This window comes from Tasmannia lanceolata, unplaced genomic scaffold (assembly GCF_043159265.1).
Source record: "Tasmannia lanceolata isolate RefF3 unplaced genomic scaffold, GAP_Taslan_0.1 ptg000004l, whole genome shotgun sequence".
Taxonomy (NCBI): Eukaryota; Viridiplantae; Streptophyta; class Magnoliopsida; order Canellales; family Winteraceae; genus Tasmannia; species Tasmannia lanceolata.
In genome coordinates this window covers 3,640,240-3,699,584 of record NW_027518681.1, presented here as the reverse complement: position 1 = coordinate 3,699,584, position 59,345 = coordinate 3,640,240, and the positions used below count along the sequence as shown (strand labels likewise).

At 39.0% G+C, this 59,345-nt stretch overlaps 1 protein-coding gene across 5 annotated transcripts; it reads right to left on the bottom strand.

Moving 5' to 3' along the window:
- Positions 1-11,213: 11,213 nt before the first annotated feature.
- Positions 11,214-53,355, bottom strand: LOC143876060 (uncharacterized). Of its 5 annotated transcripts, none has more exons than XM_077377671.1 (8): positions 53,111-53,355; positions 47,885-48,028; positions 28,612-28,710; positions 28,348-28,424; positions 27,955-28,063; positions 16,975-17,303; positions 11,669-11,770; positions 11,214-11,558 (listed from the first exon to the last, which is right to left on the bottom strand). In XM_077377671.1, exons 1-7 carry the CDS (start codon positions 53,328-53,330, stop codon positions 11,678-11,680), a joined length of 1,071 nt encoding a protein of 356 aa, XP_077233786.1. In that variant the 5' UTR covers positions 53,331-53,355; the 3' UTR covers positions 11,214-11,558; positions 11,669-11,677. The 5 variants fall into 5 exon arrangements, with proteins under 5 accessions (XP_077233786.1, XP_077233785.1, XP_077233787.1 ...); XM_077377670.1 differs by having other exon boundaries at positions 11,214-11,548; XM_077377672.1 differs by having other exon boundaries at positions 11,214-11,519.
- Positions 53,356-59,345: the final 5,990 nt, after the last annotated feature.

Below are 59,345 nucleotides of genomic sequence, written 5' to 3'. Positions count from 1 at the left end.
CCCCCTGATGCACAGAGAGAGAAGCAACCCTGTGTGGCATGCGTTTCTCCCCCTTCCTTTTGTAGTGAGAAATATTAGTAGTGGGCAAATCCACTCGATTTAGGGGGAAATTCAATAGATGGGTTTTGTTGACACGTCGAACAACGATGGGATAAGGAAATCTCCTTTTTTGAAAAACTTCCTTTCCTGATCACCCAAACACAATTTTAATGGGGTTTAACCGGGAAAGTACGCACTTTACTTTTACTTTCCAGTTTTATTATAGGCATCCAAGCAGACCCCTTACACACACAAAGAGAGAGAGAGAGAAGCAACCCCGCCGGAAATTAGCCTCAAGTTGTTGGATGCAAATGGCTTTCCAAGGTAAAGCATAAAGCAGATGGCGCGATAGAGAGGTTCAAAGCGTGTCTAGTAGCCAAGGGGTATTTCTAAAATAATAGGCAGAAATCTCATTCTCCCCTACCCTTTTGTAGTGAGAAGTATGAGTAGAGAATCTGCTGAAATGGGTCTAAGGGCACGTTTGGCTACCATGCATTTTTTTCATGATAAATCGGTTTCTACAAGTGGAGATGAGGATGAAGTGACTAAAAATCGACTAGGAAACAAAAAAACAGGAAACTAGTATCTCCAAGTGATGATAAGTTGCTAAAAATTCGGAAACAAAAAACTCAACTCAAAATAGGATCGACTTTTTCTTGATTTTTAGCCACTTCTCAGGCTCATCTCAATCGTGGTCTCTCAAATCTCTCTCCTTCTCCCACTACCATACCCTTCTCTCGCCACATGAAGACACCGATTTATTATGAAAAAAAAAAAAAAAAAATCGTCGCTGCCGGACACAGCCTAAGTCGCTCTGCAGAATCCCATCTTTTATTAGCCCAAAACACAAAAAACTTGGAAATGGACTTTGGGTCAAGAACGCCGAATGAGATTTTTCAGGATTCTTAGCACTTTTCATCATGCACACCTAAAAAAGCCATAGAAACAATTTATTACACTGGCTTCCGAACACGACCTAAGTTTTGGCGAGCTGCCTCCATCTGATCTCTTAGCTCTTATTTCCCCCACATAGATAAAAGTGGAAGAAGAGTCATTCTAAGAATAGTTGCCGAACCCAATCTTAGTTTCTACTGGGTCAACCACATCGATGGCTTTCGTGATTGATGTGAGCCATCCTTCGAATAAACGGGGTTCCATCTAATCTCTTACTACCCAAATTCCACTTCAATCATCAACTCCTAACATGTGGTTGAACATGAGTGGTCAAAAACTACATATAGGCTAACTGTATCACATTCAACTGTGTCCGAGAATAAAAAAGTTTACAGTATTAGATGTTAGAATTCGGATGAGAAATGGAATGGACGGTTAAGATCAATCAAATATGGGACCCACTATGCGGGCCGAAAGAAGTGCTTTATTATACTTTTGAAAAGAGAGAGAGAGAGAGAGAGAGAGAGAGAGGGAGAGGAAATGAAGGGTCATAAAAAAAATGAAAGTGAATATGCAATAGAAGAGAACAAATAATTGAAGCCCTTCGTATTTGTATTATCTTTATGTCACTCTCACCCACTTGCAAACTTAAGATAATTCAATCGCTTTAAACAAATATAGAAAAATATATCAAATCCCTATCCTCTATTCACGTTCTCATGTTGCTGCAAACTATCCACTATGACTATTTTTTTTTAGCCCACCGAATTTTATTTGGTATTTGGTATTTTTTTTCTAGGGAGATGATTTTTTCGCCCCCTCTCCCCCGCTGTAGGATGATACACCACCCTGTTGACGTGATTTCGCGTCAAGATGGTTAAAGCCTGCCCACAATTCACGTTAAAAGGGGGTGCATTATCCTACAGTGGGGGCAAAAAATCATCTCCCTTTTCCTATTGATTCGGCTTTTGGTACGCTAAAAAGATCAAAGGTGGGCCCCACCATAATTGGATGGGTACGACCGTACAATTAGTATAGTGGGGCCCACCAATGCGTACAACGACCTCGATCTGGGATCACTTCTTTACGATAAGTGATATATTCACCCCATTTCTTACTTGGGACAGCCCCCTCTAGTGTATTTATTATGACTACTCTTTTACTAGAGGGGGCTGTCCCAAGTTAAAAAAAAAAGTCGGGGCCAATATATCCTATCCCTTTCTTGAGGCTAGCTATTATTTTCGTGTGGGGCCAGTTAATTAAAATTAACGTCATGAAGTCCGTGGCTTGTACGGGGAAGTGATAAATTCATTCTCTTTTCCTTCTCTAGAGCGTATTTATGACTAGGGCTGCAAATGAACCGAGCCGGCTCGCGAACATGTTTGGGTTCGGCTCGTTAAGAGCTCGGCTCAAGCTTGTTCGTTTACTAAACGAGCCGAAGCCGAACCTGAGCCCAAAAATTAGGCTCGCCAAAATAAACGAATCGAACTTGAGCTTTTATAGTTCGGCTCGAAAAAACTCATGAGCTTTTTAGGCTCGGTTCATAAACGAGCCGAGCCGAGCTTTAAAGCTTGGATCTCATAGATGTATATTTTTATCATTCTTGAGACGAGACAAGCTTAAGCTGAGCCGAGCTTTCTCAAATATTTCACGAGCCGAGCCGAACATGAGCCTTCTTAAAAACTAAACGAGCTGAGCCCGAACACCCCAAAGCTCGGCTCGTTTGCAGCCCTTTATGACAACAAGCGGGTGGCCTAAGTTAAAAAAGGGGGTGGGTATATCATTTCCCTGGTTATGACGATCATTCGTTTTATTAATCAGCACTTCTACATTGAGCACCGTGCTCTTCTAAAAAGAATAAAAATACCATTAATTTATTAGGAATGCTAAACGCAAGGGCGCTCTTGCAAATACCAATTGGTAAGGCCGCTCACCAAGATGCATCTATAATAGTACTGAAAATTGCAAAACTTAATGAATATTAGTTGCACTCTGATGACATGGATCCAATGGGGGCGTCCTTGCTGCTGATATTTGCAAGGGCAGCCTTATGTTTAGCACTCTTCTTATCTGATAACAATAATATAAGCAGATGTGAAATAACAATTAATAATCTTTTTATTTTGGTAGGGTTGAAGAACATTGTCTTTAATAATGGAGCTAATGCTCGGACCAGACTATTAGTAATCTTGTTACCCCTTGTCTCATTTTTCATTTATTTTTACACTAAATTTGTATGCCCTGTTAGGATTAACGGTGGATGTGGCCTAAGCAATATGTTATTTTACTGTTTCAATTTCAATCCATATGGTTAACTGTGATTTTCTCAAAGTTGGACCGTCAAAGATCCGTTGCCCGTGTTCCTTTTATGATGAACACTTACATGCCCCTTAATGGTACCTATTTTCTTGGAATTGATATGTAGATAATCTACACAGCCAGAGATAATAACATTCTGGTTGCCCGGCCAAAGAATAAAAATGAGAAGAGAAAAGTGGACAAAAGAAAATACACAGAACTCTTATTATTTCGTTGATCGTAAAACAAAAGAGAATTGTAATTGTTATAGCCAAATCATGATAGTTGAAGACACCATTTGGAAACGCATGGTCTATAGATTTAAAAGGTTTATCTATGTTTAGAGCACGTCTCTCAACAATGGTACTTTAAGTGTTTCATGAGATAGTGTCTAGTTTCGAGTTTAGGAAAAAATTGCATGGTTTAAGGTTAGTTAAAGTAGATTTATCAGCCTTATATTATACGTTGGTTATATACTACTCACCAATAGTAATTTGGAATGTTGAATGAGAAAAACCAATTTTTATTGAGGAATTTCGATATGAAGGATCTGAGTGAAGCATCATATGTGATAAGGATAATTTTAAATTTTGTCCGTGGGACCGAAACCGAAATATCGAGAAATTCAATTTTTTTTTTAAAATAATATTTATACGAAGCATTGATTCGTGCTTGTTCTCGAAGTGCGCTGACTATGGGAAGTTGGTCAAAATAATGTAACGTTTCGGGTATCCCTAATTTCGGTTTCGGGGTTGATCGAAACCCAAAATTTCCGGTCCAAAATTTTGGATTTTGGCTGAAACTTGTCATGATATAAGCTAATGTACTTAACATGTTTGGGAGAGACTAAAGTAACTTAGTATGGATCACTGGAAAGCTGTCAAGAATATTATAAGCAGATTCAGACTTTGCAAACTGTCGAGATACCTTGAGATCTGTAAGGTTATGTTTTCATGCTTTCAGGAAGTTCTGTGTTCTGGAGAAAAGCCAAACAAAGTTACAAAGAATGATGACTTCATCCACCATGTAAGCAAAGTTTACAGTATGTTGGAGGCATCGGCTTATGCGCCTTGTGCTTATGAAAATTTGTCTCTGGACTTGAAGTGATCGATTCAAGACTCTACTATGAGAATTTAATCCTGCTCTTCTTTTTCAATAACAAATTCAAATATGGGTTGAAGCATGTTGGTTTGAAATATCTTGTCGTGAGGAAAAGAGTTTAGAATTAGCTTGTCTATGAAATGCATAAGCACCCACATGTTGGCGGACCCTATGACTAAAGTCTTGCTACCTAAGCTCTTTACAAATCATGTTGTCACATGAGTTTAATGGATGATTCTGATTGTCTTTGATAGTGGGGGTTTGTATTAGGTTCATGAATTTTGTTGTGTTGGTTGGGTCTGATATTATGGTTGTTTTCTTCTTGTTTTATTTTATTTTGTGGACATCGAATGGACGCATGCAATAGACAAAATATCTATGATTGACAAAATCTGGACCATTTTGCATTTCAGGTTTATGTTGGTGATGTAAGTATGAACATGATATGTTCTAAGATTAAACAATTGATCAAATGACTAAATGATTTGATATGGCTACTGTTATTGGCACTGCCATGTTTTAATAATTGCACTAACTCAGCTTGTCTTTTCTTTTTTAATTGGCTCACGAGACCTTTTGGGAACTGTCATAACCTTTGAGAGTTGTTTAAATAATAAAACACAAGATGTGTCTGTGCAATTATCACCGCATGGCAGTGCCAATATCAATAGCCTTTGATATTGGTAATTTTACTAAACGAAATATTATATTAATGGACACTAGCCTGGGCAGGGGGCCTCCTAAACCAACCCCACATCTTCTCACCCTTGTCTCATTCGTTCCCCTCCGCCTGGCGTGACCATTGACCCAATAGCTAACCCATCCCTTGATGTCCCCTGGCCCACTCTAATCTCAAGCAAGTCAACAAGTCAAATCCCCTCTCCCTGTTGACCCCACCTTTGACCATTGACCAACCCCATGTTCCCCCCTCTCTCTCTCTCTCTCTCTCTCTCTCTCTCTCTCTCTCTCTCTCTCTCTCCACACAAATAGACATAAAAAAACACCCCAAGAGAAAAGAATGGATGTCCTTTTATCCTCTCTTTTTTTTATGAGTAAGCTGGGGTTAGGCGGACCCCTACGAACATATTAAATAAAGAAGATGACCAACAGTGGAAACAAGACCACTGCCCCATCCTTAGAACAATGTCTATGGAAAAGGGTAAAACAACTAGGGTCATGATACCCTTGAAAAGAAGCTCAAAAAAGCAAGATAAAAGAAATAGACAAGCTGGATTTGTTCAATTGGTGAGGCTTGGGACACATGTGATCCCTAGAGCAAGACCCCATACTCAAGTGAGGCCATGTTTACTGGGATCCAAGAGATCTATCATCTTCTGGCTATACTTCCTTATTCTCTAGCTTTTCCTCGGCTCCTGAGCCATTGGGGTTCTGTTTTTCTTTGATGGAGTAGTTCTGTTTTCTTTTGTTGGTTATGCTCTTCTTCGTCAGCTTTCTGTTTTCCATTTTTCCTCTAGACTTTTTGTCATGAGCCTTCTTCAGTGGATTGGATTCCAATTGGAAAGATGATCATTTCATATTCTGGTTTCCTTCTTCAATGTGGAGACTCCCTTCCTCCAGGGCATCTAAAGGCGAGAATCTATTCACTTGACTCTGGAGGGGCTGTCTCTATGAAACTTCTACATGGGACTCAATTTGCTTCGGATTGCCCTCTTTGATTGTAAATTTTCTTATGGGTCCATTTTTGCCTCTCCATTCCTTATATGTGATTTCAGCCTCCACTTTTGCTTGATTTCTTTGAGATAGCCATTGGATTGATTTTAACTCCTGTCGAGTGGCTAAAAACACTTCAAGTCTTACATGCTTTAGGTTTCCAATCATACTCAATTTATTGAATGATGGTGCCGGTTGGAGTATTGATGCAAATGGTATCAAGGAGGGATTTTTCATCATTTATTTTGACACAAATCCGAGCATAGTTTTGCCTAGAAACTTCTGCCATCTAGGTGTCCGTACACAGAGGCTTCTCAACAAGGCTTGCAATCTTACCGAGGTTTCTGGTTGTCCAAAACTTTAAGTAGAACCCGGGGAATCGGATCCAAATAGAGATTTTTGAGAGCTTCAAATTCTCCATGGCTAGATGAGGGGACCATTTTTATAGAATTAGAGGCCTTCCTCCATAATTATGGTTTGGAGGCTCTAAGATAGAGTTGCAGTCCTATGAATTTGTAAATTTGAAAATGAAAAAAGCCTCCTTAGAGCGTGAAGATCTAGAAATCCCCCTTTAGTCTCAATTTCTTTGTGATATAATCTCCTGAGGTGAGGAAGTAGGGTCTTCTACCTAAGAAATAGTCAACAAGGCTATTGGCCCACTTTTGCTCAGCTTCATTGAAATCTTTGTTTTCAAAGGAGGTCTCCGAGCTGTGTTCTTCTTCCTCCGATGGGTCTAAATAATCAAGCCTTGTGGATTGATCTATAGCATTTCCAAATAAGGAGCTCCAGGAAACTTCAAAGTATCGCCGACAGTAAGGGAAAATGGTGGTTGGAATTTTGGGGCTGACCCCTCCAAATATGCTCGATGAGGTGGCATGAGAGCGTTTCAGGAAATGGGGTTTGGAAGAGCCCATGGGAAACCTTCGAAATGTCTATCGTTTTAGCTGCCTTCCTGCCATCTTCTTTCACAAGGATGGGAGTCTTGCTTTCGGCAAATTCTCGTGAGTTGAGAGCTGCCGGATCTGGAAGTTTCTTTGAAAACCTATCTTCTAGACCAGGTGGGCTAGCTTTAAGGAGGTTGTAAACACTGCCATCTTCCTCTATGTCTTGCTGAAGAAAGTTCTTCAATTTTTGTCTGTTTTTCTTCTACTTCTTACTTCGTGAATTCTTTTCCTTTGGAGACCCACTCGAGGACTTGAGTTCATCATCAATCCTTTTCAGCAATTCCATTTTTTCCTACATTGACATTTCTAAAGGTGATGTCAACCGTTGATCGAGCTTTCCCTCTTTAGCAACATCTTTCAGATCCTGCATCCATTCGCATAAAATGGGTATTTGGAGAAATGAGCTTGCCCTGATGAAATAGGCTAGAGATTATGCTGGGGGAGAGGCTGAATCCGGAGTCACCATCTTCCTCCGTTTTCTCACTGAAATCCCCCTCGAGAGGTAAAAAAATGCTCAACAATCAGATCAACTCCACAAACTAACTAAAAGAAGGGGACATAAACTCTAGAAGTAGGGGAAGAAAAGCAACAGATCTTCAATTTCAACAAGAAATAAACCCTAAAAAGCAACAGATCTTCTCAAAGCTCTCACCCTTTCGCATTCTCCAATGAAGAAGAACACAAACCCTAACCTTAATCTCCTTTGCTTTCTTGTTTTTATCCTCTCTACTTTGCTAATTTTTTGTGCAATTTTACACAACAGTGGCAACACTCACATAGATGGCATTCTTTAGCTTCCTACAATGTGGGTGTTGGTTTTATTTGAAATAAAAGGGTAGAGTCTTCTCCAATGAAGAAATTGATACTTCGTCTGATAAGCTATATCAGTATATCCTGAGCAAAAGTCTTATACTTCCTGACCCTCAAAGCTTCTCTTGAACTAAAATGGGAAATTAATGGTACCCATTAGGCATTTTCATTGGCCATCGGATTTTTCTTGTTCAACTTCAACAACACTGCTGAATGTCAAAATGTGTTCGAAATGAACAACCATTTTCTTTAGGCCCTGTTTGGATTCCAAGAAAAACATTTCTGAATAGGGTTGATTCAGGTTATTATTTTTAGTGTGTAAAAATAAAATAGGAACATTATCAGTGACTACAAATATTTCCAACAATCCAAACAAGGCCTAAGATTAGACTAGTAAGGGTGAATAGTCCCTGGGCTCTATTTCTTTCCAAGTAAAATGAGCTTAAAAGAACTTTTAGATGCCCATTCCTTAAGTGGAACATACTGTTAAAACACTAGCACTACCGCTAAGCTAATGCAATCCACGTGTCAAGCCGATGCAACACGGTATGCTCTACATCAAACTCCCGTTCTTGAAAAGAACTTCCCTTTTGATGCAGTGTAAATATATTAGGGGCATGGTAGTGGGGAACAAATGCGTAAACCATAGTCCATTAGAAGACTGGTCTACGTGGGAGTGGTTGAAAATGTGTTTGGGAGACTTTCCCTTTCCAAACAAGGCCAAATCCTTGCTTTTATCTGGTCTAGGGGTATGCTCCTGGCCATCCTTAATTGATCCTATGTATTGCAAGTTGGGACCTCTAGTCCCCAATGTATTTTCCATAGTTTCAAAAAAAATTGTCATCTTACAAAAAAAATAAAATAAGGCCAAATCCTACTTCGACTGATGGAGCATCACCCCGACTGAGACTTGAGCTCCAATATGGAGATCCATACTAATATTCAGAACCCAACACACATTAACAAAAAGTTCTTGGTAGCAGCTTCTAATGTACTGGTTGACAACAACAACCAGTTAATGGAATGCTCAACATTACTGGAAATTCTGGAAGAGCCACAGAAACTCAGAATCCCCCAAACTCAAGAATTGGAAGTCTTCCCAAACTCGGACTTCATATAAATCAAATCAGGCAGTTCAATGTTCTATTCATGCCAACAGTGAGGAAACAAAGTGGCTATCATTGCTAATTCATGGCAGAATTCGGGTGGACTGTGCCTTTTAGTTTCATCTTTAATTAACCTAGGATTAGAGATCAACCAAGATGAATATGTTGAATGAATGACTCTTCGATAGGCAGGTCGGTTCCTGGGCAGATTACAGGTTCTTTTGAAAAGGAGTTTAAAAGTATCACTAAAATTGGAGGACAATTCACGGACAACGCAATTTTGATCTAGGCCATGGCTCATATCTGCTGCTAATGATTGGAAATTTGCTTAGGGCACTCAGCTGGTGTGTTTATCCATCTTTAACAACAAAAGTGCAGAATTCACAAGTACAGTTTGAAGAATAGGTGGGAATTACTACCCCAAACTCACATATCTGAGCCATTATTCCAACCCAACTCAGCTTAGGCCAAACCACGAACAGGCGGTCTGGTAGGTCGGTTCATCACTTATCTTCACAGTTTCATTCACCAATTGATCGATCTTCAAGCCTAACCATACAGATTGGTGAACTTCAATCTTCTCCGAATCTTGTAACAGCAAGCAAATATTCATATGGATCAGTTCCTACTTAACTTCGGCTGAAACTAATTGGGCATTCGGTTTCTAAATATTTCTCCATTGGTCCGGATCCTATTAAGACACAGTCAGCAGCCAAGGAACTGATTTTCACTTTCAGGTCTGGAATGGGATGTTTTAATTCCAGATGTGGACAGGAGTAAACGATCGACCAGTCGGCTCAAACGAGAACAAAATCTGGACTGTAATTCGTTCTTTAGCATGGAATTTCCACCCCAAACTAGTTTCCATGGCTGAAATATTACAGATCTGATTAAAAAGAGTGGGATTAGAGAGGTTACCTACTGATTCCAGAGAATAAAATTCTTAACATCCAACTTCACATAATCTCAGCAGCAAAGCATTTCATGCACAGAGATATGAATTTTCAACATTTCTTCATAGAATTCAAGCAAGAAACTTGAGATTTCAGTGAATTGATGCCGAAATCAAGATCATTGATAAGTATCCTTGATTCATAAAGAAATATAAAATCGGATTTGGACAGAAAGCTGAAGAAACTCAGCTTACACTCCTCAATTCCAACGAAGATAGTAACAAGAAACTTCTTATAAAGAAGTTCCAAATCCAGGGGGGAAAAAAACCTCGTTCAAATGTTCAAAAGCTCCCCCCAAAAGAAAGACAAAGAAGGGTTTTATATGGCAGTCCTAAAACAAGAATTCTCCCTAAACTACCCCTACTTAAGGTAAATGACAATAAAGAACATTTAAACCACTAAAATGACAAAGCTAGGCACTACATAAGCAAGTGATCAAATGAAAGAAAAACTAAACTAAAGGAGTCATGTGAGCCGATGTAAAATGTCGATGGGATGCTTCTGCATCAGGGGCTCCACGTGAAAATAAAGATCCCACATCGGAAAAGTAAATGGACGTGGAAGGGCTTATAAGGACTCCCCACCCTCCATCTTTTAAGGGTGAGTTCTACCCGGGTCCCACAAGTGGTATCTGGGCCGGGGCCTGGTAACCTCGGCATACCCTCATGGATGGAAAAATCTCTCGGTTAAGATCTCAGCAACCACAGTGTACCCTCGAGGACGGAGAAAATACCTCAGGGAAGATCTCGTAGTTTCCATGTTACTTCCAAATTACTTCCATTTCAATCACAAGTTCTGTAATTCACTATGACAATCAATTCAGTCATTCTTAATCAAGCATCATATTTGGTTTGCATGAATGGAAATGAGCAAATGGATGTATCTGTCCTTGAACAAAACTTTAGTGATCAAATTTGAAGAGGTTGACATTGACCCTTTCCGATGGTTTTGGATGAGCTTCTCCCAATTATGTCTGGTAATAGAATAGGGCGACTTGCTCAGACCAAAACTCCACTTTTTGCTCCGTCCATGGAGCGTATGAATTTCCTGGAATGTAGATAGACCAAAAAAGGGAATTCAGGGATAGAAGGAGCTGCAAGTCCTTTAGCCGTTGGAGCTCTTCTTTTATACATACATACCCTGAAATAACCGTTGTTCAAATAGCCGTAAAGTGGTGGTGGTAGCCCCAACAGTGAGTTGGGATATTAAACCATAGTTAGTGGAAGCTCTCAGGTTAGATGTAAGCTCGCTTTGGAAGCTAAGTTCTCAGTTCTTACACAATTCCTTTCAATTAAGAGCATGCTTTATAGTTAGGTGACAATTGTTTTCCCTTTTGATAATATCAAAGGAACGTCTTTAAAAAAGAGTACATTTAAAAATTAAACACGATTCTTGGGTTTCAAATAAAACTTACTTTAATCTTTTTTCCAAAAAATTAATATTCAACGTACATGAATAAAACATATGAAAGTATAAATTCTTAAAACTTGTAATTCTAATTAGCTGCAAACTCTTTTTTACTACTTGTAACCCTAAAATACTATAACCCTACTCTTCTTGTTTGCTTTCAATGAGGTTTGATACTTTGATTACCTGCTTCATGTTAACTTTCAGATGCTTCCCATGCATTTCATCTTAGAGCTTTTCACTTCCAGCATTCTCTTCTCTATACCCTTTGCTTCCTGCTTCTACTTCATATATCGCTGCTCCCAATCGCTTTCCACTCAGGAAACTATATTGAACTAATAATTACACTGAGAAAATTATGTTTGAACTTCCATGCCATGAATTTACTTTCTTCATCCTTTTAAGAGGAGAAAAGAAATATTCCATGATAAGGTCGACAAAGTACCTGATCAATTCAATAGTATATCGAGAGTGTCCGGTGGTGCTGTAAAGAAGTGAACTGAATGCCAGAAGACCAAAGCCAGAGATCCAGTTCTACACTTAGTACCTGAATAAGAAAGGCACATTCAGGATTAGCACAGGTGCTCAATGTTTTGGAAGAAAACTAAAGCGTAAACACATCTAAGACAGATCTGCTAAGTGGGAGTCCATATACTTGCAATTCCAAACTAGTTTTCGCATTTCATGAACACCGTAGAAACAATAGATCGGAAGGGTGTTTGGTATATAAGATGCTCGACACCTTAGACTCAATAATATCAAAATGGCGGGGGACAGGCTTTTCTCAATCTTTGTTAAATCTATTGCATGCATGGTCACTGGTTCTCCAGTTTTATTTTATACTTTGTCTCATGATTTGAATATGAGTAACTGGCTTATTTGTCATTCTAGTTTTGTTTTGAACAATTTTGTTGAATTCTGAATGTAGCAAATTTTCAAGTAATTAGGCATCTAGAAATTTTTCGTTTTAGTGTAGATCGGTCAATCAGATTGATAAGAAGTTTGAATTCAAAAAACTGAATTTGCCTTGGAAAGTTAACCTAGTTCTTTGTTGCAACAACTACGGATAGTAGTCCAATAGGTTGTAGCTGGGTATGGAAGTTCAGAGTTCCTTCTATTGAGTTACTGTCCATGATAAGCCTTCAGCTGATCAGACATCTATGTCACAAATGTCATTCTCGGGAATTTCTCGGCAAGGGAAAATCTCGGGATATATTAATTTTTACTAATTTTTTCAGGTGTAAATCAGGAAATAAATGGTAAAATTAAAATTATTTAAAATATATATAAAAATATTAAATTTAAGAAAAGGATATAAAATAAAAATATAGTAAAAATACCGGGATAATATTGCGATATTATCGGGATATTTTATGATAAAAACAAAAATATCGCTATATTTTTAAATTCTCGGGATTAGTTCGGAATTTGGTCGTTTTATCAAAATCTCGCGATAAAAAACGCTATATTTTGAAAATATCGGAGATATTTGTGACATAAGACATAACTTAGCAGTAGTTAGAGCTTTCTAATGTATTCAAATTTGTGTAATGTATTCAAATTTGTGTGCCTGAAACTAACCAGAATATCAGGCCTAATGCACCATATGGAGTTCAACTTCCTATAAAACATAAAAGGCGGCGTACTATTCTACCACTAAAATCTGTGCTCAATTGGAGAAGCTTTGTGCCTAATTTAAGTTCTACAAATCCAAGTACACAAGTGGAGCACTCACTTCTGAATTGATCAAAGTGAAAAGGAGCTAAGTTTGCCTTAGAAAGCGACAAACTAGTCTTCCAAGACATGGAAAAAGTCAACGCTATTGACTAGGGCTCCATAAAGCTGCTGTCAAGTACGCTGGATGCACTTTCAGTTGTATCAAATATAATCAGACAAGCATGAAATGAACTTGGTGTGTGTGTGTGTGTGTGTGTGTGTTGGGGGGGGGGAAGAGAGGGTGTGGTAAGCTGGGATTGAACCTCCGACCTAAAGGTTTCACATTGAGCTAGAGGCTCAATCCCTCTTAACAAGTTCATTCTTGCTCTAGTGATGAACATTACCAGGCAATACCAGTAAAATCAACAACTGAGGGTTGTTCTATAGCATGGACCCTGATACAATGTTTTTTCAAACAAAACATTATCAGCTACTTGAAGGACAAAGACCACCCTAACACACACCATCAATGGCGATGGAAACACAAAGGGCCCATGCTATAGAACATCCAATTATATTTGCGTTCTGTCTTATTTGATTCAGAATCAGTATTGAGGTAAGAAAGAGAGATTAGACATGGTTTATGTACTTTTGTATTAGAAAAAGTCAAATCAAGCATTGGTGCAGTGTTTCCCAAGAATCAAGCATTGTTTCTCACTTCCATCTCGCCTTTATCTCAAGCTTAAATGAAATGTATTATTTCTGTTCAAAGAACAAAACAGGGGCTAAATTTTCAGTTTGCTACATCTTAATTTGGAGTTTATAGTTCTGTGTTTTTTCATTTGTTTGAGAATCAGTGTTGGGTCAAGTAGAATTAGACATGTTCTATACACATTTTTCGAAGAATGCAAATCAAGATTTGGCGAAATATTTCCCCACAATCATGTGTTGTTCCTACTAGAACATGAATTGTTCCTCATACACACAGTTGTCAAACTCTTACGAGTCGTACGAGTTAACTCTTGAGTCGAGTCGAGTCGCATGGGTGACTCGCCCCTGTTGAAAACTCTTACGAGTCACTGCGAGTCGAGTCGAGTCGAAAAAATAAGACCCTTACAAGTCAAGTCGAGTCATTTGGCGTGGGCTTTCTTGTTTTGATGGTTGAAAACTTGGAACTTAGAAATTTTTTTTTTTTTTTTGGATGGTAGGCAATTGCATTAAATGCGAAAAAAGACCGAGGAGGTCTATACTCTATACAAATAAAGAGAAGGAAAGAGAAAAAGAAAGACAAGAAAAAGCCCACTACAAGAATCAAGGAGGAACTGAGTCAAATAGTTCAACTCTCTCCCTAGAGACACCATCTCTAGCTAAACTGTCCGCCACGCCACTAGCTGGCCACCTCACATGATGTAAAGAAATCAATGCACCCCCCATCATCTTGGATCTCATCGAAGAAAGAGGCAAATCTCCAAGGGAAGGAATGAGAGTCACTAAGCCATCTTATCGCATTGAGCGAGTCCCCTTTTACCACTACCTTTTTCGAATCTTCATTCTCAAGATACCTTATTCCTTGGTAGACAGCACGCACTTCAGTTTCATTAGCGTCTGCGAGTCCAATGGGACCTGCAAAAGCCCATTTCTTAGCTCCAAATTCATCCCTCAAGACTCCCCCAATTCTGTCGGGACAGGGTTCCCCATGCTAGACCTGTCAAAGTTTAGCTTCAAAAACCATGTGCGGGAGGCTCCCAGTCTTGGACAATCTTGGGTTCTTGGCTTGAACCACCACAAATCTACTTCCAACCATACCATAAATCATGGGCGGATACAAATCTAAAGCAAGGAAGGGTTTTCAACCATGATAAAGTTCCAACCAGAACTTAATTATTTCCGTGTATGCAAGTTACAAGCATATAATTATTTATATTTTTGGCTCAGTGCTTTATCTATGTGCTATTGGGTTATATTTTTTACATGCTTCATCTTTTTGTCAACTCTTACGAGTCATGAGTCGAGCCAAGAGTCATAAAATTAAGATTTCGAGTCACGAGTTAAGTCAAGGGTTGACAACTGCGTGCGTGCGTGTGTGGGGGCTTATTGTTCCTGTGCTAGAGCTCAGATAAGCTTATCTGCGCTTGAGTGCAAAAACCAGGGTGGGCCCACATTTTTTGGGTAATCCAAAGCATTCATTTGGCAGGCCCTTGCCTAGATAGGGTGTCCACAAAAAATCAGATTCATAGGATCATCCTAACCCATCCAAAGATGGAGGGAAAAAATAGGCAGATTCGTGGACAAACATAAGGAAGGAGAGATTGAAGAGGATGATAACCATAAAATAAGAGCAGGTTGGTTGATGTGGAAGCATGCATCAGGAGTTATGTGCGACTGTAAAATACCTACCAAGTTGAAGGGAAAGTTTTATAAGACAGTTGTGAGACCAGCCATGTTGTACGGCTCAGAATGTTGGGCCACCAAGAAGCAGCATGAGCATAAGATGAGTGTAAAGGAGAAGAGAATGCCTAGATCGATGTGCGGCCACACAAGGTTAGATTGAATTAAAAATGAAGACATCCGTAAAAAGGTGGGGGTGGCACCAATTGAAGAAAAAATGAGAGAGCACCGCTTAAGATGGTTTGGGAATATCCAGCGTAGGCCTATAGATGTTCCAGTGAGAAGAAGTGACTAGTGCCAAGTTGATGGAGTTAAAGAGGTAGGGGCAGACTGAAATCAACTTGGGTAGAAACAGTGAGGAAAGACTTGTGGGCTAGGAACATAACAGAGAACATGACCTTGGATAGGAGAGAATGGAAGAAAATGATCCATGCAGATGAACAACTAGTGTCAGGATTAGACTTAGTCAATTTGAGCCGGGTAGATCCTTTCACCTTCTTCATGAAAATTTTCTAAAGGATTCGTTAGCCGACCCCAACTAGTTTGGGACAGAGGCTTAGTTGAGTTGAGTTGAGTTTTATTGTGGACAAAGTGACAAACAGTGTCTGTCCATTTTTCCCTCCACTTTTGGATGGGTTAGGATGATCCTATAGATCTGATTTTGGTATACTATCTATGGAAGGGCCTTCCAAATGAATGCTTTAGATCACCCCAAAAAAGTAGGCCCACATGATTTTTTGGCACTAGAGCGCAGATAAGCTATCTGCGCAGGAACACTTCTCTCTCTCTCTCTCTCTCTCTCTCTCTCTCTATATATATATATATATATATATATATATATATATAGAGAGAGAGAGAGAGAGAGAGAGAGAGAAAACATTTCCTACACACTTGTGTAGGTAAGTTACCTACACACTAGCTTAAAATACAGTGGGGGCCCACATTGTTTGGGTGATCCAAACCATTCATTTGAATGGTCCTCACATAGATAGGGTGTCCACAAAATATCAGATCCATAGGATCATCCCAACCATTCAAACTATGGGGGCAAAAAATGGACTAATTTGTGAAGGTTTATACACGTCCATTTTACCTCCACAAATCGTAGGGTTGGGATGATCCTATGGATCTGATTTTTTGTGGACACCCTATCTCTGTGAGGACCATTCAAATGAAAATCACCCAAACAATGTGGGCCCCCACTGTATTTTAAGCTAGTGTGTAGGTAACTTACCTACACAAGTGTGTAGGAAATGTTTTCTCATATATATATATATATAGGGAAAAAGTAACCATTGGAGAAAGACTGGTAGATTAAATAAGAAGAATGCTTTGAACAAAAAAACACAGGAGAACATGTTAGCAATGCAAGCTTCTGCCTTGGCGACACACATTATCCTAATTCTGAGGCACAGATGGGAGATGCATTCCTAAAACCCTGAGAAGCATGAGCTGGTTGATGTATACATGTTGACAGGTCGATGTCACAGTTTAAATATAAAAAAGATCCTAATATTTTTTTTTTTGGTAGGTAAGCTGGGATCAAACCTCCGACTTCAAGGTTGAGGGCCAAAGCCTTGACCATTGAGCTAGAGGCTCAATCCCAAGAAGAACCTAACATGTAGCCAGGATCTAAGAAATAAATCTTGGAACTAGAAATAAGCATGTCGATACCGCTGAATAAACAAACATAAAGTTGTAATCAACCTGCTTTCCGGCTCTTGTCTTAATCAGCTCCTTCATTTTCTCCACAGCATAAATAGAGCAAGCCCGTATCTCGACTTCCTCCTCACTACCTGAACTTATTTCTTTATTAGCGTCAATGGTGTCAGCCAAAGCTGAACTATATCTTAACACACCCAGCTGCCTAAGCACCGCTGGAACAATATAGTCCGCAAATATAGTAATTGAGCCTACGTCGTTGAAATTTCCATATCCTTGACCTTTGAATGCACCCCACAAATCTGCTGCAAATATCTGTGCTCTTTTGTATAAGAAAACTTGGTGACCTTTGTATACTGAGTGATCGCGGAAGCCTGCAGCATCAAAAATGATTTTGAGTTAAAGCACAATTTCAGAACTGAAAGGAAGCTAGCACCAAAGATAAGCTTGCACAAAGAGTTCAAAGATATTTCTCAAAATATTAAAATGGAGAAAACACATTTTCAATAAATGCATCCATAGGTGCGCCAAGGAAAGTATTAGATCCTCAATAGCTGAGAGACCATGGTCTTTTGCTTGTCAAGGCATTGCTGCCTAGAAGTTCTTCTACATTGCTGTTAGTAAAGGAATGTGGTGGTGTTGCTGCTAAAGAAGTGATGGGGTTTTTTTGGAGGCTGTTTGAGGAAGATGATGGATTTAGATTGGAATGATTGTAGTGCAGGGCAGTTGGCAGTTGTCTGGGCATGGTCGGGGAAAGCTTTTTTTGAATTGATTGTAGTGTAAGACTCGCCCATGGCATGGTTTAGGAAGAAAGGGCCCAGATTTTTGTTGTTTTTGTTCAGTCTTTCTGGCTCAGGGTATGCCCTGGCCAGCTTTATTTGATGCTATGTAATGCCAGGTGGGACTCCTGGTCCCCAATGTAATTTTCATAGTATCAATAAAAATATGTCAATTTTCAAAACAAAAAAATAAATGCATCCATACAAGGACAGACTTGGAAGAGAGACGTGTGCTTTTCAAAATTCATACCATGTTTGATCAAAGTAACCAAGTAGCTTCACTAAATTTCGATGTTCAATTTTGGCAAGCATTTCCTGTTCGAAGCTGAAGTGGAAGCCTCAAGATCTTGTTGACTAGGAACAAGGTATGAGAGAAAAAGAGAAAGATTGGTTTTGCTTAGCATGTGCTTACTAGAACTTCAAATGGCGACGTTGTTGTCAATGGTGTAATCTAAACAATCGGGAGAATTTGTCTGGAGCTACAACCCCACATCCACGATGGGGGTTAAAGGAAAAAAGAAATAAGGTGAATTCAAATTGGAGATTTGGGGACTGGAATTGTTTATCCTGCAACTACCCCAATTTTAGATGGAAGGACAAATGTCGAAGATGCCATCTGACTGTGAAGGGTACTCTCTCGCCTGGTAAGGAAAAAACCAACCCGGACTCCAGATTGGATAATGCTAATAAGGAAGCTGATCGATGGCCTGACTCGGGGACGATCTCTCATTTGATCGAGGGGGGTATTCAGTCTTTAATCATCTCGGGTAAGGAAGTGGAAACAAGACTGGATACTCTCAAAAGTTGCCTCATCGGGAAGAAGAGGAATATTTCAGGATCCCTTGGAGGTCTTTGGCAGTGGGCTAAGAAATCTTAGAATATCCCTTCTCTCTCTTGCCCATGCGATCTATCAAAGAATGAGGTTTTGTTTATGTTTGAGTCGGAGGTGGAAGCCGCCTCGATCCTAGCCAAAATAAATAAGAATGAAAAGGTTTCCTTTTTTTCGAAGACAACATATAAAATTGATGGGAATGTACGAAATCTAATGCGATATTTTAGTACTCATTTTGACAATAAAGATACTTCCGCCATCTCCATATCTGGTTCACTTGTAAGCTTTACTGGGTACGCCTTATATACCGCTTTTGGGCAACACTCTCAACAACTAAGAGATCCATTCGAGGAGCACGGGGACTAGTTGAAATAATGAACCTCCCATATTGTACTGGGAGGCTCATTACTTCAATTGAGATAATAAAAAATCATTTCATCTTTTTTGTTTCATCCTTCTTGTTGGAACCTTAGGTGGTTCTCGAAAAAAAATAGCGAAAAAAATTATCCCTAGAGTCGAGACTAAAAGGAATGTATAAACCAATGCTTCCATGGATTCGATCGTGGTTTACAATTATAGCTTCCACACCTGTGCATTTGGGAAAAGGAAGGGCAGTATGGGATAGTAAAATGCATTCCCTTTCTATTTGGGGTACAGAGTATGTCCAAGGTGTGGAGGCGATATGGAATCCCACTTCATGTTTGGGCATTATCAACAGTTGAAGCTTTAGGTGGCCTACTTGGTCGAGTTTTGGAAGTTAAAATGAAAAGGGTTCATAAACAATGCATGGCATTCGTATCAGCTAAAATTCTCGTACCTTGGTAGAAGTTACTTCCAACCTCTCTTCAGATCCGATCATTGGGCCATTGTTACTTTGTCAGAGTCAAAATCCGGAGTAATAGTCGGCAGTTGGGTTCCGCTACCAAAATTCAGAATCCCCAATCTGGATTGGCCCCTTCCCCTCTGGCATTTGACCCTTCGAAGATCGTTACTCAAACCCCGGAAAAGCTACCCACGGCAAGGTTGCCAGGGCGGGAATCGAAAGCGGGATTCGAAAGCGGAAATTGAAGGCTCCGGGGATGGTCGGGAGCGGGAATCGTGGGTTCACCAGAGAGTCGTTGGGGAATCACCAGGGATTCGTCGGGGATTCACCGAGAATCGCCTGGGAATCACGGTTCACAAAATTGGGAATCGGGGTTCCAACGAATCCGAACCGCAATTCCCAATTTTCAGGGATTCGATTCGATTCCCGAATCCAAACCGCGTACCGGGAAATCGGGATTCCCCAATCCAGGGAACGAATCCTGCTTCCTTGATCGGCGGTGCCGGAGACCTCGTTATCGCACCACTCGGATCTGGATAGGGAGACCGTTGACCCTATGGGGCCTTTGAATTCAAATTTCAAATTTCAGCATCTAACAACAGCGTCAGGTCTCTCGCAGGGTAGTGCGCCTCCCTCCTTCCTGTCCCTCCCTATGAAAGGGCATAGGGCCTCATCTTGGCATGTCAGTTCTATGCGTCAAAAGCTATTGAAATGTAGACTTGCGAAGTTAAGGAAACATTTGGGTATCATTAGGCCTGGGACCTCTGGATTACTCAACCAGGATACATATCCGGAACTTAAAAAGACGAAAAGCTCATGACTAAGGAAACAAGGATTCAGTCGAGAGGTCACCTTGTGGAAGATTACTCAAGGGCATAAGGGGCATCCCCTTGAATTTCACATCAAAAGGGGTTGAAGCTTTAAAGATAAATAAATCGAGGTCTATTGAAGTCCCCTTACTACCCAAAGTAGGCGTCGTAAATGGATGAGGGGTGCTCCAAGCTTTAGTTGAGGTTAGGATAAATTTCTTACACACTCATTAATGGTTGAACTTTGGGGGGTGGGCCACTTTAACTTTTAGTGCTAAAATAATACATATCCCTTTTATTGAAGAGTGGGAAGGTGTAAGGTTGGACTTTGACTTACACACTCATTAATGGTTGAACTTTGGGGGCGTCGTAAATGGATAAATAAATCGAGGTCTATTGAAGTCCCCTTACTACCCAAAGTAGGCGTCGTAAATGGATGAGGGGTGCTCCAAGCTTTAGTTGGGGTTAGGATAAATTTCTTACACACTCATTAATGGTTGAACTTTGGGGGGTGGGCCACTTTAACTTTTAGTGCTAAAATAATACATATCCCTTTTATTGAAGAGTGGGAAGGTGTAAGGTTGGACTTTGACTCATAGGAAATGCTTATGCAGTACTTTGTAGAGAAGTAAGAAATCCAAAGGAGTAGGTATTGGGCGACTCTTCCACCCTCTGGGTAATCAAATTAGCATTCAAGAATGGATAATCAAGAAAACACGGATGGTTCCTCCTCTGGCTCGGTTGGGCGGAGTAGACGGTTATTCACGAAGATTATAATCTTAGAAACTATCCTCACGAGAATGAAGTCGATGACTTATGATGAGGAGAAGGCTTTTATTATCGATCTGATCCACAAAGAAATGACCGAAGAGCTTCTTCGGAAGCAGTGGAAAATTTTTAAACAAGATGCCAAGATTGCCCCTTTTCTTTGTACAGTCTTTGTGGGACAGTGTAGACACCCCCATTTTGCTATGCTTTAAAAAGCAAAGGGTTCGATGGGTCCACCAAATCCCAAGTTAGTCCTCTTGCATTAGGTTATGAATTCTTGCATTTTAGGGTAAATTTCACCTCATTTCAAGTGTTCTGGTGTTGATTCGCAGTCTCGAAGGTCTCCAGGGGGTTCTATTAGTCTCCAGATGATGATATCTTGTGTTTTCAATCAAGTGTGAAAACCTGCTATTTTGGAAATTTCTCAGGGTTTTTCCCATTTTTATCATTTTCTCTAGTGTGTCCCATATTATCCCTAAAGTTTGTCTGAGAAATCATGAATGATTTCAAGTATTTTGGGAAACTTGCTGTTTTTAGAATTTCTCAAGGTTTCTATCTTTCTTGGAAATTTTGTGTTCTAAGGGCATTTTGGGCATTTCCAGGGAATTCCAAATGGTCTTGTTTGATGTTATCCATCATCTTAAGTGAACTTTATTACTTACTATTTTTTAATTTCCCTCGCATACTTGCTATTTTTAACTTCACCCTTAAAGGGGTATTCCGGTTCGAGGGCATTTTGGTCACTTTTTGATGTGTTGATCAAACGAGGTCATTTTGGAAAAAAACGATTTTTCCAATGGGTGAATGAGGTTAGACCATGTGTGTAGGTCCCACCATGTGCATCACATGGTGTGGGCCCACCATTATAACTTTCGAATTATTCTTTGAAATGGGTTGGATTTCATAAAAGTCCAAAGTATGGACCAAAAAAGCCCATGGATCAAGGCCCATGGACCAAAGCCCATGTGGGAACCACATGTGTAGTTCGGCCAAATGCGTGGCTCAGCCATATTGGTGGTCCCCACATGATGGGCTTCCCTATATTGAATAGATTTTTTGTAGTCAGTTTCGCTAGAGCACCTGCTCTCTAGCTAATTGTCCACCCTTTCCAAGTGTGATTTCTATGTTAAGTATGGCCGTGCCTAAGGGCATATCGGTTGAAGTAGATTCTTGGTTGATAAAAATAAAAGATGAGAAAGAGAAAGGGCTAATATGATCATATCACTAAAACAACCATAACTTTTTAACCACTTGTCTAAAAAATTCGAAGTTGTACTTGTTGGAAACATCTCGAGAAGGGCTATAACTTTCTAGTTTACAACTTTTCGTGATTCTTCAACGAAATAAGTCAAAAACGAGCTTTAAAAATCAGGCAGTGCCATTTGGACGGGAATTCCAGCCCACTAAAATTGGCATAACTCTTTAACCGATTGGCCAAATTTAAAGTGTAAATATGAGTTGGAAATATCTTTCAAAGGGCTACAACTTTGTAGTTTACAACTTCTCGTGATTCTTACGCTAAATAGATCAAAAACGAGCTTTAAAGTTGGGCAGTGCTTCTTGGACGAGAATCACCATGATATCTTGCATTGTTTTTATTTTATTTTGGAAACTACAATATTTAGAAATGCAAAGTACAGCAATTTGCCTAATTAGTATAAGATATTTGTAGTCTTTCTTATAAAACGGCAACACAATAAAGAAACAAAGAAAGAGAAAGAAACAAAGCAAAATTAGCAGGTGATGAGAATAGAAAGTTGCTTTCTTTCTCTCATCTCAATCTCTATATACACCCAAAAAGCAATCAATGCAAAAAAACTTTCTTTTGGGCTCTTTTTGGCTATCTTGAAAATTCGTGCAGCCCTTCCTTCCCCTCCAAAAAATTTTTGTCCATCTCTTTTGGTGGAGGATTTGGTCACAACACTCCATAAAACTCTATATTTTTCATCTCTCCTTCGATCATCTTTGAAGTGGTTCATCTCCTTCGGCGATTTTGGTTTTCTATTGCGGATTAAAAGGCTTTTCAAAGTTTATATCTTGGATCAAAAACCTTAGAGACCTTGGATTAGCGATCAAAGGTTAGTACTCTAATCCTTTTATAATAGAACTAGTAGCATGATTAGGGGTTTATTTTCTTGTTTTTTCATGTTTTCCCGTAGAAAATACATGTGATGTTTTCCATGAATATAATATGATGTGATAAACCAATTCATGTTAGTGCTGATCTTGGTGGAAGAAAAGCCGTTCTAAATAAAAAGAAAAGATATCCAAGGAAATAGGGTTTCAATTGATTTTTAAGTCGTTTTCAAAGCAACTAGTCTAAAATCAAAGATTTTTCCAAAGATATTGTTTTCTGAGTTTTATTTAAGTCAAAAGAACATTAGAAATTGAAAATTTCAGTAGAATTATTTCATCTTGATGGTCTAAAAATTCATTAAAGAAATACATCGAAAAGGGTTATTTGGTGAATAAAAATTCGTTTACATGTCAAATCAATTCGGAATCTGACGAAATTTTATTTCCAGTAGCTTTTTGGTATTTAAAGAACATAAAAAAAATTTAAAGGAATTTTGTGATTATTATTTTTCTTGGATTTTTCAATGGAAAACAATTATTTTCTACACGTATTAAGGAGTTGTTATCAAACGAACCTTTCGGAAGCTAAAATTCTGGAATAAGATGGATTGGTCTATTAATATCTTATTATGAATTTTTTAGAATTTTTTAGCACGATTTAATATTTTTAGTGATTTTTATTTGAATCAGCTTGAATCTAAATAAATCCACTAAAAATAATAACTTCCAGTAAAAATATGTGAAATTTCTACTGTTATAAACATGTTGCAGTACTGTTTTGGACCGAATTGGGCTATATTTGCTATAAGTTGCTTTCGAACATTAATAAATTGCTTAAATTGATAAAAATCATTAGAAATTAACCATAATTCGTAAAATCCTGAAAAATTCTAGAACATCAACATATTCCAGAACTATCATAATCCTCAAGTTACTAAAGTAAAAATTGTTAAAAATCACTAAGAGTTTTCACAACCTGCTAAATTAGTCAAAACCCTAGCCTAGGTGAATTTACCCTTAGAGCCTTAGAATAGCCTGATTTCTAGGTAATAGGAACCTCTAAAAGATGAAATTTACCAACTTAATAATTTGGGTTGGGCAAACCCAAACTCAGATCAATTCTGGAACCGTTGGATCACGGGCCTGCCTCGTAGGAACCTTTAGAGCCCCATTTAGGAGCACTTAGGTCGCGTCAAGTTTTAGGTCTTAAGAAGTCCTAGAGTTAGGAGTCCAATAAGCCACATCACAGCTGGTTGCTATAATTAGTAACTCAGCTTTAGATTAGATTTCACATAGTTAACCCTCTTTCCCTATAGGATAAGCCTAGGTAAACCTACGATGTAGGGCCCACCTGCATTAGTCTAGGGAGTGTCTTGCATTTAGATAGGATCATATAGCATTTTAAATGGAGTCCTAAGATAATAAAACTTAATCAACTTGAATTAATTAATCTCTCATAAATTGTTGAAACAGAGAGTCTAATTTAGATCGGTGTCCTAGATGAGTTAGGCACATGCAGCTTAGTTTAGGTCACCGAACTACGTCGACCTTGATCCCAGTGAAGCTTGGGTACGTGGGCAACTTGAATGGCATTCCAAGCTCAAGTCGACCCTACAGACATTCCAGTAGGGTTTTAGAGTTGTATTTTATTTCTTGATCATTTTCGAATCCTAAATTAACTAAAATAAATCAAATAAATCATCTAGGATTCCCTCAACTTAGATTTTTTTTTATGAAGAACTTTCACATAGATTGAATCAAACCAAATTGAGATAATCAAAAGATGCATCTAGGAACCACATTGAAATTAGATCATTTAGGGTGCATGTCCAGTAGATCACATCAAGGGAGTTTAAATGAGCATTTTAAAAGAGATTTAAGTGAGTTAATCTTTGGAATTGAAGACCGGATTACCGGGCGAGAATGGTGCATACGATGGTAATCCATCATACCTTCCATTCATGTGATCAGGCAACGGATCTAGATTTCTGGGATCGCAGATCATTGCAGTGTCACTTATGTGTCCTAGGTCCCTTACCTAGGTGGCGACTCTGGTTATTCACTTTTGAGTGAAATTCGGATTTCTTTAGTGATCCCAAGTTCACGGAAAAGGTGATTCATATTAATAATCAAAAGCACATGCCGCTCGCGTGGGTACGAGAGACCAAGAGAGGCGGGTCGCGCCCCTCTCGCGGGATTGGGTCCCACAGACAGGTGAGGTCAAAGATACCCACTCGCCGTTATTTAAACACCATTTCTTCAAACTACTGTTAGCTGAAGAAAGGGCGGAGAGGAGAATGATTTGGGAAGCTAACAAGGTAGTAGGCATCCGGTTAGTGGAAGAAATGATTGCTGAAAGAAAAAACCCTTCTCGCATGTATCGGATGCCAGAGGAACTTCTCATTGACATATCGGATTTCCAAATCCAGCACATCTTGGAGGAATTGGAGAAGTTCTCAACATAGGTGAGCCGTTTAAAGGTGAGATGTTGTTGAAGATGCCCAAAAAGAGGGTGGCTCCCATAGCTTTTGGGACACTGTTAGAAGTTTAGTTCTTGAGGGATTGAAACGTAATTGTGCAGGTTTGGAGGAAGCTTTAGTGGTGTTTATTCATGGCATAGGTAGTTTTTATTTTAGACACTTTTAATGGTCTAGGAGTATACTCCTGGCTAATCTTATTTGATGTTATGTAATTCAAGTCAGGACCTCTGGTCCCCAATGTATCTTTTATAGTATCAATGAAATCGTCAACTTTCAAAAAAAAAAAAAAATGCATCCATACAAGTGCAATAACTTTTGGAACCCAATTAGCGAAAGGTGATAAAGAGGCATTTTGTTATAGTCAAAGACTAGCGTGTCACCAAGGAAGCAGTTTCAACAGATCTATCATCCATACAGGGTAGATTGATTTTAATGCACCGGATTCACTAAAAGTCAAAATTAATGAAATTAATTCTTTTGATAAAAAATCTTTGAACTCATGGATGGGTAGTCCTCCACAGAGTCGGTACTTTTGGATGGGTGGTCCTTAAGGAAAGAATCCAGATAGTGGATTTCCTTAGAAAAAGAAAACTTCTTATTATTGATTATTGCAGCCTTTGCATAGAGGCGGGGGAATCAGTCAACCAATTATTCATTCATTGCAAGTTCACTCGTGACATATGGAGTAAGTTGATTAACAGGTTCGGCATATCTTGGGTTTTTCATGAATCATTTCCAGACTTGTTTCTGGCAGTAAGGCTAATCCATGGAAAGAGAGAGGCAAAATTCTCTGGTATGTATCCATCCTAGCCACATTATGGGTCATTTGGAAGGAAAGGAATGCTAGGATATTTTAAGGCAAATCTAAGAGCTCGTCCTACTGTTTCGTTAAAGTCATTACTCTAATTATTTCTTGGGTAAAATCTCTCCCATCATTTAAATTTGTATCTGCCTATGACCTTGGGAAAGATGGAAGGACATTTGTGTTAGTGGGGAAAGGAAACAGAAGACGACACAAGATTGGATGCCTCCTCCGCCATGTGCTTTAAAGCTTTAATTTGATGGTTCTAGCTTGGGGAACCCTTGTCCTACAGGAGTTGGGGGAGTTCTAAAAAATGAGGATGGAATGGTTCTATGGGCTTATGCAGGGCCTATTGGGACGGCTGACGCCTCGGAGGCAGAGGTGCGTGCTGCTTATCAAGGTTTGGAGCTGGTTAAGAAAAACAAACTTGATAATATAGTGGTTGAAGGAGACTCATTAAATGTAATTAGTTGGCTCAAAGGTGTTCATCAACCTCCATGGTGATTTGACAGGCCTTTTGATGAGATGTTTGATTGGGTCAAATCCATGGGTGTAGAGTTTAATCATGTCCGGAGATCAGCTAATCAGGTTGCAGATAGTTTAGTTAGAGAAGGAGTATACAAGGATTCTCTAGCTCTCTTTGACTCTCTACCTCCATGATTGTCTTTGTAGTCTTCTTTATACTGTTGTATTATTTCTCTCTTTGTATCTTGACCATCTCCGTCCATTTTTTCAATTTCAAAAAAAAAATATCTTAATAATAAATATTATTTTACACCCAAACAACCCCTCAAGTATTGGGGAATGGTATTAATAGGGGAAGAATCAAAGAGCTATTATTCAAATCTCTAGTTAACTGGCTACAACTACACATCAAGATTCATTCACAGCATAAGCATGTGAAAGGAGGAGCAACCAGAAATAGCATAAATTATTGAATGGTGGGTCAAAGATCAAGCAAAATATTCAAATAAAACAGAACTAACAAGCAATAAGATGCAACGGCCATGAGTGTGTTCCAACTACCTAATCGAATAGATGGATGTTAGGTTTACATAACAGCAAGTAAATAAATAGATATCCTCTCAGCATCGCATAATGGAATCAGGTGCGCTGAGAAATATATAAACTTAGTTGCCTGAGGATCCATTCCAATCTCTGTGACACAAATAAAGAGAAGGCAGATCTACGAGAACAAAGATTCAATTATCCTCTTTTTTTTTCTCTTGTTTCCAGATATTATTCATTTATTCATACAGTTTTATCATATTCTATCCATATGAGTAATGTATCATATTTTTTATGAAACCATTTTTATGTAACAAACTCAGCTTAATGGACACATGTTGATGTTTAAGTTACTTAGGTTTTCTGTCTCAATGGTAAATTCAGGTGCATCAAAAACTCTTCCGCTATGACCTTTCTTTCTCCCAAATCCAAATATGACAGTTATTATTACAGCAACGTCCATTCAATAGAGCTCAAAATAAACATAATTAAATATTTAAGTACTTCCAAGTTTGTTTTTCTAGCCCGATATATATTTCCTAACAATGAGTCTTAAGTCACACGACTCAACTATTTTCGCTTTATTTCCTAATGGCGCAGATCTTTTGTTTGTGTATTAGACATCATAGAATAAGGAGAAAAACATACCAGGGAAATGACGTGCAATGAGGTCAACAAGAGATGCAGCAGATTTTCCACAGGATGCGACGAGGTTAGCTGCTTTTCCCCCAAAACTTCTCTCAAGTTCCAGCCCAACCTGAATAAATTGAAGTGGAAGGCAATTTACCTTGACTTATAGTGAAATGTCATTATTAATATTTTTGCAGGTAGCATCTGAGAAAATTAATCTGCTTAATATCATAAGAATAGCAAATTATGGGAAGCAAATCAAAGCCAAATGTGGGAATCAGAAGATCAATGTAGAGCAGGAATAAATATAGCACAAAAACTGTATTAGAGAGACCTTAGACCATAGATTACAAGCAAAACAAAACAAAATCTCTATTTGAACAAGTCCTCAAATCTCCAGACGGTTTGTACCTCATGCAGTAAGCGGATGCGCTCATCCTCTAGGGGGAGTGGACGGGGCCAGTTCAGCAACTCACGCAGTTGAGGACCTGACAATAATTTATCAAGCAATTCATCAGCGCCTATTTAAACATCAGAAGTAACAAAAGGTGTAGTAGAATTTGGAAAGTGCTAAATATCCATCACTCCATCCTAAGAACACTGGAAACATGTGTCAGATTAATATGAAAATATGTATGCACACCAAAGATGCCAGATTTGAGAGAGGATAAATACCGGTATATTTTTGTAGACGATCCGCATCAAAGGCAGATTTGTCCTTTTGCAAAGCTATTTTCAGCCCCAAAGCTAGATGGTCATAATTCAGATCCTTGTCTGTTTAATATAAGCAATATGTGATCAACAATGTTTGTTGCAACGTCTCATTTATAAACAGTGACCAGACTTGTCCTTTTGCAAAGCTATTTTCAGCCCTAAAGCTAGATGGTCATAATTCAGATCCTTGTCTGTTTAATATAAGCAATATGTGATCAACAATGTTTGTTGCAACGTCTCATTTATAAACAGTGACTAAGGATTTTATTTTTATTTATTTTTATTTTTTTTGCAGAATTTGAAAGTGAAACTAACTAAAAAATTGTATAAGCTTTGACCAAAAAAAAAAAAAAAAGTGGAACAATTTCAATATAATATACAAAGTACGCAGCAGTTTAAAGGGAAATTTGTCATATACACAAAACTGCAACACAAAAGAAGACAAAGCATGCATGGAAACAAAATATTAGGCAGGGAAAAGAGAAACTAAAGTCATACATGCAGTCATGACAGTGCTTATTGTTAAGATGAAGTTTCACCCCTAGCTGCAAATAAGTAGAGGCAGAATTCTCGGACTCAATGATCTACAATATTATATGCAGAAATGATAATCCAACATGAACATGAACAGGAAGTACCAAATTCTCAATCTACCCAAACAAAGAAAAAGGGCGCAAAAAACAAGAGAAGTTCTGGATCCTTGAATCTTTGGCACGAGAACTAAATCGACACTTGCCTTCTTTAGAGGGCAATTTTTCTCCAAGAAATACTAGTATTCTTTCAAGATGCCATTGTTGAATGTTGATTGTATGCTAGAATCAAGCATAGAAACTCATCAGAACAATATCTAAACTCGGGTCTTATTCATGGTTTTAAATTTCGGCCGAAACGAAACGAAATGGCCGAAATATTTCAGTTTCGGCTGTTACGAGAGATTTGAGAAAAGAGAAAAGTGTTAGGGCTGTCTCCCCCTCACTGATTTATTTATACACTTGAAGATAGGTAATTACTAGAATGCCCATAGGCTTATTCTAACACTCCCCATCAAGCTGGAATGTATAAGTTATACATTCCGAGCTTTCTACAAATGTCACTCAACTTTGCTTTATTCGATGGTTTTGTGAACATATCAGCCAACTGTTCTGTAGAACGAGTGAATACGGTACATATCTCCCCTTTCTGAATTCTCTGACGAATGAAATGACAGTCGACTTCGATATGTTTTATTCGCTCATGAAAGACTGGATTTGTCGCAATAAAGATGGCAGCCTTGTTATCACAATACAACTATGAAGGCGAAGGAACCACAATACCAATCTCAGACAGTAGTGATCTCAACCAGATAATCTCTTACTAGTATGTGCCATTGCTCTGTATTCTACCTCAGCACTTGACTTGGCAATGACGTCCTGTTTTTCACTTTTTCATGAAACCAGGTTGCGTTCCACAAAGGTACAATACCCGGTAGTCGATCTCCTATCAGCAGGAGATCCAGCCCAATCAGCATCAAAGAACCCCTCAATTCGCATATGACCATGCCGTTTGAACAATAAGTCCTTTCCTAGTGCCCCCTTTAGATATTTGAGAATTTGTACTGCACTCCAATGTGAAGTATGAAGGGAGGTAATGTACTGACTGACCACCCCAACGGCATAAGATATATTAAGACAAGTAACAGTAAGGTATATGAGCTTGCCCACAAGCCTTCTATACCTACCAGGATCCTCCAACAAGTCACCCTCTTCTGGAACTAGTTTTACATTAGGATCCATAGGTGCAGACACAAGTTTTACGCCAAGATTTCTTGTTTCCTCCAACAAATCCAAAACATACTTTCTCTGTGATAGAGATAAGCCACTAGAGGAGTATGCCACTTTTATCCCAAGGAAATGTCTGAGACGCCCCAAGTCCTTTGTAGCGAACTTTTTTTGTAAGAAAGCTTTCAGTTTCTGAATTCCCCCTAAGTTACTACTTATAATAATGGTATCATCGATATATACAATCAACATAATGCATCCTGCTGAGGACTGAGGACTGAGGGCTGATGACTGAATGATCCACAACACACTGTTTCAGGCCAAACCTCATAACTGCCTCACTGAGTCTGCCAAACCATGCACGTGGGGACTGCTTCAACCCATATAAGGATTTCCTGAGGCAACAGACAAAGGACAACTCCCCCTGAGCAACATACCCTGGAGGTTGCTCCATATACACCTCTTCAAGGAGGTCGCCATGTAGAAAGGCATTCTTCACATCTAGCTGGTGAAGATGCCAGCCATTATTGACTGCAAGGGACAGCAAAATTCGAACTGAAGGTATCTTCGCAACTGGAGAAAATGTCTCATTGTAATCAACACCGAAAGTCTGAGTGTAACCCCTTTGCAACGAGACGAGCCTTCAATCGCTCAACAGTACCATCAGGCAGATATTTAATGGAGAACACCCAACGGCAACCAATAGGTCGAGCACCAGCAGGTAAAGAAACCAGATCCCACGTCTGGTTAGAATGTAGAGCACCCATCTCAAGGTCCATGGCAACCCGCCACCCTGAGTGATTGAGAGCCTCATCCAAAGACTGTGGTAACACAACAGAAGACATAGAGAGGACACAACTTTTGAAAGTGGGAGTTAGACGACCATAGCAAACAAATTGAGATATAGGATGTGCAGTAGAATGAGAGCGAGTGCGCGAAGCAATAGGCGAGTCAGAGACAACTACAGGAGAGGGAAAGGAGGTTACCTGAGAAGAGGATAAGGGGATCTCTGCCTGTGAAGATGATTTGTCGGGGTGAGGCTGTTGTGCTTGCTGCTGACGACGTTGATATTGAAACTTAATAGGTGGAGGATCCACTAGGGGAGTACAGGAGTCGACCTGACCAGGAGGGCAGTTAGAAGGAGATGGTAGCGATGCAGGAGCACTGTCCGAGAGGATAGGAAGAGAAATGGACACCTCAGGCTCCAACCTGGAGGAGGTAGGGACAGAACCAGAACCAAAGAAGGATTCGGACTTAAAGAATGTAACATCGGCTGATACGAACCACCTACATAGACGGGGACTGTAGCAGCAATATCCTTTCTGGGTACGAGAGTAGCCCAGAAAGACACACCGTTCTAACCGAAGATCAAGTTTATCGCGACCAGGGCCCAAATGATGAACAATGCAGACGTAACCAAAGACACGGGGCGTAAGGGGGAAAGGGTCCTACTATGGATATAATGTGTGATATGGAGAATCGCCATTCAGCACAGAGGACGGAAGGCGATTTGCCAGAAAACATGCAGTAAGAATGGCTTCACCCCAAAAGGATGTAGGAACCTGCATCTGAAAGAGTAGAGTACGGGCCACTTCAAGGAGATAGCGCAATTTCCTTTCGGCTACACCATTCTGTTGTGAGGTGCACGCATAAGAAGATTGATGGATAATACCATGAGGAGAGATAATCCTGAAATCCATGAGAAGCGGAGAAAGAATCACGAGCATTATCTGTGCGAAGACATTTAAGACAGCAACCAAATTGATTCTTTATTTCAAAATGAAAATTTTGAAATGCAGAAAAGACCTGAGAGAGGTCCTTCAGTAAATACACTCATGTCATACGTGAATAATCATCAATAAAGATAATAAAATACTTGAATCCGCTATTTGACGCGACCCTAGAAGGTCCCTATACATCCGAATGAACCAAATGAAACAGACTAACGACTCGGGAAGCGAAAGACACTATGATGCTTTCCGAGATCACAAGACTGACACTGAAAAGGAGAAATAGAAGCAGGAACTAAAGATGTTTGCCTGAGGCACTGAAGTGATGGGTGACCAAGTCGACAGTGCCACTGAAAGGCATCCACGGAACTATGTGAAGCAGTAGAAGGACTGCGGTCGAGGCGGTAAAGGTCATCCACCTCACGTCCAGATCCAATCGTCCCTCCAATCGAAAGATCCTGAAATACACAATAAGAAGGAAAAAATGAGATAGAGCAAGCAAGATTCTTCGTAAGTTGACTCGCAGAAAGTAAACTAAAGGAGATTTAGGGACACATAAGACAGATGAGAGTGACAGATGAGGGGAAGGACAAGTGGTACCACACGGTTTTAAATTTCGGCTGAAATCCGAAATTTCGACTGAAATGTGTCGGTTTCGATCATGTCCGACACCGAAAGTACATGGCTTCGGAATATTACACTGTGTCGGTGAAATTTCGGCAAGTTTCGGCCGAAATTGCCAAAATTTCGATAAATTTCGGCCGAAATTGCTGAAATTTCAACTGAAACGTAAATTTGGAGAGTACTTCAATGCAGCCACAAAAGTCAACAAAATTAAAAAAAATAGACTGTTTTTTGTCAGAGATCTCTGCCCAAAGCCATTTGATATATAAAATAAGAAAAAATGATTTACATCATTCAATGCATGCCACAAAAGTCAAACAAAATTAAAAAATGAGTTATTTTCATCATAGATCTCTGCCAAAAGTCATTTGATATATAAAATAAGAAAAAAAATGAATTACATCATTCAATGCACGCTACAAAAGTCAAACAAAATAAAAAAATAGGTTGTTTTTGTCAGAGATCTCTACCCAAAGCCATTTGATATTTAAAATAATGAAAAAATGATTTACATCATTCAATGCAAGCCACAAAAGTAAAAAAAATAAAAATCAAATGTACAGCTTGTGTTTCGTCCGAAATATTAATTTTTTAATCCTTTACCAAATTTCGTTCGAAATTTCGGTTATTTCGGCTGAAATCTAGGCCCAAAAATTCGAAATTTCGAGTCCCATTACCAAATTTCGGGATTTCGGCTGAAATTTCGGTTTCAGTGGGGACCGAAATTAACGCCGAAACCGAAATTTAAAACCTTGGTACCAATACCAGTGATGGGAGTAGTGGAACCATTAGCTAGAGTAATAGACTGAAAAACAGATGGAAATTAGTGAAAAGAAGATAACTGGGATGAGTTACTAGACATGATTTGAGGCTCCTGAGTCAATGATCCAAGACCCTGAGCTAGAGAGTAAGGTCATGGGTGAACTACCTGGCTGAGCAAAGCCAGCAGTGAAATGGGAGGCGCTCTATCGAAACTGATGTAACTCCTCATAATCTACCCTCGTAAAACTGAAGGACTCATCAACAGAGGTAGAATCTGGCGCAAGAGTCACTGTATCAGAAGGGCCAACTGTGGTGAGGTGAGCTGATCGAGGTGGGCGAAGCTCTGGATGAAGCGTATAGCACATCTCGATCTGGTGGCCATCACATTGGGCAGTGGGTACAATAAGGACGACCACGTCCACTACCAACACGGCCACGGCCACAGCCACGAGCTCTGGAAGCAGAACTGCCTCCTCTGGGTGGCCGAGAACCACCACCACCATCATATGCTGCGAGAGCCGAACTATCAGAGGGGAGCCGTGATGGAGACTCGCCAAGGCACTGTTGTGCACGAGAATAGGCCTCACGTAACGACGGAATGTTGCCGAACCCGAGAATCTGATGACGTAGATAGGTAAACTCCGGACCCAGGCTCTCAAGGTTGTGCACCACTCGAATTTGTTCTCGCTGCCGACATTAACATCAAAAGTGAGAGGCATGAAGATGTCAAGCTGCTGACATAAGGAAATAAATTGCCCATAGTGAGTCTTAAGATACATGTCACCCCAACGCAAATGCATCCACTCAAAATAAGTGGCACAGATACGGGTTAGGTTCTCAACTCCAGAATAGGTCAAGGCAGTGTGATCCCAGATCTCCTTCGCAGTCGGGAGGAGTATCATGGTGAAGGAAATAGCGGGGGTCATGCTCTGCCAGAGAAGGCTCCGAATCAAAATGTCTTTCTGTTCCTAGCGAGTATACAAAGGGTCCTTGGACGGAGGGAGATCCTGACGAGGGAAACTGACCTTACCTCGTCTAAGAAGGTATGTCTCAACCGCAACTTTCCAGGGTAAGTAGTTGGTGCCATCAAACTTGGCAATGTTCAGCTGTGGGTAAGAGCCCTCCAAAGGTGCCAAGCTAGGAGAAGAAGAGGAAGAGGTAGCCAAAGGTTGGGGAGGGGCACGGACCTCCGTGGTCATGCCAAGAGAGGGATCCATGATAAGGACAACAAATGACGAGAGAACTGAAGATATCCACAAACAATGGCTACAAAAAGAGGAAAAAGGAGTGATGGACAGCACAACTAATCAAGGCGATGGCTCATAGAGGGGCATCACGGGCCAAGAACAAGAGGGGAGATGGAGCCATAGCAACAACGGGACGAAGTCACGAAGAGAAAGTGATGGGAACAGAGCTAGGTCAGCACATGAGGATGTAAGGAAGACAAAATAGTGAAAATTAAGGTTAGAGTTTATGAGATAGGAGTAGAGAGAAGAGATAATGGATAGGTATAGTGATGCGGGGTTTAGGGGGGTACAAAAAAGGCTCGAGGTGGGGAAGGATCCAGGGAGATGGGTGCACGGTGGTGGAAGAGGGGATGGAAGGGGTGTCGCGGTGGTGGGGGGAGCAGGGGGGGTGGACGAGGGTCGGGTGGGGTGGAGGGAGGGAGACGACGGTGGGTAGAGGGAGGGGGCGAGGAAGGGGGGGCGGGGGGTCTGGTTGGGGAAAAGGAGAGGCGTTAGTGGGGGGGGGGTCTGGTGGGGTGAGGGAGGGGGAACGGGGATCGTGAGGGGGTGGGGAAAGGGGGTGACAAGAGGAAGGGAGAGGGGCGAGGGTGCTGGGTGGGGAAAAAAGGAGAGGGGCGAGTGGTAGTGGGTGAAGGGGTGAAGAGAAGATGGGGGAGATAGAGTTAGGGTTAGGGTTAGGGTTTAGGTTTGGAGATGAAGAAGATGGAGGCTAATGGATGTCCCTACGGATCAGAAGCCCTAGGGCTCTGATACCATGTTACGAGAGATTTGAGAAAAGAGAAAAGTGAGTTAGGATTGTCTCCCCCTCACTGATTTATTTATATACTTAAAGATAAGGTACAATTACTAGAATGCCCATAGGCTTATTCTAACAACGGCCAAGGCCGAAACGAAATTCACATGAAGTCGTTTCTTTACATGATTTCGGGGAAATTTCACCGAAATTCCGAAATTTGGCTGAAATGTCGCCAAAATTTTGGTTGAAATTTCATTTTTAGCCTTTATTTACAAAATTTCCATCGAAAATTTAAAAATGTCCATCGAAATGTAATAATTTCCTATGAAATTTTCACCACATAGCCGAAATCGCCGAAATTTACAACGAAATTTTAGATATTTTGGTCAAATTTTTAAAAAAACAAAATAATTAACATATTTTACATGATTTCAGCCGAAACCAAAATATTTCCGTTTCGGTGGTGGTCGAAACCGACACCGAAACCGAAATTTAAAACCTTGGTCTTATTTACCCATGATTCATCTTCAAGAATTACAACCATGTCCCAGTTTCGATCTTCAAGTTTCAATTTCAAATAAAGCCATGGGACACAATTGATGCCAGCAAGGGGTGGAGAATCCTTTGCAAAATAATATTGAAATGAAGGAAAAAATCCTTACCAATTGCCTCATAAAAGACATAAAAAGATAAATTCAGCTCAATCAGCAGAAATCATGTCAATGGAAGTAAATTGAGGCATGATGGTTCAATTTGACGAAATTCCCCTCTAGCGTGCCGGACACTACCCTATTACCTCCATCTGATCTCATCCACAAGAAAATAATAATACATCATCTTTGGCAAACACACTCCTGCCTCAGCTCTGCATTCCACAAAGGGGATTGGTCCACATAATCCAAGCCTCCAACTTCACAAAGAGCTGTTTTTCATGAAAACTCATGTTTAACATGCCAGTCAACCTCACTATGGTCGAGAATTATATCAACATCTCAGAACATATAGAATTTTGAGAAGTTTTCTTGAGCATACCACCTACATAATTGTGACATGATTACATGAAGGCGGTTTATTACCTTATAGATAGCAATTCCCTTTTTATAGAGAACAAGCAGAGTGGATTGAATAGCTCCATCACTAACACAGACCACCATCCTACAAACAGGCAAGGATGGAGATATTTTGCCATGAAATTGAAACATTTCACCAACTAAGACCTAAGAGAGAAGAATGGAATTGATTATATCCATTCAGCTCCTCTAGCTCTCAACTTTCTTATCCATTTGTCTCCCATAGGAGTGAATTAAGATTGTTGAGTTTGCATTTTGAACTATGGCGTAAATGGAAAATATAGAATCAGGCATGTGACAGTTGCAGCTGCCACATGTAAATCTGGTGGAGCTGCTTCTCCCATCTGTTGTCGATAAAATCCTGTACCTTCCATTAATATCTAGTGGACTGTCGAATTGCAAGTTTCACTCCATCCACCGCCTCATATGCAACCCATAGTAGGTTGTTATTACCACCTATCAATTTGAAGACCTTAACAAGAGCCTTTATTTTCTTTACTATGTCTTCATCCTCATTTGAGAACTTTCCATATGTGAGAACAATTTTTTAGCGACCTCCTTCAAAGTAACACGCGTTTCACCTTTCCCAAAATTTGACCTTACCATCAAGCATTAGAAGTAAACATCTGGGTCAACCCTATCTTATGCCTACATAGGCTCTCAAGAGCAGTGTAGTGGTAAGGATATGGTTTATGCGGTTATGCCTGGTCATAGTAACTTGTGGTTAATATGTCTCTTGAAAAGATCGGCCAGCCATGGATGATTGTAGATGAAAGAGGTTATCTTATTTCCTTTCTCAAGCATAGTTCAGTGATATATAATTCAGCATTATCGGACAGCAACAAAGCGATAAAATGATGTACACAGATTCCAAAGCAAACATTTTGAGATGAAATATAGTCTTCACTCTTTACCTGATACACTGCATAAACGAACTTCTAAAAGATCACGCCCAAATACTAAATACCATAAATCTATGCTTGATCTTCTTAAGGGACCACCCATCCAATACACATGATTCCGCACCCATATTCTACCAAAATTGTTCTGAAGGACTCAATGCATGCTTTTAATTCAGTAACCTGACCTGGCCCTCTGATCATGTAATGGATAGGCTCCTTAGCCCCTTTACCAAATGTTCTGTGACTGCATCAAACATGAGAAGGTAAAATGGTTACTTGGTTACTAGAGGTGGATGGGATGTGATCAGCTTTCTTTAGCTTTTTTCTCCCAAGTTTTTAAAATAAAGATTTTAGCCTTGGTCATCCTTGGCCACTAGCATGTTTCAATGGGGCTGATGTTCTCTTAATCTAGATCAAGATGAATTACATGTGCCTCAATTGTAACACCCCCACCCCAAAGAGATATCCCTCTACATCATATGGTACTAAAATTTAGGTCCCATGACCTTATTTTATAGCTTTATACCGACTATCCAAGATCGATCATATTCCTCTCCTAAGTTTCCTAGTATCTTCATCAGTGTAAAGACTCTTCTCCGCATCAAAGATAATTTCTTCCCTACTTGGCTTAATAGTTGACATTAACTTTCTTTGCTTTAGCTAAGGACTCTGTCATCAAAGCATTCACCTGTTTTGGGATACTAAGGTAAAACTTATCCATTTAGCCGGCTCAATGGTCTTTAAAACAAGTGATACCCCTGCACGATTTTATAATGATTTACATTTAGCTTTCATCTATTCCACTCCATGCAACCAAGCAATGTCTCAAAGGTGTGGCATTGTTTTACTTTGTATGCTCAAAATCAAGAATATTTAGCCAAAAAGAGAGAAAAAAAGAAAAGAGATTAAATGTACCTAATCCATACTTAATATAAATTACGTACGCAATCCAAAACAGCATAAAATAGTACAAAAAAGCACAAAATCCCTAAATCATAAATGCATTTACTAGATTTCATGATCATTAATGTTTTTACAAATTTATTTTTTTGAAAGGCATATTTAGTTTCTTTTTCTTTTTCATGCTATTTTTAATGTTTTTCTTTTTAAGATTTTCTAATCCCTGAATCATATATGCATTTAATGGATTTCATGATCATTAATGCTTTTAAAAATTTATTTTTTTGAATGGCATATTTAGTTTTTTTTCTTTTTCGTGCTATTTTTAATGTTTTTTTTTTTTGGAATGTTAAGATTTCATTGATAGGACCAGAATGGTCAAAGAATACAAGGAAGAAAAACAAATGTAAAAACAAACATAGAACAATCAAGGAGGAAGGAAGTCAAATAATTCCAGAGACTCTAAGTGAACCCCACTTTTGGCTTATCTTATCCGCCTCTCTGTTAGCCGGTCTTCTAAAATGTCGAAAAGATATTTTTTGGCGAGCCCAACAATGTCTTTAATCTCATTGAAAAAATCCGCAGAGCACCAAGGAAACCCATGAGATCGGGACAACCATCTAATTACATTGAGGGAATCGCCTTCCACAACAACCCGATTGAGATCCTCACCCTCCAATAACTTAAAACCTTGAAATACCGCTCGAACTTCTGCCTCATTAGAATCTGGGACAACCAATGGACCTGCAAAGGCCCACCTAACCACTCCATTCTCATTCCTTAGAACTCCCCCAACACCACCCAGCCCCGGGTTGCGAGGCTCGATCCATCAAAATTCAATTTGAGATAACCCTTTTCCGGCGACTCCCAAACTTGAGCAATATTGTAAGAAGAAACAGTGCTATCGCACATTACGCTCCACCCATTCCAAAGATTAAAAGCGGAAACAAACTTAAAACTAGGGAGGGATTTTGAACAAAAGATCGAGAGCGTTGTCACCTGAGAAGATAAATAAAGAGCCCTTCTACTAGAACCAAAGGTTCTAGCATTTCTTTCCTTCCATAGCACCCAAATCACCTCTAAGAAAGAAATAAGCCACAACACTCTTCCTTTACCACAACACTCTTCCTTCCATAGTACCCAAATCACCTCTAAGAAAGAAATAAGCCACAACACTCTTCCTTTACCCCAGCATGAAGAAAAAATCAAGCCTTCCTAAAGCTGAACAAAATCCTTGGGAAACACCCAAGAAATCCCGAATCTCTTTAGAACACTACCCCACATAACCCTAGCCACCTTCATTACATAACCCTAGCCACCTTGCAATGAATGAAAGATGGTTAACTGATTCACCATCCTCAATACAAAGCGCACAATGATTAATGATCAACATCTTCCTCTCTCTCAAAAAATCTATCGTTTGAATACGCTTCTGTATAGCAGCCCAACCGAATAAGCCAGCCCTTGGAGGAACATGGATGGACCACATTCTAGCTATCTCGGGGGAATCAGAACAAGACACCAACTGCAGGTAAAAAGATTTGGCAGAGAACTCCCCTAGTTCTCTGAAGAATAATTCCAAACCCATGCTATTTTTAATGTTTCTTTATAAGATTTTTTAATTGTTAAAAACAAAATCCTAGAAAAGTAAAAATAATTAAGTATTACTTTTGGCCCGGTAATAGGCATCAATTCATGCCAAATTCATCCAGCTACAATGTTTTGTAGATTATTTACAAGGAAAAGAGGGAAAAAAAAAACGTAAATCAATTAAAAAGGTGATTATTTTTTCCCATGTCCACTAACTGACATCGTAGATGCATGGATATAGTGCCAAATCCATGTATTTATGATGTTTTATTCCTTATTTAAGAAACAAAAAAATACAAATACAAATAATATTAATCTACAAGTAATTACAGCATGACATGGATTTGGTCCCAAATCCTCGATCTAATAATATTATAGATATTCCTCAAAAATCTCAATACACATGCTTAGTCTAAAAGGCATCCTCAAATGAAAAATAACTAAAATAGGTTGTTGATGAAGTCAAATTGTCAATTTAACATTTTAAATCACATAAATTTCATTCCTTCCCCCCACCCCCACCCCCACCCCCACCCCCCTCTTCTCGCTTTGATTTTGAACACAAGAACAGTTGTAGTTAGAAGAGAGTGAGAAGATGAGTTTCTTCTCCCTAAATTGGGTTTCCTTACGCAATCCATAATGCACCAAACCAACATGATTCACATGAATGTTTAGGCTGAAACATTCCAAAACTAAGTCGATACAGAGCAAACTTTCTGAAACAACAAAGTAACAATCCAAATCAATATTTTGCAATATAGTTCCATCTTGGGTATGACAGAACAATTTGATTTCAGCCAAGATTTCAATCCGTGACTCTTATCAATCATTTGAGGTAGTGTCTATTTATACAAGTTTGCCAAAGCAAAAGTTAAACAAATTATTCTCAACTTCACTACAAGACTTAATGCCTCTCCATCATGGTTTAAAACATCAGTAGAAACTTATAGTATCAACCACTTCGTATTGGATTGATACAGTATCAGCAGCATTGGGCACATCAAAATGGCCAATTTATAGCTTGTAAGCTCGTATCTCAAGAAGTTATAGAGCTTATGAGAAAACACTTGGAAAAATCAAAAAGAAAAAAAAAGTCAAGGAAAGACAAGCAGAAGCATTGAAATATAGAGAGCGATGAGGAAGATGAAGAAATGGGGTTTGATGAAGATACTGACCATTAGTACATAAATGTCGTGCAAAACAACATGCATCTAGAGGAGAAACGAGAACATTTTTCTAAGTGAATAGTTGGGCCACGATAGGGCTGCACAAAAAACCGTTCAAACCGATAAACCGAACCAAACCGGACCTTTCAGTTCGGTTTGGTTCGGTTTTTTTGCCCCTCGGTTCGGTTACGGTTTCTAAAATCAGAAAACCGATCCCATCGGTTCGGTTTACGATTCAAAGAAATTTTATCCGAAAAATCCGAACCGAACCGGCAATTGTTAGAAACGTATAAAAAAGTAAAAAACCATGAAAGATTACAGATTACAGACGGGAGTTGATATTTTCACTCCCCATGAAGTACGCATCCGCCCCCTTTAATCCTTTATAACGTGAACAGAAGTACAGACTACAGAACAGTGGGCAAAAAAACCATGCTGGGCAAACCTTTAGAGGAATTTGCTAGCCACCTTCGCCGATTCCACTTGCTCGGCTTGTGGCCCGTCCGGATGCAAAGATTGGAAGAAGTAAATGGGTGCAAAGGTTACTAGCAAACGTAGAAAAAAAAATAGTAATCATTACGGCTTATTAGATTTGTGATAGAAATTGTAAGTTTTAAATGAAAAATTACCGAAAAAGGGTAACAAAGTATGACAATTACAAACAAAATACGAAATAGGTGTACTGACATATGACAATTACAAAAAAAAGGGGAAAGAAAAATAAGAAAAGTAAAGTTGAAAGTTGAAACCCTAGCTCTCTCTCTTTCAAATTTTATTCTCCCTTCTCTGTTTGTCTCCGCCGACAGCCGACCCTTCAGACTTCAGTCCTTCACCACTTACCACTTAGCAGTTAGCACAATAGTGATCTCGTCATTCTCTCTTCTCTTGTCTCCTTAAAAAAAACCCAATCTTGAAAAGGAGAAAAGACTGAGGTGGGTTTTGAAAAAGGTAAGAAATCCTTTCAGAATCATATTTTAAGTTTTAACCTCTGGCTTACCTTTTAGTTATGTAGTTATTTTAAGTTTTTCACTGCTCAAATACGAATAAACCATGAACCGAACCGAACCGGACCGGTCAATAACGGTTCGGTTCGGTTCGGTTAGACTGCCTATCGGTTCGGTTACGGTTTGGGAAAAAACCAAACCGATGGGATCGGTTCGGTTCAAGAAACACCCTTAAACCAAACCGGACTGAACCATGTGCAGCCCTAGGCCACGATGCTGGGAGGTGGGTGGTTCATCTAAAGCAGCTTGGGAGGTGTAGGGCCTAGATGAAGTTGATAGGCTACAAGAGCTATAGCACTAATACATCACTCTGCAAACATTTCTGCGTAAGGGCCACAACATCCTAAGACTACTAGAGATAGGGAGAATACAAAGACAGATATAGAGAGGTGAATCTAGCAATAATGGGTCCAATAGACCCAGATACGACAAAACAACCAAAAATGAAGCTGGCATTTTTGAAGAATATGAAAGGTAAGCTTGGGAGAGCAGTTTCAAAATTATTTTTATAATCATCTTTCAGCTAGTATGCTATAGGCCCCCTTATTTCTAGCCAATATTCAATGTCGCTAGAGATTTAGGTGTGAGACGACTGATCGCTTATGCAGTGCATAACAACTAGCTTATGATGAGGTTGAGATATTGAGGGATTGGACAAATCAAACACATACATGAAGAGTGATCAGTCACTACTATGAGCATGATTTTAAATCCACCGAAACATATACCGAAACCGAAACGCACACTGAAACCAAAATTGTAAGTGTATGAGTGGTACGCTATCCTGTGGCTTAAATAATTATATTTAGTATGCATTTGTGCTTGTGTGATGGTATTTAGTATGCATTTGTGCTTTTCTATCAATTTCTATAGTTTCATCCTGAATATCCATCATGTTTCCATGATTTTATAGGATTTCCATCAAAATTTCCATCCAAAACCGACATGTTCACATTTCCTTCACGACCGAAATGCTTATCGAAATCGAAGCCTGAAACCTTGACTACGAGTTACAATTAAATTCGACCTACGAGAAAATTGATAATTATTTTTTTAGTATATCACAACCATGGGAGTGTATTGCATAAGTCCATCGATGCATCGAACAAAGTAAAGGATGCAAACTACCTCTTCAAACTTATGGATGAGGTCATCCAAGTGACAACAAATAATGCAGCCTCGTTAAAACTTGTAGGAAGAAAACTGATTGATAAAAGGACGTACGCACACGCGTGTGTTTGTGTATTTCTTGACAACGGACCAGATAAAGTATCCTGTCGATCGACCAAATAAATGCAGCCCTGATAACTTATCTGGTCCGCTGACCAGAATATATATATATATATATATATATATATATATATATATATATATATATATATATATATATATAGAGAGAGAGAGAGAGAGAGAGAGAGAGGAAAGTGAAGCTACACCGCCGGCTTAAAATACAATGGGCCCACATTGTTTTGGTGATCCAAAGAATTCATTTGATTGGCCCTCACATAGATAGGGTGTCCACCAAAAATCAGCTCCATAGGATCATCCCAACCCTTCAAACTATGGAGGCAAAAATGGACAAATTTGTGAAGGTTTTTACACGTTCATTTTTGCCTCCACAAATCGTAGGGTTGGGATAATCCTATGGAGCTGATTTTTGGTGGACACCCTATCTATGTGAGGGCCAATCAAATGAATTCTTTGGATCACCAAAACAATGTGGGCCCATTGTATTTTAAGCCAGCGGTGTAGCTTCACTTTCCTCATATATATATATATATATATATATATATATATATATATATATATATATATATATATATATCTGTGTGTGTGCGTGCGTGGGTGTGGGGGGGCAGTGTTTGTGAGCTAGACAGGGGCACATTGTTTGGATGATCCAAAGCATTCATTTGATAGGCCCCTCATATTGATAGGGTATGCTCAAAAAATCAGCTTCATAGGATCATCCTAACCCTTCCATTTGTGAAGATTAAATAGACGGGTATAAACCTCCATTAATCCGCCCATTCTTAATTCCGGCAATCCAAACGCACCCTAAAATGATCACAACGATATGTCGTTGGGCAATAGTGGCCCAAAATACATATATTATCTACACTCCTGACTTTGCCAACTTATCAGCAAGGTCATTAGCACTCCTCACGATATGAACAAAAGTGATTCCCAATCTCTACATAAATCAATAATCTCATCAATGAATCTAGCCAACCTCCATAGCCTGTAGTTATCCCCTTCGGACCACGATACCACTATTGATGAATCATCTTCCGCCTCTAATCTCCTCTCCGTCTGGCTGAAAAAATATATGTAAGCCTAAGCGGAAGACCCTCACCTCAGCATCTCATGTATCAGAATGGGTGATCAGACAAGAAAATGAGGGAAGAATGTTGCATTTTCCATACCGAAAAAGGTCACAAATGTCGATCAGTTAGGGTTTCCAACAGAGCAACCATCGAAGTTTAGATTGGTAGACTTTGGAGGAGGAGGCCCCCACACAGCCTTGGGTTTTCATCTTAGGCACCCTTCCCATGACTAAAGCATGCAATTCCTACTACTTGTACCACTGAATATCCCCAAAATTCCTTATATGTATCATCCAATTTGCAATATTAAACTCTCTTCCATGCAATCAAACTGACTGGAGTGTCTATCCTCAAAGGTGTGAGCATTCCATTCCAGCTCAATTTCCCACATCACCGCAAAGGGAATAATCACGCACGAGATCATGTCCAAATTCCCAAAAAAAAAAAAAAAAACATCACTAAACACCCACGAGATATCTCCAAAGTCCAAAAAAATCACTAAACACAATATTTTCACCTTGTTCCATTTTTATCATGCAATACATTCTTTAAACATTTGAGACTTTTTTTTAATATGTGATTCATTAAAACGCCAAGAAGCTGAAGGCAAAAAATGCAATAAAAAAGAAAGAAAGAAAACAAACAAAGGGCAACAAGAAAAGACCAAATCTGCCAGATAACCAAACACCTCAGAAAGACACAATGAGGAAAAAGGATTTACAATTCAGGCATTTCGTTCCAAACAATCACTTCGAAAGAGGAATACATTAACCTGTTATACTTGTTACAAACACGGATAAGAAACATACAGAACCTTGAGTTATAGAGCCAACTTTAGGGCCTTTTTTTGCTATTTTCAAGAAAAATGAAGGTTCTTTGAGGTTTCATGGGGATTCCCAATATCAACCAAAAAAGATATGAATCAAGGTATTAGTCGACAATTGAAGTTTGGAATAGGTGTTGTTAGCTGTTTCCAAACACTGGTCACAGATTCGGTGAAGTAGAAGGAGAATTTGAACTCCTCGATGTAAGTTTTTCTCTTATTTTTCTTCATCTTCCACTTGACTATTATTTTTCTGGCTTGTATTTGCAGATAAAAACAAAGATGAAGAAGATGATGATGAAGAAGAAAAAGAATAGATATTAGAATGGAAAAAAAGAAATAAAACAGGAATAAAAAACAAGAGAAAACACAATCATTGGCCCAATAGATAAAAGAGAACCCCCCACCCCCTTCACTCCCTCCCTCTCTCCCTTCCGCTTTTGTATTCCTCCTCTCTTTTCTCTTTCCTTCCCCGTTATGTCAGTTCGGTGTGAGCATGCAATAATGAGGATAAGAAAAAGGATAACTTCTTCATTATGTAGAGTAACTCTCTCATAATGACTACAATTGATTGATGAAAAAGATGAAAAAAAGAGAAAATGATAACAGAATGAAATGGTAATGGATATATGAAATGAAGTGAAATGAAGAGGAGCAACAAAAAGGTCAGTAAGTATTTTGGAACTTCGTCACAATAGCAGCGATATTATGAAATAATCACAAAAAAAAAATAAACATTTTTATTAAAAGCAAAAACCCCGATTAAAATGCAATACTTATGACAATGTCGAGAAAGAGAAAAAATACAGTTTTATCGGGCTTATCTGCATTTACTCGTGATATTTATGCTTTTTTCCTCTAAGCTGAAAATAAAAATTGAAGAATCAAAATTCCCTGATGTGATATCGGTTCTCACCTTTTTCTCTTCAAGCCACTAACGAGCAAAAAACCCGACCCTAATCACAGATTTGGTGAAGTAGCTCTCGAGTTAAGTTTCCTTTATCTTACTTTTCTTCATTTTCCCTTGATTGTTATTTTTATGGTTTGTATTTGCAAGAGAAAATGAAGAAGAAATAGACGATGATGATGAATAAATATTAGAATGGAAACAGAAAAATAAAACAAGAATCAGGACGCAAAGAAAATTCCCTCCCTCCCTTGTTTGGTGTGAACATGCAAATAGGAGGATAAGAAAAAGGATACCTCGTTCATTTAGTACAAAAATATTAATGAACAAAAAGAGCAAAAGAAAGGGATAAAAATAATAGCGGCCCACCCTCATCTAGGAAAAGAAATTAAATGTTAAATATGGAGTGTCCATTTATAACCCCAATGTTTGATAGGTAAGCCCACTCTCTTTACTTCGAACATCATTCATTATCTAGTCCATGTCTAAAGATTAAAAAAATATCACAAAATTGTGAATTGCTATATACCCTTTCTATATACTACAAAAATTGACTAAGAATTAAAAAAATCATGATTCTCAACAAATTTGGGAATAATGAATTTAGGTCAAACAAATTTAAAATAATTTTTAAAACAGAGTTGCCTGATTTTCCTTTTTTTATATTGCATTTTGTTTTTTCGATTCTTTCCCTAAATAAACCCATAAATTTTTTTTTTAATATCCAGAGATTTTCTCTTCCCGAGAAATTTTCGAGAATGATATTTGTGACATATGTTTGCAGAAGTTTCTGTAACAAGGAAGTTGACATTTTGTGACATTGTTGTTTTAGGAATTCATCAACATATTATGATTCACTTGGTCAGCACGGAGCCAGATCACTAAGATGCTAGTGATGGGGCCCTATACAATCGTGTAATAGTCATTCCATTCCATATCGTCACCTTCCTGACATGATAGATGACAATTTCTTTTTTTCATTCTGCAGGCCAAATGATGGACCTGCTGAAGACGAAAGGTTTGGAAGAAAAAACAAAGCATGAACTTTTTGGTCTTGGTGTTCTTTTCGCTTTTGTAAAAAAATTAATCAATGAGGTGATATTTTGATTTAGAAAAAAATGCAGAATGTATGTAAAGAGACTGATCAACAACAACGAGAAAGGTCTCTCCCTTGCATGATATGTCACCATGATCACCAATGGGACCTTTGTGGGCTTTGCCACTCTGATATTGTGAAAATTGTAATATCATGTCAGAGAGTGGGGTCAGAAGGAAATAACTTCTTCATAGAATTGGTATAAATACTCAACTCAACTCAACTAAGCCTTTGTCCCAAACTAGTTGGGGTCGGCTAATGAATTCTTTAGAATTGGTATAAATACAACTTATAAAATAAAAGTTGACATAAATACATTGAGCCCATGTCTCACAACCAAATATAGTTATAGAGTGGATAGACTAAATTACAAATATTCTAACAATGGTATTGGAGATCATGTTGATCAAATTCAGCCAATTTGAAGATGTCAGAAAAACAAGCTAAAGAGAAACATATAGTTATAACAAAACCATGGATACGTAGCAATAAAGGGATCTAAACAGCGTCGAGGAAAAAAGAAAATAAGATGGAAAAGGAAATAGCATAACTGGGTAATAACAAATATGTATTGTGCAGTAAGCGACATAGCATACCTGGCCAAAAACAAAAGTTCAATGCATCCAAAACAAATAGATATTGAACAGTGAGTGGCCCATTATCGAAATAGTGAATCCCTTCAAAATCCCAAACAACTTTTGGAATTGAAGCGTGGATTTTATCAACTAGTTTCTCAAGTCCTACAGATACAAAAGACATGGTTTATAACAATACAAGCAATCTGAAAAGGAACAAAGTCATCATCGAATTGATAATGAAGTATCTAAAAGATTTTAATAGTAGCAAAATGTGCATATTGAGAAACGTGCTTCAAAGAATGTCTACACAAAATTAGAAATACCACTGATGCCTTCCAAAAGTTGAAGCCTGATAAGGAAATTCAGCATGTTTTCAGGAATGAAAAAGATGAAAGCTTTAAGTTTCTTACTCAACTGTGTTTACCAAGGAAAGCAGTTAACTAGACAGATACCAGGTTAGTCAACAAAAATTGGCCCGACAGTCATCCAAGAAATTATAATGACATGCATTTTCCATTGAAAACTTATAAAAGTGTTACCAAAGAATACATGAAAGTAAATCCTCACCACTTAGAACATTGAAATTAACACAAGATATATTTCCCTTGTGCACTATAACAAACTGACAAAAGAATGAATTTTCATATTTTGTAGGTTACAAAAATTCTCCTCCCAAGGATGTAGGTACCAAGGTTTCCTAATTAAGGGTATTTGTGTGCAGGTCTCCTTGTCATGTTGATGAACCTTATTGATGCCTCATTCCCTTGTGTATCAGGGTTTTGGATGTTTCTCATTTGTTCATTCATTTGACGCAAGTATATATAAACCAGATAACATTTTGACTAAATATGTTTTACTTGGGTAATGTAATACCCTAAAATGTGAAAATGCTTATGATCCTAAGGTAAAATAGCTTGTGTCCAGAGACGTAAGTTCCACGAGACTTTCATTATTCCTCTTCGCAGGCAAAGTATATTTGCTCTTTGTGTACCTAACAGTGAAGGATAAGGATGCGAGTGAGAAGGTAACTAAACTTTCTTTCTTTTTGAATGGTTACAATACATTTGGCTTCCTGTGGGTGGAGACCTCTTTCCCTCTCTCCAAAAGGGCCCACGTAGTGTATGCATGTACTATATGATGATGACTCTCATTTCGAGAAGGTAACTAAACTCCATTGGGTCTTAGACATTTTGAAGTGAGAATGTCCCTTCCAGCCCTTCCTCCCCCAGTCGGTCCTAACCTTTGTTTTTCAAACTTCAAGTAATAAAGATCATAATAGTGATTTCAAAGAAATTCAAACCTACATGAGGTAAAGAACAATCTAATAATTTTTATCACCAAGGTTTCATGTTTCGGTTTCGGTATGTGCTTTGGTAGTGATGGAAATAGAAGCATGTCGGTTTCTAATAGAAATTTTGGTGGAAATCCTGTAAACTTACAGACATATGGACACACATGCAAATGACTAACATTTAAGATGAAACTTCAGGAAGTGCTGGAATAAGCACAAATACACACTGAAAACCCATCACATCAACCACCCATGATTGTTTATCACCCATCAAACACCAAGAGAGATGCTAATGTGATTCGCCCTCGTCTTCCGACCATCTATAGAGACTCCTCATTTATTAAGTTTTCTTTATTTTGTCTCGGCTTTATATTTCAGTATATTGTTAACCCATTGGCCTTTAGAAGGGGGCACACTTTCTCTCACTTAAAACCTGGTTAAAGAGTCCAAGGGGGACGAAAGTTGAATCTTGGAAAAATCGTGTGAAGCCCCTTCCCTCCCCTTAACGTGCAAGGTAGAGAATCTCTCTCTCTCTCTCTCTCTCTCTCTCTCTCTCTCTCTCTCTCTCTCTCTCTCTCTCTCTCTCTCTCTCTCTCTCTCTCTCAAGCTTCTCAATTTTTTCGTTTGCATGCGCATGACTAAGAAAACAGTCCTAATCCTCCTACCTTGTTGCTACCTCTTATCTCCTTCTACTCCCCCACCTTTTCCTCTATTCCTCACCTCCCCTTCCTTCCCCTTTCACCCCTACTCAACTTTCTACCCCTCTAATTGTTCAAACAGTCCCCTAGGACTATCGGTCAGCAGCGCACAAAACTGTGCACAACAGACAGCCCCTGGCCTCCACTTTCACCCTCCTTTGCACTTCCCCTCATACTTCCTTCTTCCCCCGGTTGATAACCTTGATGGTTACAACCTTCTTAACCACTATTTCCCATCTTTTTGGTACCTATAGTCCCCAGATCTATCGTGTGACTTCTCTATTCCTAGAGGGACCGCACACAATCACATTCAATACATACCATATTTCACGTGTAACTTGTATAAATATTTATAGCTAATGCATATACCATATTTCCTCTATATATACACACACACACACACACATTGGTATAGTATGCCATTAATACGCTTACTATTTTGGTTTCGTTATGCATTTTGATTTTGGTTTCGACATATGTTTTGATGGGGATGGAAACCAAAACATCTCTAGCTTTTTGTGTTGACTTTGGTGGAATTTTAAAACCATGGTTATCACTCATCATCCATATTCCTTGGATACGGACATCCTTAAAGACTCTTTGCATCAATCTCTGTGTATTCTAGTCTTCCTGCTACTCTTCATAAAGGAAGAAAATTCAAGTGGATAAGGATAGCTGAATTGATTTTTTTATTTTTTTTAATTTCTCTGACTGGGAAGTAACCAAACTGTTTAGATCTATAAAACTTATTGGGAGAGACCGGCAAAAATTAAATGGAGGGAAATAGAAAGAAAGAAAGAAAGAAGAGCAACGTATGCATGTGTCATGAACCATTAACTAACGACTGATAATACCAAAACCAATTTCGCAAGGGTGTAACAGATCAAGCGGGACCCAGGTTTCCCATGTCCGTTTCATTTTTTTCCCAAAAGCAGAAGTTTACCACTCGAGAGCTTATGAAGAAGCACGGAATAGACATTAAAAACCAAAAAGATGAAGTGAAAACTAGGCACGTCGAAACCGTAGTTACCTGGTTCGCTCAATGAGGTACAGTAATGCAAACTGGTACAAGCAACCCAGTTCGTAATACCGTTCAAAATAATACACCGAAACCAGCAAATTATGAACCGGCGTGAAGTTAAGCAATTCGTTGCTCAATTTTGACTTTCAAAATTCTTATTTCCAACTGATATACATTTTTCTGGCTTCCCACTTTTGGTCTCAACTTCTTACTTTCCATATGTATTAAGATTTGAGGAGGATTTGAATGATTCTCTTTAGAATAACCAAATGACAGAGAAAAGCAAACTAAACTCGGAAATGAAGAAGCCTACCTCTAGAGAACTAGGTTCATATGAAATTTGCAAACAGAACCCGAACACAAACCAAGTGAAGGAAGTAACATAGGTCGAAACAGTTCAAGTATAAACAGTGTATTGGAAGTAAAGTGCACTTGTTGATGGAAGAAAAATTACAATCATCCACGTTGCATATTCCACTCTAAAGGAAATGAAGAAGCCTACCTCTAGAGAACTAGGTTCATATGAAATTTGCAAAAGAAGGTAACATGGGTCGAAACACTTCTAGTATAAATAGAGTATTGCAAGTAAAGTGCACTTGTTGATGGAAGAAAAATTACAATCATCCAAGTTGCATATTCCACTCTTTAGACACAAGCTACACTAAGCTAATTATTATCCACATTCTAGTTTTTTTTTTTTTTCAAAGATGACGAGTTTCATTAATATCCATAAAGCATTCGGACCAGTAGTCCCATCCTGCGGTACAAAATATCAGTTTGTACTGGGCTGGGCATACCCAGACCCAGTATAAAGTGGAGAAAGCATGAATCAAACATTCCATCCCTCGAGTCTACTACATATGATTAGGGGTGGCAAAATTGGCCGAACCGAACTGGAACCGAGCCTAAACCGAACCGAAAACCAATTCAAATTTCGGTTTGGGGATCAAACCGAACCGAAACCGAATATTTCCAATTATTATGAGTAAGGGGTGGCAAAATTGGCGGAACCGAACCGAAAATTCAGTTTTGGTTCGGTTTTGGTTTGGTAAAACCAAACCGATTCAAATTTCAGTTCAGTTCGGTTTGGGGGTCGAACCGAACCGAAACCGAATCATTGCCACCCCTACATATGATGAATCAAACATTCTAGTATGTTTTTGCATCATTTGATGCTAAGGAATGAATTTATTCTACACATATAATTTATTGCATAACTAGAACCTAAAACATGTTAATTTTCTCCACTAAGTAACAAAACCTGCAACTAGTGAGCTGTCGTCATTTTCCTGAAATATAATTTCCATAGTTACAAAACCCATCTTTCAAATAATTTAAAAGTAATTCACCATTAAAAAAAAATTAATGTTCAAGGTTGCTAATATTAGCGGAATACGAAATTCAATAGGGTATTTGCATTCTCTCAATCAAAAGATGTCAAAGTAGAAACTCTTTAAACAGACCCTCAAAAACCTAATTATGAAACAGAAAGACGTTTGAAAACATTAAGAAATGTCAGGCCGAACTCTAAGGCCCAATTTGGATTGCAAGAAAAACATTTCTGATGGGAATTTTTTCTCGGGAAATTTTTTTTTTTTTCTTCACACAATTTAGAGGGAAATGATATGATTATGCTTAACTTAAAGGAATACAATCATAAATTGAAGGTCCCTCTAAAGCCCTGTCCGTTTAAGATTATGACAACCGATTGTAAGTCCAAAACCTATTATTGGACTCAAAATTATTTTTAAAATTTGAGTCCAAATATAGGTTTAGGGGTGACAATCAGTTGGTGTAATCTGAAATGAACAGGGCCTAAATGAAAAAATTGAATAGGGTTGATTCAAGTTGTATTTTATCATGTGTAAAAAAGTATAAAATATTTTCCCTTTCCAAAATTTACTAGAAAATTCTTGCAACCCAAACAGAACCTAATGAGCTCCTAAAGCACTTGCATTCCCCATTAACAGAATCAGGTATTAGAAATGTCAGACCTAACCCTAAATAGCTCCAAAATCACTTCCATTCCCCATTAACAGAAACAGATAAATTTGAGCCCTAACCCTAAAGAGCTCCTAAAGCACATACATTCAACATTAACAGAAACAGGTATTTGAAATGTACAGCCTAACCCTAAATAGCTCCAAAATCACTAGCATTCCCCATGATCGAATAAAACCCTACTAAAATCAGAAATAAATTGCATTTCAGAGAGAGAGAGAGAGAGACTATACCAGAGTAATCAACGAAGACGTGAGAAGAGCGATTTGCAACCCAAGCAGAGGTGGCCTTTACCTCATCCATGACAGAGCACAAAATCTTAACTCCTTTATTTTTTTTCTCTCTCTTTGAGATATAAAACCCTAACACGGGTCTGGAATAAGGAAGCGTAGGAAGAAGGTTCCGAGTTTGAAAACCCACTTTTGGCTTTTTTGAGGTCGGCGGTTTCAGCATTGAAGACTGAAGAGACGATATGATATTCCCGCTTAAAAACGCCAACAGTTGATTGGCACCTCGATTGTTATAATTGAAATCTCTAAATTACCACCTAATTATCTTCTTAATGACTGAATTACCTCTTTCAAGTTGTGGGCCCTGTTTGGATTGCAAGAAAAATATTTCTTGAGGAAAGAAAATTCCTAGGAAATCTTTTTTTTTTTACGCAATTTAGAGGGAAACGATAAATTTTAGGGACATGCTATAAATTAAAGAAGAAAAAGCGTCTGCATTGTTTGGATGATCCAAAGCATTCATTTGATAGGCCCCGACATAAATAGGGTCTGCCCAAAAAATCAGCACTTTAGGACCATCCTAACCCTTTGATTTAAAGGTCGGGTATAAACTTTCACAACTCTGTCCATTTTTAACCTCCACAAATTTGAAGGATTGGGATCGTGCTGATTTTTTGGGCACACCCTATCTATGACAGGGCCCATTGAATGAATGGTTTGCATCACCCAAACAATGTGGGCCCTACTATATTTTTGGTCAACGGAATAGATAACTTATCTACTCCATGGAGTAGACACTCTTTTCTCTTAATTAAAAGGCCCCCTGTGGTTCAAATCACTTTTCCATGTGTAATCAATCAATGGAAAAGTCTTTCTTTTCAAAAAAAATAAAAAAGGGTGATGATAAATTCGCATCCCATGTAGGATAAAAGCTTTAAAGTTTGTCACAATTGATCACATTAAAAGGCGTACGAATTATCCAGGGGTTGTGAATTTATCATCACCCAATAAAAAATTATGGAAACTAATGAAGCATTGAGAAAAAAAAATATATAAATAAATGGATAATTACAGGGAGATGATATTTTCAACCCCTCTCCAGTACGCATTTGCCCCACTTTTGACGTGAACAGTGGGGAACTTTAAGGCTTTTTGACGTCAAATCACATCAAAAGGGGGGTGAATGCGTACTCCGGGGGTGAAGATATCATTGCCCTAATTATAATGTAGTTGGCCATCTATACTTCGCACGAATTACATATGCATGGTTGTAACTTGAGCCGAGCCTACTTAACATGTGTACAAGTCTCTTTTGGAAAGATAGGGAAAAATCTTGTGTCCACAAGTTCTGGTCTTTCTTGAGCCCTAGACTTATATTACCTTTTTGTTGGACTAATGGCCACCACAAAATCTTTATGGTGTTCTATTTGATCATATTCAGCACATCCCAATTCACTACATCATGTTGTGTGCTTTGGAGGTATCTCTCCAGCAAGTATTGATTCATTGCCCTTTTGCTTTAGAGGCTTTTAGGCCCTGTTCACTTGCTTTTGCGCCCCATGAAAGGAAAGGAATTATTTGCCTATTTTCCCGAGAATCCTATTTTAGCGTTGTTCTGCTACGTTCATGAGAAACTAGTTTTACCCACGTGGAAATTAGAAAAGTATTACGTGGAAATATCATTTTCTCACCAAGACGGGATTTGCTTTCGCACCAAAACAGTGAGATTACGTTTCCTTTTCTTGCGAGAAAGGAAAAAAAGTTGGGCTCCCCATTTCACAACTTGACGAGAGTGAAAACCCTAGCTTCCTCCATTATCATCGTCTCCGGCGAGAACATCGTCTTCAGCAAGCTACCTCGTCTTCTCCGGCAAGGTAAATGTTTTTTCTCCCTCTCTCTCTCTCTCTCTCTCTCTCTCTCTCTCTCTCTCTCTGGCCGACATAGGCCCTGATTTTTCCTTTTTTTTTGTGGGTTTTAGCTCTCTCTCTGCGGTCTGAACTCCGGTGACCTACTCGTCTTCTCCGGCCAGGTATATCCCTCAACTCTCTCTCTCTCTCTCTCTCTCTCTCTCTCTCTCTCTCTCTCTCTCTCTCTCTCTCTCTCTCTCTATTTTTTCTCCTTTTTTGGGTTTAGCTTTCTCTCTCTGTTTTCTTTGCAAAATAGTTTTGGATCTATTGGTTGAACATTGTTGTGGTCTTTTTTTTTTGCAATAGCTATCAGATGTTACTTGATGTACTAGTAGCTATTGCTTGGCATTGGCATTTAGGTTTCATTGTTGTTGGAAGATTTGGGTTTCATTGTTGTTGAGGATGAGGGTTCCATTGGGTTAATGGTTTCGGATTGAATATTGTTGTAGTTGTTGTTATTTTGTTTTTTGGGCTGTGATGGTCTGTATTTTTGTGGGTGTTGATGATATTTGTTTCTCGGTTTTGGGTTATCGATGCAATGTGGCATTGGACATGGATGGGTGTTGATGATATGGTTGAGTGCTCCTCACATAGGTTGTTGGTGGTTTTGGTTGGTGGGTGCTTATCTATGATTACATGGTTTTCCGATTATGTGTTAGAGCTACCATCATGCCTTGAGAGCCAGCAAATAGGAGGACACTGCTTATACGAGCTGCAGCTTTAATAGCGGCTGCGACAGCTGCACTAACAGTTAAGGGAAGGCAGGTAGGCGTATATGACAATTGGCAATACTGTCATGTTCAAGTTAACAGGTTTAGTGGAGCGTGCTTTTGTTCGTATGGGAGTAGAGATGAGGCAGAAGCTGAACTTACTGCGTTTTTACATGGCATTAGTGGGCCCAACAAAGATAGAAAAGAAGAGACCAACATTCCTGGGGATTCTCAAGCCTCAGCAAGTTCCTCTTCCAGTTAGGTTTTATTGTGGTGTTTGTTACTATGCTTTCTATTTTGTAGGCCTGTAACTATGTCAGACTATGAAATATTGTTCAATGTGACTTTTCTGTTTAGTTTTTCCAATACAGTTTAATTGGCAAGTGAACAGGCGCAAGAAACATTTTCTCTGGATTTCTCAGGTTTTCCTGCGCAAGTGAACAGGAGTAGGATTCTTTTTCCTGCACAGTTTTTTTTCCTTTCCTTTCCTTTCTGCCACGTCAGATTCCTTTGCTTTCCCGAGAAAACAAGTGAACGAACCCTTAGGTCTTTATTTGCTCCTCATTAAGTGGTGTTCGTTGGGCCATGTGTTTTTTCATGTTATTTCTTTTGGAATTTTGTTGTTTTTTTTTTCCTTCTATCGATTCGGAGAAGTCCATTGTTAACCACACTGGAGTCTATTTAGTAAGAGCACAACAATCCAATCTTCCATGGCAAGAGAGATGGTATAACCAATTTCCAGGGCTCATTTATGGTTGATTGGGATTTTTCAAATGGATGTGCAATTTCCAAGAGTCTCCTTGAAAGACAGTAGATCTCTGAAGGTCTGTTTGGTTGCAATATTTTAGGGGTTTGCTAGATGTTTCAGCTGGTTGTGTAGTGTCACATCATCTACAAATGATGTTTGGGTTGCATTTTTTTTTGTTTTGAAAATTGACATATTTCATTAATATTGAGATAGCAATCGGGATCAGTAGTCCTATCCTGCATTACAAAATATTAAAGTGGAATGGACCGGCATATCGGCACCAGTCCAATTGATATTGATTTTGTCCATTTGATGTGGCTGCTTTCTCATGCAACAGCCATCCATGGACTGCAACAGCCATCCACTGGTTGCATGTTTTGATTCAAACTACTTAGAGACTACTTGCCCTGTCTCTCCCTTGTCGGCTGTGGACCCCGATCCGAAGAGGTAGTGAGGTGAGGGAAACTAGTCCCTACACCATCCTCTGGATCATCCACGTGAATGGAGAGCTCTACCAAGGAACTCTCGAAACGGATGCCACCCTCATAGCATAGCACGAGTGGCGATATAAAAGAAAGAGATATGTCTCGATCCGGAACCGAGGTTCGAAACCGAGACATACCTGAAATAAACTCAGAGTCGCCATCCATGGATATACCATGGAACCCTAAAATCAAATCCTCTGTGCAATGGATAACCAGAAATATATATGGGTTCGTGCCTGGTTACGAATGGGGAAGGTCTGAGAGCACCCCCGATTCGTCCGAGTGCAAGCACTTGGTCTCTTATGCCATTTATTATTAACTCCAAAGAAGTTTGGGTAAAAATCATCTGAAATGGGAACAATCCTCAAGAATCGTCTACCTAAGCATGCATTTCCTGAGGATAAAGATAATAAACACATAAAATAAAATGAAAAATGTGCCACCTAAGCACAGCTAGGTTATGAGTGACAAACCTAAAGGGTGTCTAAGTTCTGATGTGCAAACACATGCAAGCCACAGCAAAAGGTATAGGATCAGTACGAGAAAGTAAGAAAACACATCAAAACATATAATAACAACATAATAAATCCTAAGACTCTAAATTATTAGCCCGAGTCCTCGGATGGTCTGGTATTCATCCAAAGAAGCCTACGTATCCCCGCCTCCACGAGAATCAAGGCAATGTAGTTCTTCGCGCCTATTCTAAGCTATGATGCCTAAGACACCTAGCCCTCTATCCTAAACTCGATCTAAAAGACCAGACCAATTATTAAAGTTTATTGTACGATTATTTAAATTCCAGTGAATTGTGGATTTTTAGGACATCCTATATGCCCTAACTAAATGCAGATTAGCCCTAGGCTAATGCAGGTGGTTCCTACAACCTATGTGTAACTAGGCTGTATTTCCTAAGGAAAACCAAGGGTGGACTAGCGAATCCTATTCTAGTCATCACTCGGCGATGTGGATCGCCGACTGACCGGACGGAGGCGCTCCTATAATTCTAGGACAAACCCCTAACTCTAAAAAAAAATCACAATCAAGCACACAACAAAACAAAGGTCAAACCCTAACTCTAAACTCTCTATCTAGGACAAAGTCCTAACTCTAAAGGAAGAGCTTTTTGAAATCAAATGCTTATTCAAAAAGATATAAAACCCTATTTACAAAAGTTTGGCTGGACTTGGGATGTAAATCCCAAGCTGCACTACGTACCTCGGAAGAGGATCAAGCCAACGTAGTTCGAAACGAACTCTCAAAATAACAAACACTTACAGCAAATCAACTATTTTTTATGTTTTAAATTTCTAATGTTTTTTTTTTTTTTTAAAATATTCAATGTTTTTGGATTTTAAAACTTTTTCCAATGCTTTTGAAGTTTTAAAGTGTTTTTTCACCCTTTTGGTCAAAGACCTAAGGGAAAATACAAAGAAAAATCCTAGGGCCAAACCCTAAAGCCAACAGGGGAAACCCCTAAACCAAGTAAACTAACGCCAAAGGCGAAGGAATGATCTAAGATCACAAGCGAGCATAGCTCTCCGAAGAAGACAAATGAGTTAAAGACTCCCTAACCAGAACAAATGAGTCAAAGACTCCTTAACAAGAACCAACGAGTCAAAGACTCTCTAATAACACCAACTAAGAGATGAAAGCGTCAAAGACGAATGAGTCAAAGACTAGCCTGAAAGAGAATGAAACACGAGTCAAAGACTCCACTAATAACAACACAAAGGAAGCAACCGAGTCAAAGACTCTCTAATAAAAGCAACTAGAGGATAAAAGAGTCAAAAAATCTCTAAAGATACTGCAAAAGGAAAGGCGAGTCAAAGACTCTCTAATAAATCCAACTGAAAGAACAAATGAGTCGAAGACTCTCTAGAAAAACTGCGAAAGAGATAAATGAGTCAAAGACTCTCTAATAACAACACCAAAGGAATAAATGAACCAAAGATTCTCTAAAAGAAATGGAAACACGATTCAAAGACTCTCTAAGAGAGACGAAAACACGAGTCAAGGACTCCAATGACAACAACTAAAGGATATACGAGTCAAAGACTCTCTAAGAGATGGAAACACGAGTCAAAGACTCCACTAATACTAATTAAAGGATAAATGAGTCAAAGACTCTCTAATAACACTACATTAAAGACAAAATGAGTCAAAGACTCTCCTAATAACACCACCTAAAAGGCGAATGAGTCAAAGACTCTCTAATCAAGGGCTGACTCCTATGCGAAAGGACTACCGAATAAGGAGAGACTCACAAGCAAAAAGAATAAGAGACCTTGTGCATATTTGGCAAAGGTAAAAACATCCAGCCGGGCCGGACAGCTACCTAGCCCTCAGGGTGCAACAAATGTGCAACCCAATACCCATAAGGGTAGGGGT

Coding starts and splice junctions, on each gene's coding strand:
- LOC143876060 (XM_077377669.1), bottom strand. CDS start 53,330: ATGCTGAAACCGCCGACCTCAAAAAAGCCAAAAGTGGGTTTTCAAACT. Junction 17,304..27,954: donor CATTGCACGTCATTTCCCTG/GTATGTTTTTCT, acceptor TTGATGCTGCAG/GCTTCCGCGATCACTCAGTA. Junction 11,771..16,974: donor AGACAAGAGCCGGAAAGCAG/GTTGATTACAAC, acceptor TTTCTTATTCAG/GTACTAAGTGTAGAACTGGA.